General features: G+C 51.1%; 1 protein-coding gene across 2 annotated transcripts; it reads left to right on the top strand.

The window, feature by feature from the left end:
• Nucleotides 1-42,851: 42,851 nt before the first annotated feature.
• On the top strand, nucleotides 42,852-68,088 carry ADRB2 (adrenoceptor beta 2). Of its 2 annotated transcripts, XR_010347132.1 has the most exons (3): nucleotides 42,852-44,205; nucleotides 64,883-67,248; nucleotides 67,345-68,088. XR_010347132.1 is itself a non-coding variant. In XM_064387777.1 (2 exons), exons 1-2 carry the CDS (start codon nucleotides 43,032-43,034, stop codon nucleotides 64,915-64,917), a joined length of 1,209 nt encoding a protein of 402 aa, XP_064243847.1. In that variant the 5' UTR covers nucleotides 42,852-43,031; the 3' UTR covers nucleotides 64,918-68,088. The 2 variants fall into 2 exon arrangements, 1 of the variants encoding a protein (XP_064243847.1); XM_064387777.1 differs by having other exon boundaries at nucleotides 64,883-68,088.
• The last annotated feature ends 2,128 nt before the right edge of the window (nucleotides 68,089-70,216 follow it).

The following is a 70,216-nucleotide window of genomic DNA, read 5'->3' as shown; positions in this document are numbered from 1 at the left end:
TTAAGAGAAGTTTTACAGATTTATAGTTATTGTTTTATAGGTTTATAGTTATTGTTTTATAGGTTTATAGTTATGTTTTACCCCCTTGTGTTGTTATCAGGGGTGCCCTGGGTTTGGGACATTTGGGAGGGTTGGATTGTCACTATGGCAACCCCTGACCTCCAACTGAGATGTAAAGAAGTGATCTCCACCACTGGACAGAGAAGGAGCCAATGGACAGAACTTTGGGAGGAGTTAAAGGGTTAAAAGGCAAAACCTCCACTGTGTGGGTGAGCACATGGTGGGAAAGATTCTCTCTTCAGTCTTCTGTTGTGTTTTTGATAAGGTTTTAATAAACCTTTTAAATTTTTGGAAGTGAGCATCATTTCGCACAGGAAAGAGCAGTTTTCCAGCACCAGTTTGTGTGGAAGGCTCTGGCCCTCAGGATGCAGCTCAGGGGATGTGTGACCATGCCTGAGTCACAGCAGGCTCTCAGCCAAGGGATCCATGAGCTGGATCCATGTCCTGCACAGCCCCCTTTAAATCTCTAAGCCAACCCTCCACTCCTTGGAGAGTCATTCCAAGGAGGAATCCCACCTGGGGGACACAGGAGTGGCTGATGTGTCAGATCTATCTGATGGAACACGTTTGGCTGATGCAGATGTTCTCAGAGATTGTTTTGGCCCCTTTATTCCATTGCTATTCATCAGCCCTCATTAAATCCAGCCCTGCCCTGACAAAGCACTGGCAGCGAGTCTGCAGAGCTCAGCTTTGTCCCTGGGACAACTTAATCTTCCTTCAGGCTGTAGCTGCTGTGGAATAATAAAGCTTCCCTGCTCGGATGTGCTTTCCCAAAGGTCACATCCTTTCCCAACACCCTCCCCAGTAGCCCTGGGCTGTTGTGGGAGGGGAAGGGAGTTTCTGTCCCCACGAAGGGATGTGCTGCCAGTCCCTGCTCCCATTTCAGAGCGTTCCCCCTGCCCTGCCCTGCCCTCCCAGGCTGAAGCAATTTTGGACTGGCTCTGCTGCTGGAAGAGCCTCACTCACAGCATCACTGCAGCTTCTTGCTGGACTCGTGTCCCTCAGGCTTTGCTTCTCCCCATGCTGTGCATCCCTGCACTGCCTGGAGGATGCAGCTGTGAGGGCTGGTAAATCCCGGAATCCCAGAGGCTGTGAGGTTGGAAAATCCCTTCAGGATCATCAAATCTAAGCTGTGCCCAATGCCCACCTTCTCACCAGCCCATAGCCCTGAGTGCCACCTCCAGGCCTTCCTTGGGCACCTCCACCACCTTCCTGGGCAGCCCCTTCCAGTGCCTGACCATCCTTTCCATGAAGAAATTCTTCCTGAAATTCCTTCTTTTCCCTGTTTTTGATAATCACCTTCTCAGATCCGTTTAATTTTCACCCCGCTCTTCACGTGCCCTACGTTTGTTCTCAGCAACCAACCCACCTGCTCTGCAGTGCTACAGCCTTGATGTGCCTTTGCAAAGTTTAATTGTCCGGAGAATAATTAAGCTGAGCTTGTCTTTCCCTGCTGTGCAGCAGGAAGGTTGCAAGAGCAGCTGAGCTGTGGCCCTGGGTTTGTTCCAGCCCTGTCCCTGCACTGCACCTGACCTCAGAGGGGTCTGGCCACCCTGGCACTGATCCCTCCTGGCCACCCTGGCACTGATCCCTCCTGGCCACAGGACACCTTTTGCTCCTCTCTGTTAAGGCAGGAATGACAGCAAAGCTGCAGCCCCACTGAGATTTCCACATCATGGTGGTCAGTCCTGAGTTCAGGAGGGGAAAACACCTTCTTTGACCCAGTTTGGGGGAAATGTGCCCTGCACCATCCCTTGCTGGTGCTGGTAATTTCCTTTGTGTACACCCAAAACCTCTGTGCCAGCTGTGGGACAGCTGAGGAGGGCACAGCTCGCTGGCCATCGCCTTGGAGGTTACTTTGGCTTTGGTCCTACAGTGGCTTGATGGAGCAGAGGAAATGTTTAAAAGCAGGAAGCAATGGAGATGGATCAGGATCCTCCCACAGCCCTGTGCCAGTGTTTCATTTGCCATATGAATTATTTCTTCAATTCTTTAACTTCATCAGGGCTCAGAGAGGGATGTGGAGGCTGCCCTGGGCTCCTCCTGAGGCCAGCACTCCAGAGCCACCAATTCCCAGGGAACAACTGGGAACTTCACCTGGCATGGCACAAAATCTCTGCTGCAGGATAAAACCTGGATGGAAAAACAACAGCCCAGGAATGAGAGGTGCAAATAGCTGAACCCTGGCCAGCCCAGTGGGAAAAACTGGCCCAGTGACTTGGATAGGAAAGGTCTGACAGGGAGCAAACTGGTGCTGCTGATCCAACAGGCATCCCTGCAGGAGCTGGGACCAAGAGGTTTGGAGCAATGCTCCAAACCCACTGAGTGCTGAGCTTCCAGTTTGCTTGGACCTGACAGCAAATGTCCCCTGTGTGTGACTGTTCCAGGCCTCAACACTTGTCCCTCAGGATGTTTCCTACATCCCCCAAAGCTGCCTGGCCCATCCAAGGAGCCAAATCCATGTGCTGGGAGTGTGGTGGGAGAAGGTGGCACTGAGGACCCACCCCGTAGTCACTTCAGGGCTTCTGGAACACCAGGGGTGACTTGAAAGGGCACAGCTCCTTCACAGCCACATCTTGAGAGGATGGGTTTTCACATCTTGGGGGGATGTGTGTTCACACCTTGGGGGGATGTGTGTTCACACCTTTGGGGTATGTGTTCACATCTTGGCTGGATGTGTTTTCACATCTTGGGGGGATGTGTGTTCACATCTTGGGGGGATGTGTGTTCACGCCTTTGGGGGATGTGTGTTCACAGCTTTGGGAAATGTGTTTTTACATTCTGAGGGGCTGTGTTTGCTCTTCTTGCTGGAGGAAGTGGTCAGACCAAGGCTTGTCTTTCAGTGCATTGCACACTAATATTTATTATTTTCCAACCCTTAAATTCTACATCGCATTCAAGGCACTTCTGCCAAGGAGCCGCTGTGTTTGCAAGAATTGTGAGGTTGTAAAAAGGGAATTTGTCAGCTGGGAATGCTGCCCCCAGCTTGGATGGATTTCTGATAAAATCTGCCTTCCAGAGGATAATTAGGATGGTTACTGTGAAAGCAGAAAAGTTTGGGCAATGTTGGGTATGAGGGAAATGAGGACATCCAAGGTTTTCCTCAGCCTGAGTGAGGAACATGAGCTGAGTCACCTCTTTTGAAGATTTCTTGGGTGGTGGTGGGGTCCTTCAGCTCTAAACCATCATTTCAGTGTGAAGAACCCTGCAAAGTTGGTATTTCCATGAATATTTCATATTTAATGTGAGCCAGAAGAAGGAGCAATGCACAGTCAGTTGTGAGCTCATCCCCAGGAAGTCGGATCACTTCAGAAAACACATGGAGCACGTCGCTGCTCATTAATTATGCACAACTTAATAAATTGCTGCATACAGACTGAGCTCAATTGCTCCATTTTTCCCCAAGCACAGCAGAGTGGAACTAAGCCCTGCCAGATTTGGGTTTCTGGTGTTTTAATTCCTCTGGGGGGAGCATGTGGACATTTCTTATCAAACTTTAGAGTGAGAAATAACCCTCCCTGCTTATCAGTGACTCCTGGAGCTCGATCAAAGGATGTTTGCTTTGCCACGGAGTTTAGTAGTGCCTGACTTGGAAGCAAACTCCTTTTCTGCCATGAGTTCTTCCATGCCTTGTTCTTGCATGGAATCTTTGTCCCTGGATCTCCTTGTCTTTCTATCAATCCTCTGTTCAGATTTAACCCTTTTCCAGGGGAATGCTGCCAAGGAGATCTGTGGAGTTTTGTCCTCAGTAGATTGAAAATTTTGGGGAAAATGCTGTTTATGGAAGAAGGAAATTATTTACACATTTTTGGGTCAGGTTTGTGTGTGTATGTGTCCCACAAGGATTTCCTTTCCCCCAAATGTGCTGAAGTTTTTCATTTTGGCAGCTTGAAAGAAGCCTTTCAGCCTCATCTTTCAGAATCAGTGCTTGGTTTTTCCCTTTTGAAATGTGACCTATATTTTAGAAAAGAAGTTAAAAAGAAGAACCAATGGTCCCCAGACAAAAATAAATCTCTTGGTTTTGGTCTAGTTCATCTTTGTCACCGCTGTTTTACAAAACAGAGGTGGAAATGCAGCTCTGCTTGGGCTGAGCTAATTAATTTTCCTCTGTTTTCTTTGTTCACCCACCAAGCTGAAAAAATTGGCCGTTCCTACAGCTTTCTTTGGAAGTGGGCTGGGAAATCTCCTTGTTCAAAGAGTCAGACTGTAGGAAATGCCATGGGGGTCTCAGGAGGAATAACACCGGGGACAGCACTTGGGTTCGGAGCATTCCTCCTGTTCTTAGTTGCAAAACTCCACTTTTTGCAGGAGATAAACAGAATTTATGGCAATTAATGAGGGTGATGGCTGCTTTTTAAGGAGCAGGGTGATAGAAGCGGTCCCAGGTGCCAGAGGTGGCCGCTGTGGCAGGAGGAGCCGTGGCTGCGCAGGCCGGGCGGAAGGGAGGCTCCAGGCCCTGAGTGACTGAGGCACTCCAAGACCCAGCTTTGGCTCTGTTTTCCCGAGTTATTTTTGCTCCTAACGAAGCCCTGGGCTGGTGGAAATGAGCTCAGGAGCTCAGTGCTTCCTGTGGTCACCTGCCAGGCCTGGGAGGGCTGCGGGGCCTGTGCCAGCCCCAGCGCGGGGCCCGCCACGCTCCCTCTGCTGTCCCGGGGCTGGGCAGGGACAGGGGACAGTCCCCACATGTCCCTGGTGGGCAGTGCCAGCCCCACAGCCCCGAGTGCTCCTTCCCAGACGTGCCCAGCCCAGGGCTCCAGCAGCCTCCCCAAAGCCACAGCAGAGCCCGTCTGCATCCTCCCCGGGGACGTTCGCATTCCCAGACCGCCTCCCAAAGGAGCGCTTTGCTTTTTCCTGGATTGCTGAGTTTTTTATTTCAGAGCAATTCCACAGAAAGCCTGGAATAAATGAATCTTTTCCTCTGTTGTTCTGACTTCATTTAACTCTTGGGACGCTGAACTCATGGGAGGTTTTGGTTGTTTGGAAATGGTGCGGCAGGAGGTGGAGAATGGAGGTGGTGGGACAAGTCCTGCTTTTCGTGGGGATAAGCAGCTGTGCAGCTGGATTCTGCAAGTGGGTGTGGAACATTGGGCCCAGGCCTGCTGCTTCCAGCAGAAGGAGGACATGGAACTGCTGGAACAATTCCAGAAGAGGCCACAAAGTGGATAAAGGGACAGGAGCACCTCTCCTGTGGAGGGGCTGGGAGAGCTGGGAATGTTCAGCCTGGAGAGGAGAAAGTTGTGTGGAGACCTCACAGCACCTTCCAGACTCTGGAGGGGATGCAGGGAGGCTGGAGAGGGAACTTCATCAGGAATTGGAGGGGCAGGACGAGGGGAAATGACTTCACACTGAAAATGACAGATTTAGATTGGATATCAGAAAGGAATTATTGCCTGTGAGGGTGGGCAGGCCCTGGCACAGGGTGCCCAGAGCAGCTGTGGCTGCCCCTGGATCCCTGGCAGTGCCCAAGGCCAGGCTGGAGCAGTCTGGGACAGTGGAAGGTGTCCCTGCCCACAGCAGGGATGGGATGGAATGAAATGATCCTTAAGGTTCCTTCCAACCCAACTCACTCCATGATTCTAAACCAGACCAGCAAAGGGGGAGAGCTGCTCACACTCACCTACATGGTGCCCTTCTCTCCCTCACCACCAGCTCAGTTTCAGCTCCCACCCTTGGGAATGTGTCCTATGGATCTCTCCAGGGACAAGATGAACATGATGTTCCCACTGGCTGGGGATTGCTGCCTGTTTCTGTCCAGGGTGGGAAAATGAGCAGGGAACACTTCAGTGTCCTGATCTTTCCCAAGGAACCTCTGAAGTGCTGGGTGTGGGAAGGCTGCACAATCAGGTCAATGCTTTTTGGGCTGCAGCAAAATTCCTCTCTAATTCCCAAGGTTCCAGAACATGGAAGCCCTATCCTGGAGCAGTTTCCAGCAGGGACACCATGAACAAGTCAGCTTTAATCTTATTATCTCGATGATGCTCTTTATTAGCCTAAATCAGCCTGGCATCCTTTTGATGTCTGTCCAGGATGGGTTGGATCTCTCCCTGCTAGAAAGGCCATGGAGAACTCTGTTCCTGGGCTGCAAATAAGGAGGAAAAAAAATCCTCCTTGTTGATGAAGTGCTTTAGAGTACAAAGGAGGGAGAAAATGGAATGATCAGAGGGAGGTCAGACCTCCTGAAAATGGGGTGACTTTTGGGGAACAAAGCCCCTGCACTCCAGGAGGAAATCCCAGGCACCAGCACAGGCTGGGATGGCCCTGCTGGAGCAGGGAGGTGACACCAGTGTCCCACTGTGGTCCCCTCCACCCTGACCCATCCTGGGATTCTGGGATGTTCCCTGGAGCCCATACCTTCACACCTGATGATGACAGGAAGAAGCTTTTCTCTTCCTCGAGCCAAAAAAGATTTGAATAGAAGCCCTGTGTAATTCCAGGGCGTGGTGGGTGACAGCACCATGATATCACTGCCTGGCAGTGCCAGCACCCTGCTCCCATGGCACAGCCCAGTGCCTTTGCAGGTGTGGCTGCAGGAGATGGGATCTCACCTGCCTGAACATCCCAGCGTGGCACCGACTCCTCAGCCAGGGAGGAGAGGAGAAGTCTTGGCTTCAGCCCCGTGCTCCAGATTGATCTCAGCAGGGTGGTTGTATAAGCATTTTTAATTCTTTAAAAGCATTATCTCATAGGGTTATTTAAGCAGCATTTTCACTGTTGGATTTGTTTTCCTCACAAAGCTTGAGCCAAAAATGGGATGGGCCAGAAATGAGGGTGAACCTGCCCAGTCTCCCAGCTCAGGGCACAGAACTAAAAGTCAGCAGAGAAAGGAAACCCAGGAAGACCAATCCATGCCATGAGCATTGCTATTAGTGGATGCTGATAAGGGAAAGAATCTATTTTTAATAATCAGGATTGCTTTCTCAAGCACATCCCTCCAAAGTTCATTTTTCTTCCCCCATGCTCATCCTCTGGCTGAGGAAGCCCCTTTGAGAAGGATTCAGTTCCCATGGGCTCCCAGCTCCCCAGCCCTAAACAGGGATTCAGAGAGTTGGGGCTGCTCAGAATCCTGGATCTGTTTCCATCCAGGAGAGTTCAGGGTGAGGAGAGGAGCCTGACAGGAATGAAAAATATGCAGAGCAACCCAGGCTGCAGTGGGTAGAAAGTCCAGCTGGAGTAAGCAAGGGAGATAAATTCCCAAGAATTTTAGGCTTTAGGGCAAGAGGATAATTCCTTGGTTTTCTCTAGACCTGTAGGTCTGAGCATCCTCTCTCTTCCAGTGCTGGCCTCTGCTCAGAGCTGTGCCTCTAATTGTTGTAATTAACTCACAGAGAATGAGTTAATTACAACACATCTTTGCCTCAGAGTCCACAGAGGGAAAAGAGATCCCTGGCACAGCCCATCCCACAGGATCAAATCCCTTTGCCACCTATTATCAGCTTTCCCAGGGCACTGATTTGCCAGAAATTCCCCTCTGGACTCTGGGGTGAGAAAACTCCCTGGCCCCAGGGTGTGAAATTGCAGCAGAGGGGAAGTGGAGAAGGGACATTAATTCATGGGATGGCTTTAATGTGGGCAGATATTTCATATTTCCCTCATGCAAATGCTCCAGGAATATGAATGGCCTCCAGCAGGGCCTGCTCTCAGAGTTATGTTTTGTTGTTGGAATAAAAATTAGGGAATGAATTAACTGTGGACACAAGGTGGTGGGCAGCAACGGGATTGCCAGGAGCAGGAATTTGTCCCTGTTGTGACAAGAATCTTCTGAATATGACGTTTCTCATCATGAATAAAACCCAATCATTTTAATTAAAAATATAAAATTTTTTAACAGCTGGAGATGCTCACTTGCAATGCAGATCCCTCCAGTTTTCCCTTTTATTTGGGAAGAAAAGGGAAAATGAGCCAGTTCTAAAGGATTTTTTTTCCCACTTTTAACAGAATCATGGAATCATACAATGATTTGGGTTGTAAATATTTGAGGCAATGTTGGGCAGCCTTGGAACAGCCTGGTCTAGTGGAAGATGTTCCTGCCCGTGGCAAAAGGCTGGAACAGGAAAAGCTTTAAGGTCCTTTCCAACCCAACCCAACCCAGTCTGGGATTCTGTGATTCCAAGAAGGAGAATGCACCATGGATATTTGTCCTCATAGCTCTGGATGTTTATTAAAGATAAAGGCTGGAAAGAAAAATTTTTTCAAAGCCAACTCAACCCCAACAGGTCTGGCAGAAAGGCAAAAACCTTCAGGGACTTGGAAAATGGTTGAGTAACATTAAATTGGTGATTTTTAGATGTGAGCAGTGAGTAGAATGAATAGATATCATATATTATAATACAGATATGTATGGCCTGAGTTATTTAAGGTCTTAGATTATGCATGAGTTATTATATATATAGCACGTGGCATTAAATAAACCCCTCAGCATCTGCCAAGAGAGCCCAAAAATTGTCTCTGGAAATAGCCCAGGTCTTTCCAGTGCCTCTATAAAGAGCACCTGCATTCAGTGGTCAGCAAATGTTGCCCAATTGATGGCAACTGTTGTCAACATCAACAAAAATAGATGGAATAATGAAAGATTTCTGCTGATTCTGTATCTGTACTCTCACATATAACGTGTGCAGCTTCCACCTGACCACAGATCCCTGACACATTCCATTGGCTACAAGCTGAACAGATTTTTTTAGGGAAAAATCCTCTGGGAGATGCCAAAACTCACATTACTCTCTTGGTGACTTCATTATTGCATTGCTGGTATTGTTCATGCTGCTTTTTAAAATGTTATCATGTTAATATGCTATTTAATAATATAATATTTTGTTCTAAAAGATAAAAATAGATTTCAAAAAGCATCAGGGGCCAATACCTCTTCTCCCACTGTAAATGTTCCCAAGCCTTAAAGAAATCCCCAGAGTCCCATCATAAACATATGACATACAAAGGGGCTGGTCCTGGTGCATCTGAACTGAACTCAAAGCCCTGTGGAAGGATGAGCCCCTTCCCTAAACAACAGATCCAAATGCTGATGGAAAGGAAAGGAGACAGGGAATAAATCCTAGTTTTTCCAACAGTTTTAATCAATTTGCCTTTCCCCCATGGTATTATTACCATGGGTGCTTGATTTGAGCTGGGTGAAATATTCCAAAATGCCAGGATTTCCCTCTTTATTCACCACGGGAATTTGATCCCTGTTGACAAGTTGGGAATAATTAGGATAAACAATCTCCTTAGGAAACCAACCCATCCTGGCCCTACATAATTGTTATGTAAGTTCTTGGTGTCCTGAAAAACAAATTAATTAAATAAATAAAGGGGGAAAAAAGTCATTAAAGTAATTGGCTTCCTAATTTGCTTGATCAGAAGCAGCAGCATGGATTTGATTCCCTAGGACAACGTGTCCTCCTTTGGAAAAGGAGGAAAAACTCCTTGTCCTGCTCCACTGGGATCTCCAAGCAGCAGAACGGGCTCAGTTTGACTCCCATCCCACCCCAAAAGTGCTGGTATTTGCCCAGAACAAATTCCAAAGCTTGAGGAACCCATGGATAAAGTCAACAGCCATGGAGAACACTCTTGGAGAAGCCTCTTGGCCTCATGGGTTTGAGAGGGAACTGAAGCTGGGCATTTATTCTGGCTTTGGGATCCCCTGGGAGCCCACGGTGTGGGAAGAGGGAAGAATGTCTCCCTGTGTGCTGCACAAGGAGCTGCTCCAGTTCATTTCCAGGGATGAGCCCTGAATGCTGCACGCTCAGCTCCCACCCTTGCCTGAGCTGTTTTTGCATCAGAAGCCTCAAATTCCCATTCCCAACTCTCTTTTCCAGATTTTTTTTCCCCCAGGCTGGGTAAGCCTTGCTGCAGGGGAGGATACACACAATAAACAGCTTTTTGAGGTTGATTTAATGCTTCACCAGCTCTCCAGTTATTAATCTATCCACAGAGGAGGTTTATTGCTGTGTCTACCACAAACTGATAAAGATTATCACGGAATTAATTCCCAACAAGTGTGTTGTTAGGCTTGGAGCCAAATGCTCCGAGTTATCAGTGTGAATAAATACTTGAGCATAATTTCTCAATGAGCCTGTCTTAAATGGACTTGTAAGGCCAAAGCTCTGCAAATAAACTCCAGGGAAAGTGAAAAGAACAAACGTCACCGTGTTCTTGCATCACATCCCACAGACCTGACGCATTTGGTGCAGGGCTCTGGGTGTCTGTGATCCAGAAATACCTCCCAGATTCCCTGGAATGTGGCAGAGCTTCTCCTCCGCCCTCATCATCCTCGTCCTCCCTGAAGAAGGAGCATGCAGGGAATGCTCATCCTTCTTGGTTCTTGACCTTCTGTCTTCCCACTTTCTGTCCTGCACTTCCCAGCAGAGCCCTGAGGCTTTTACTTTCAGTGAAATTCTCCTGCACTTTCATTTTCAGTGAAATTCTCCTGCACTTTCATTTTCAGTGAAATTCCCTCCTTTCCTGCTGCCTCTTTTGAAGGAGTCACCAGCTCAAAGAGACACTGAAGCTCCAGGGGCTGCTGATGAGCACAGAGTTCAAAAGCAGCCAGAAACGCTGGGCATTGGCCAGAATAATTTTCTGTTTGTGCAAGTGACAGAAGAGTTTCCATCATCTGTTGAAAAATGATCCTAAAAATAACTTTCCCTCGAGTGCTGCACAGCCAGAGACCTGTGCAGTGGACACGGGTGCTGGCAGCTCAGGGACCTTCACCTGGGGGAGGAAGGGGAGGGGATTCAAAAAGAGGGAAAGGCCAGGACCTTTCTAATACTTCTTGGAATACTTCCAACATTTCTTCTTTCCAGCTCATCTCTTCCCCGGGTTGCATCTCACAGTGTCAGGACCATATTTGTGCTGTCCTTATGGAATAATCTCGCATTTCCTTTCCTCTGGGATCAGTTTATCCAACCCTCCTCCTTCCAGGAAAAGTTAAAACTGCTGTTGCTGCAGGGGAGGTGTCCCAGGATGCTGCAAGAAAACCTTTGAGAGCATTTTGGAGACTTGGAAGCACCTCCAGATTCTGTCTGAGCTAAAGGCTTCTTCTTCAAGGTGCTGGAGCAGCAGAGTGGGTGCTGTCCTGCCTGGGTGCAACATGATCCCAAAAAACATCTGTAGGTTCCTGGAGTGGCCATGGCTTCAGAGAGGAGCTATGGTGGAGGTGGTGGGAGAGAGAAATGCCCCTGGGCTGATGGTTTTTTGCAGCAGGGCTTCACCAGCACTCTCAGGAGTCAGCCTGTGAGTTCTGAGGAATGGGAACGGGGCCAGGCTGGGCCCAGTCCCACTGTGGAACTGGTTCCTACATCTTAAACAAACCAGTCAGGGAAAAGCATCTCATCTTTGTGTTGGAACATATCCCAGGGCAAGGTCTGTTTGCCTGGCTGTGGAAACTGTGCCTGAGGAGGACGTTGGGCAGGGGAGTGGCAAAAAAGTCAATGTTTTGGGGCAGGAGGGAGCAGCTGGCACCTCCATCTGTGCAGCAGGGCAGGCCAGGGTGCCGTGGCCACTCTGCTGCTTCAGGGCTGGGGGGAAGTGATGCCTGTCCCCAAAAACGACACAAAGGGATGCTGGAAACACTCTGAGACACATAAAGGGTGGGATGTGCTTCAAACGCTGGAGCTGGCAGGAGAGAGGAACTCGGATTTGGCCAGTCCTGGTGATCCCAGCATTTGGAGAGGACAAATGTTGGTGTACCTCTGCTTTGAGGGGCAGAATTGTTTGTGGAGCCCACCAAGGCTCCCAGTGCACCTTCCTCGGGGTTTGAAAGAGGATGAAGCTGTGACAGCACTGCCATGAACTGCAGGAGAAAAATTGCTGTTCAGGTAAGTAGAAAACACAACAAAACCATAGCAAAATCCTGGTGGCATTCCCAAGGTAAGCAAGGAGCAAGGAAAATGGAAAACTGGGCAAGAAGAAGGCTCTTCCCTGTGGGAATCCTGATTGCTCTTCCCTGTGGGAATCTTGACTCACATCAAGCAGTTCACAGTGTGCCCTCAAAAAGAGTTTCTCACCAAGACTATCTCCCTTTTTCACTCATAAAATTGTAATTTAAAATAATTTTTAATACTTTGAAAAGTCCCTGACTGCCACTGAGGGTGGGGAGCATCCACACCTCGTTCCTCTGCCTGGAATGACCTCGGCAGCCCTGGCAGCACCTCCCGCCCCAGGAGGAGCAGGGAACTTTTATGGCCTCTTTCAGGCAGCAATAAAATGTTTCACACCTGGATTTTGGATGCCTGACTGCTGGAAAATGCCTGGGAAAGCCGCTGGTGAAACCTTTAATGATGGCTATTTTGAGGCATCACTGAGTGCTCTCCAACAAACCCCAAAATAAAATAAAGCAGGAAAATATTTGTGATGTCATTATTGCCTTGAAGGGAGAACTCTCCAAGCTCTGCTGTGAAGAGAAGCTGAATTTTCGATATTTTTTTTCTCTGCAGCTTTGGTTATAATGTGAAATATAAATAAACTGAGTTACAGAAAAATCTTGATTAGTTTGAAGGGTATAAATCCTGGTCCCAACTGTATCCCAAAAGGAATCTAAAGTGATAGTGTATGTGCTAGTATCTGGAAACTGGGAAAGAATCTATTATATAAAATTTTTCAGCTTAGTTTTTGAAAGATTACCTTTAGAAAAAGAAAAGTTGTTAGAAGATAGGATTTCTAGGATTAGTAAATATCAATCTCTCTCGTTCTGGGATCCTTTTAATGCACTAAGTGTCATCCCCATACTGCTGAGAGCACCTTGCAGAGCTTTCCAGAGGCTGAAGGTGGCAAATGGCCCCAGAGGTTTTCCAGGAGAGGAAGATGGGGCCGGGCAGGGCTGGAGCTGAGCTCGGGGTTTGGGGCTCTGCCTGCGGCTCCTGCCAGCCTGCCTTTGTCCCAAGCTGTCCCCGGCAGGAGCAGGGTGTAAATCACTAATTCCCGCCTCCACCCCTGCTCGTTTGTGCAGCTGGAGATCCCGGAGAGGGATTCCCTAATCAGAGGCTTCAAAACCCTTTAAAAGCTGTGCCAGGGACTCGTCCCTGAGCAAACACCAATCCTCTCCCTGTGATGCCTCAGCCTTTGGAGCACTTGTCCAGCATCCCTGACATCCAGCGGGTTTTGCTGGCAGTGCTGATGGTGTTTGAGGAATTCGCTGCTGTTTGGAGCGGATTTCAGGAGAAAACAGGGCACCAAGAGCAGCAGTTTTGGGTATTTAGTCAGGTTTAATGCTGCAAACACTCTAGATGGGTTAAAAAGTTTGGGAGAGCACAGCTGGGACCAGGGAGTTCAGCATCAACCAAAAATAGAGAAGGTGAAGTAAGAAACTCACTAATTTTTTTTTAAGCAAACAAACTGATTCCCAAATAAACCCAAATCTCTCCCTGGTCAAACCCAAGGTGTTACAGCAGCCTTGAGACATTTCAAACTTTAATCTTAATATAAAAATTTACCATCAGCACTTATGGAAGTTGAGGCAGCAGCAAATTTCATTCTGGTTTAAACTCAGCTTGGTGACACATTGCCATGGCAGGGGACACGTCCCAGTGAGGATGAGCTGGGAGAAAACCACATTTTTAATTCCTCTTGGCATTGCAGTGCTGCTGGTTGCCACTGGAAAAGCTGCTGGAAAATGGCATCGCCAGTGGCCAGAGCACAATCCCAGTCTGTCAAACCAGTTTGCCAGCCTGTTCCTGGGAGGAGGCTTCTATCTGTACATTTATCTGTCTTTTCACCCTGAAATTTTTGGAACCACAACAAAAAATAATAATAAGTAGGCTCTAATTTGATGCCTGCAATCAGCTAGGAGCATAAATTTTCCCCAGCAGCATTTAAATTTCCATACACCCTGTATTTTCCTGGCTAATTGAGAATCAGAATTTCTTCTCCAAAAGGGTTTTGATGAAGGCAGCCTGGCTGATTTCTTTAATTAGTGGCAATCATGCAGCATTGTATTTAAAATGTACAAACAGCAAAGACTGGGGGACTCATCTTGAGCCAGGGGCACCTTTGATGATTCCAAAAGTGGAAGTTTCTTTGCTCACAGGTGAAATGGGGTTTGGGGACCAAATCCAGCCCTTTTTGTAGGGGACATCCAGTGCTGGAAGGGCCCTGAGCAGGGCTGTGCACGTCCCCATCCCTGCCCAGGGCACCTCACTCCTGAGCCACCTCTCAGAGGGGCTGCAGAGCCTGCACACCCCCAGGAGCATCCCAAACAGGGCTAAAACTCCTTCCCTTTCATGAGAACCAGAGCAAATCTTTTCAAAGTTAGTTATCCTCCCCAGGAGATTCATTACCAGCCAAAAAAAGAGGTTTTAAAGCTGTTCCTGTTGCCAAAGTGAAGAGCTGTGTTTGTGTGGATGTTGTGCTGACACCTTAATGGGCTGCTCTCATCTCTGGGATCTGTGGGACTCGGAACACTCTGCTCTTCACATCCCAATTTAGGGGAATTAGTCCTTAATTTGCCTCCATAAATGATGTTTTTTTCCTCTTGAGTTGCATCATTTTGGATGAGATCCTCCACAAGAGAGGAGGCAGGGACCTTGTTCAGCTGCTTCTGCGAGGGGGAAGGAGCCTGGAGGAGTTTGGAAAACCAAACTGGCTGTTCCCTGCAGTGCTTTAGGGACAGAGCACAGCAACAGCTCTTCCTTCTCTCTCCCATCCCAGTGGGAACAGCCAGCCCACCTCCTCCAAATCCCTGCTGAGCTCTCTTTGTTTCCTTTTTCCCATTTTTGGGGAAAAAATTGTCCAATCCTGACCAATTTGGGCAGCTGATATCCAGCCATGCCTGTGCTGGAAGTTGGATTTTTTGCAGTGTGGGAGGGTGTGGTGGTGTTGAAACTCTTTCTATTCCTTCACCAGCATTCAATTTATTTAAAAAATAAACAAAAAATCCCTGTGAGCCACAATAGCTTGTTTAATCAGCAGAGAGCTGGTTAGCAAAGAAAAATGGGTGGCTGAGCAAGGTGCAAAATTCTTGGAAATAATTCAGGGATTGCACTGGAAGGAAAATACCTCTGGGCAAATGTGACCAGAGGGGGATGGAATTCAGACTCTGCTCAGTTCTCTGAATAAATGAGGAGTTTCTGGGTGGGTGCTCCAAAAAACAGAGAGGAGCTGTAAATAAAGGTACTGAGCCACCTTTCCCAGTGGAGCTGGCTTCCCTTGGGAGTATTTTATGGGATAAGCTGAGGGCTGTGTGTGTGTCAGAGGATAACTCACCCTCACTCCCCTGACACCCCTGGATCTCTCATCTCCCAGCTGGTTATAGCCTGGGATAACAAAATCCCAGAGGATCCAGGGGCACCTTTTCAAGCACGGGTGCTGGAGGGAAGGGATCCAGCCCCAGATCTCGGGTGCATCCATGGGCAGCTGCTCCTGTTTGTAAAATTTCCGTGGTTTCTCCTCAGATTTGGACATGGTTTTTAAACCTTGAGCATTTCTTTCAGAGACGTGCACAGCCTCTGCACCCCTGGGGAGTTTGTTTGGCTTCAGGGAGTCCTGGAGCAGCCCAGGGATGCACATGGAGAACGTCTGACATGGAATTCACCCTCAGCAGACCCAGGTGATAACACCAGGGAGCACTGGGATTTCAGGAAATCGGTGCCAAATTGACTTTTGTGCCTGTTCATCATCATCATCATCATCATCCCTTCCACAGAGGGGTCTGAGCACGGGCAGGGATGAGCCTGGGACACAAGGCCAGGGCTGGGATGGCTGGCAGAGCTCTGCAGGAGGATTTTGCACAGAAGCTGCACATTCTCCTCAGAGTTTGGCACGTTCAGCCCTCTCCAGCACCTCTGGCACTCTGCAGAGCAAAGCAATAGGTGCCAAACTCATGATGGCTCCTTTGGATGCCCAGGGAGAGCCAAGCAAAAGCAACCAGCCACAAAATTCCTTCATGAGGATCTTCTTTCTTGGCTGGGAGTGGAAACTGGGAGAAGCTTTGTGGGATGGGGCTGCCAGAACAAGCTGCATCCATCACCAGCTCCGTCTTCCCTGGAGGAGGGGGCAGCTGTTAATTTATTTATTTGTCTATGCTCCGTGAATAGGATTAGGGAAAAAGCCTGGAAAAAAGCAGGACAAAGTGCCCCTGCACATGGTGATGAACACAGAGATGGAGGATTTATGCTTGAAGCAGTGGAAGAATTCCAGACATGTTTTCATATTCTGCATCCTGCCTTTCATGCCTTCAGCAGTAGGAAAAATGGTGTCTTTACATTTCTGCCTGGAAAAACAATTAGGAATGTTGATTGCACTGCCCAGGAGGTGCAACAGGGGCTGGCCAGGAAGGAATTTTCTTTGCTTGTAAACAGGAAGAGCTCAACCTTTCCCGCCATTCTCCAGGAGGGTGGCAGGGGGATTCCAAGGAGCTGGAAAATGGGATTTCAGTGGGAAAGGCAGCGTAAGGAAGAAATGAAAATAGGCAACAGCAAAGCAAAGGCACCATCCAGGAGCAATCTCTGCTGAGGGGAAAAGAAAGGTGGAGGCACCTCAGCTGCTCTTTGGAAGTTCCCCAGGATTTTCCCAACATCCAGGAGCACCCAGCACCCTCTCCCCTCCCTAAATCAGAGTTCTCATGGGCAGAAATCTGAGTTATACCCAGAGCTCTGTGCCCAGCTCAGCTCCATCATTACACACTGATGGGGATCCCGTGGAAAGGGATATTTGGGGAGGAAACTTCATTGCTCAGGTTAAAACTCTGAAACCCAGTGTTTCTCCTCAGATTTTGACATGGTTGTTAAACCCTGAGCATTTCTTTCAGAATCATGGCTTTTATGGTAAAACTTGATCTTCCTGATTTGAGGTCTCCACCTTCATCCCTCTGCTGAGTGCAGCATGATGCAGGGCACTGGCAATGTGAACTCTGCCCTTGCAGGCTCTCAAAGCACCTGAGTTTATGTAATTAATTTAATTTTTTATTTCTGCACAACTTATGCAACCTGGCCCACAATTTTCCCTACCAACAATTCCCTGTGGAAATACAGGTATCAGATATGAGCTCTGGCTATCTCTGGTTAAGTTGCCTGCAAAAACAAAAGGTGAAGTTGAAAGTTTTGAGTCTCCTTTTGTGCTGCTTTTCAGGTCACTTCTCCTTGGCTCTTGCCAGGACACAGGGAACTAGGTCAGGGAAACTGGATAACCCCAAACAAGTCATTTCCCCTCTCTTTGCTTCACTGTTCCCATCAGGAAAAGGGGAAAGAGGAATATTAAGTTCTCCTTGAGGGGATAACGAGCTGGCTGCAGGATCCTGAGCTGGCAGTGGCTGGACAGCCCGTGTGTTATTATTTAATATTGGACAAACAAAGCCATTTCCCAGGGGTCTTTCGGATAACATCGCCTTTTAGCGAGCGTTAATTGACTTTCGCCCAATTTGTGCCTTCGTTAAAACCGTAGCCACACGGCCTAAACCTTCAGCAGACGTTTGAAAAGCCAAGTTTCCGTTCTGCCCTGCTGGCCAGCAGTGCTGCTTTGTCCCTTTTTGCAGTGATTCAGAGCCGTTCCTGTCCTGACGCCCGCGACGTTCTGGGAGCAGCTCTGCCCTCCAGCCCCTGCCAGACAGGAACTGCTCCCGAGCTGTCCCAGCAACCTGAATCCCCTCCAGTGACCAGGCAGGGCAGGAGCAGAGGATGCTGTGCCATTGACCAGGGTTGTAATGGAATCACAGCCTGGAGAGGCAGATCCCAAAGGATCACGGTGCCATCGCCCTCCTCTCATCCCAGAGCCGCTGGGAATGGTTGGCAGGGAAAACTGTGGGTCAGGTCACAGAAATTCTGCAGGAAAAACAGATTAGAAGTTATTCAATAGCCCCAACTCAGGTGCTTTGAGAGCCTAAGGGACAGAATTCACATTCCCAGTGTGTGCATCGTGCTGCACTCAGCACGGGGATGAAGGTGGAGACGCGAAATCAGGAAAATCTGTCACGTTTGGTTCTGTCACATGAGCCACTTTGGGCCATGGCCGTACTGGATGCAAACAGATGGATGAAAACAGATTTCCTGTAGGGATATTTGGACGTTCCCCCTCCTGCTTGGAGCAACCCCAAGCTTTTGGAGGATGTCCTGGAGCACCAGCCACAGGGATAACATCCAGCTGTAGGAGAAACCCCTGGGAAAGGGCTCTTCATTCAGGGACATGCCCTCATTTGTTAATTTTGGTGTTTATTCAGGGACATGCCCTCGTTTGAAACTTTTGGGCAAGTGCAGATGCCTCCAAGTCCTGGGATTCCAACCAGCACTTCCTGAATAGGGAACAGAGGAGTCCTGGCACCAAGGGGAGCTGCCTAGAAAGGAACGTCCCTGTGGAGAAACTGAGACTCTTTGTGCGCTCCTGGCAGCCCTTGGTGCAGCCCCTGGCACAGCCCTTGCACTTTTCATGGGGCTTTTTCTTCCCTTCCTGGCAATCTGAATTTTCTTTGCTCTGGGAAGAGCCTGGTGCCAGTGGTGCTTCTGCCAGCTTGAGGTAGGGCTGCACCCCGGGATCACTGTGGGGGGAAAATGCATTTACACCAAATCCACACACGCAGGAATGAAATAACTCGTGCCTTGGGTGATCAGAAATGAGATTTTGGTCTGAAGGCATTTCTGGGACACCCATGATGGATTCAGGGGAGTCAGCAAGGGCTTGGCTCTTCAGGAAGTTTCTGGAACTACCAGTGCACTTCTAAGGCTTTTGCTGAATCCTCACAGCTTTGAAGGAAGTTAATTCAGGAGGTAAAACTGTCAGGAAAAGCTCCTGAGGCTTTCATAAAGCCTGTCTGAGTATTTAACTGGAGCTCGTGGTTTGTGCAGCTCCTGGAAGAACAAGGAAGGATTTAGGAGAGGAAACACTGCACAGGTATTTGGAGCTCAGTGTCAGAGCTGTTTCAGCAGGATAATTCCCTCCCTGCTCCCTCCCCAGGCTTGCTTTAGACACATATATATTGCAGTCTAATCCTCAGTATTCCTTTTTTTTTTCCTGTCCCAGAAATACAAAGGTTCAGGATTTAGGACTGTGAGATTCAGTGGGTTTGAAAGGAGCCTGCCTGGAGAGTCAAACACAGCAAAATGTCAAGGATTCACTTGAAATCCCATCTAATAAGGCCTCCTGCCAAGCCTATCCAAAGCAGCAGGAGCTTTTCTATCGGCTCTAATGGGCTTTGGGAAATGCTCCGTGGCACAGCAGGGAGCTCTTGGCTGGCAGAACAAGCCCTCCTGAAGAATGAGAGGGTGTGGGAGCAATCCAGGTGGCCCTTGGTGGCCTTTGTGTCCCGGTTCCCTTCTCCAGAGGGAGAGCAGAGGGGCTCTGCTGGGAAAAGGCTGCACAGGGACTGGGATGGGGCTGCTCTGGTGAGGAGGTGACACCACAAAGGGGGAGAAATTCTGGAAAACAGGCGGGAGATGACTTCCCAATTATCCCTGCTGCTTCATTTGGATGAAATTCATTAGCAGTGCAAGGGAAAAGTCAAGGTGTTTAATGCCAGGCTGGTGTGGATTTGGAGCTGGGCAGAGTTGGTGACTCCCCATGAAGGGCTGCAGCTCCAGTGCCAGGGCAAGGTGGAATAACAAAAATGGGAGACCCTGGAAAGGGCTGTGCATGCCTGGTTTGTCCCTTGGAGTTATGATTCAGTCCTCTGCCACTTGCTGATGTCAAAGCATCATTTCCAGCAGTGTCAGAGAGCTTATGAAACATCCCCATTTCCCCAGGAAGAAGCACCACAGGACTCCTGTTCCTTTGTGCCTTCTCGTGGCTGAACTCACGCAGAGGTCAAGTGGAGCAGGAACTGTGGACACCTTCCCTGGATGTGGACATTCCTCCAGGAGCTCAGGGATATTTATAGCCCATGCCCAAATAGAGGAGAGGGCTTGTTTTAAAGGAAAATAGGCAGGGACAAGCAGAAATATTTGGGAGACTCTGCTTCCTTCAAATTCCAGAGGCTACCAAGGAGGAAAGCTTCTTTTTAAGTCATCTATCCCACAAATATCCCAAAAAAATGCAGGGAGGTGAAGCGGGGGAAATACATCCCGACAATTTGTTTGTGAAGTACCTTGGAGTGACACAAACTTCTCCCTGGAGCCCAATGTTCCCAGAGTTGTTATCAGCTGCCTGGCTATCAAATAATCAGGAGAGGCAAAGAGGAGAATTTTGGCTCCTGGCATGAGAACTGATGACTCAGTTGAGCATCCCATTTCCTGGGAGGAGGAGAGGCCCAATCCCTTGGGACAGAGGGAAAGGAGGGCTCCAGAAATCCTCCCAACAACACAGAGGAATTCCCAGTTTGGATTTGTGGGGTTTTTTTTCCTACCAACACAAACTGGCAGTGGCTGGTGGGAGGAGAGTCCTTGTGGGAAGCTGCTGGGGAAGGATTGGAAGAGGGAATATGGTGGAATATGAGAGGGAATATGAGGGAATCCGAGCCAGAGGGAGAATTCTCCAGGAAAAGGACTATAAGGAACTGTAGGAAAGAAGGGAAAGATGAACCAGGATCAGATGAACAAGGTGCTCAGTGGAAGAGCCAAGGAAGGGACAGCCTGGAGGAACAGAGGGAGAAACGAGGCACCTAAGCCTGAATCTCTTGGACAGTGCCCCAAGCAGCAGGGATTTGGGAAGGACAGATCCCAAAGCTGTGGGTGCAGCAGAATGGAGGGAGTTGGCTGAAGAGCAGCCCAGGGCTCCATCCTCCATCCCCTTCCCAGGGAATCGGGCAGCTCTCCAGCCCTGGGCTGAAGGGCACTGCACTCCCCTGGCAGGGGCCAGGAACCCACCGAGAGCAGGAGAGGAAGGAAAACAAAGGAGAACACGAAAGGAAAGATAACAAAGGAAAACACAAAGGAAAGAAAACAAAGCCCCCGGGATTCTCTCCGGACTTCAAAGCCCCGTGCCACGCCCAGGCGGTTGTTGCTGCTCGGGCTGGGAGCCAGGGCTGGAATGGAGAGGGGAAAAGCTGCTTCATCGTGGTCTGCTCCAAACCTGGGGCAGCCCAGCCAGTCGAGCACCTCAGAGATGGGGAGGGAGGAGAAAGGCTCAGAGCTGTGTCTCCAAACGCATCTCAAGGACATCAGACCACCTGGCCTAGGTGATGTTTGTCTTCTACATCACCTCCGTGTCAGCATTTAGCACCCAAACTCATGAAAATTCCAAGTTCCCAGGCTGCTGTTGCATCCCAGAAAACTCCACCTGACAGCCAACCTGTGGTGTGGCTGGAGCTGAATTTAGGGAAGAATTTTTTGGAGGGGAAGAGTTGGAAAGCTGCTCTTGAAGAAGGAGTTTGTTGACAGAGAAATTGGGAATCCAGAGTTTGGTAAATAAAAAAAAAAAATGAATAAATAAAAGACTGACTCATGTTCACAAATGAGTAAAATTAAACTGCTGACATTAGTCTCAGAAGTCTCAAGGGGACTCACATGGAAAACTGCAATGAAAAGTTTCTAAGCGGTGGCATCAATTATTAATTTTATTAAAATGTGTGCCCGCAGAGCAGCACTCAGGAGCTGCTGCAGGGTTTTCAGGCAGGGCTTGGAGCAACCTGCTCCAGTGGAAGGTACCCGTGATGGAGGGCTGGAAGGAGCTGATCTTTAAGGACCCTTCCAACCCAAATCATCCCTGGATTCTGAGATTCCAGGAACCAGCAGCAGAGCAGCCAAGCAGAGGTGAAGCCAGCACTTTTTGCCACGGCCCTGCGGTTGCCACAACTGGGATATCAGCTGAGGAGCAGCTGGATGCTGTGCCTTGTGCCCTGGGGCTCCAAAATCCCCACTTTGGGCTGTGGGAGCAACGGGAGATGGGGCTGCTCCCAGCTCCACGTCCACCTTTGTGTGGTTTGGGGCTGATGGAGCCTCCTGTCCTGCTGCCATTTGTCACCTGCAGCTGCGGTTGTGTCACCCTGTGCTGTGACAGCGTGGGGCTGGCTCTGCCTCCTGCTCTGTGCAGCTCTGGGCATCACAAAATAGATGTGTGTCAAGGTATTACTGCCCCAAAAAGGGTTGTGCAGGTGCTGAAAGGCCAGCCTGGAGTGCAGCCTCCCCTCCCCAATTTATCCCCAGAGCAGCAGGATGAGGAATTGGGGTCCAGGCTCTGAGTGCAGCTTCTCCAGGGGAGGTGGAAACTCCTGAGATCAGCCCTGAAATGAGCCCAGCTCGGATTGCTCGTGACTCAGAGGTGTGAGTAAATGTGAGAACACTGCAGCACGGCTCCTCTGATGGGAACGCTCCCTCTTTCACATGCTTCAGAGGAGATTTTTTTAAAAAAAATAAAATCTAAAGGAGCAGAATGTGACCAACAGCCAAGGAATTTATCTGCCCATGTGCTTCCCACCTCTCTCTCACACCTCTGTTCTCCTGCAGCTTTGCCCATGGAGCAGATCTGGGTGGAGTGGAGGGAATAAAGGTGATTTTCTTCAGGGAATCTGTGGTTTTTCACATGGGGTGGCTGCACTTGGGCACTTGGCTCAGTGAGGGAGGAAGGCAGAGCTTGGGGGAGTGACAAGAAAAAAAAAGCAGGTGAATATTTCTGAAGCAGCATCTGCTCAGAGGAAAAGGCTGTAGAGATCTTAGCTGAATATTCCTGGACATGTGTCTGTAAATGGAACTGGACTTTAGAGGGAAATCATTATGGGATTGAGGGAGAACACGGCAAAACAGGAGTGGTGTGATGGAGAGAGCCTGGGAAAGGATGTCCCTGGGAAAACTGCCTGTGGCACCTCGTCAGGTGCCTCAGCGCTGGCTCAAAACCAGCTCCAAAAGGGAGTCTGGGTTCCTGATGTCCCCCAAGAAGGTTTGGGTGTGCCTGGTGCCAAGGCTGGCATCAGATTCATGTTTAAGCAAATCCCCCCAGCAGTGACACCTCTTCTCCAGCTGCCAGGGTGAAATTCTTGTGTTCTGAAGTCCTCACATGTGAAACATCAAAAGCAAAAGCAAGAAGTCTCCATCCAAGATAAATCCAGCCTGGCAGAAACCAGTGCAGGTGTGAGCACAGAGGAAAAGGCTGTGCATTGGTATCTGGGTGGAGCTGGGTTTGGGGATTAGCTGAGATCAGCTCCAGCAGTGACTCCAGGGCAGCAGGAGCTGATTCTGTGACTGAGACCTGTGAGAACCAGCTGGGAGTGGCTCAGGCAGCAGGATCCCTTTGGAAACCATCACACTCCACTTCCCTGCAACGCTGTGCTGAAGGCTGAAAGCAAAACTGTCCAGCTGAGGTGGCAGCCCCAGGCTCCTGGGACATCCCTGGCTGGCATCACCCAGAGCAAGAGTCTCATTTTTATCCAAAATAGAGCATGGGAATGGTCTTGGGAGCACCTGTGATGTCTTTATCCAAGGCTGTGGGAGAGCACAACAGCCTGGAGAAAAGGAGGAAGAGAAAAAAGGAGAAATGGAGGCTTTGGGGGGCCCTTGTGGCTCTGCACAGCTCCTGCCAGGAGGGGACAGCCAGGTGGGCATCCAGGAGGAGAGGGAACGGCCTCAGGCTGGGCCAGGGCAGGTTCAGGGTGGGCACAGCAGGAATTTCCCCATGGAAAGGGTGCTCAGGCACTGGAACTGCCCAGGGAGGGCTGGATCCCCATCCCTGGAGTGTCCCAGGAAGGGCTGGAGGTGGCACTGGGGTTCTGGGCTGGGGACAGGGTGGGGATGGGGCACAGCTTGGATTTGATGGCCTTGGAGGTCATTTCCAACCTAAAAGATTCTGGAATTGTGGAAAGTGCCACTTTTGGGTGTCACTGAGCCTGTGCTGACACTGGGATAAGAGACAGAGCAGGCTCTGGAAGGTTCTGTGAGACCTTCGAGACACCAGTGAGAAGAAGGCCAGAGAAACACAATAATTGGGAGTAAATGGAAATAAATGGGAAGGCTCAAGCTGCTGACACATGAAGGGAAATGGAAGTGGCACAAATTAGGCAGTGACTAATAGGACACTGCAAACAGAAGGAGGGTCACACACCAACAAGGAAAGGAAAGCAATTAGGGGCATCGTTAAGAGAAATGGAATGACTAATTGAAGGAAAGTGTCAGCTGAATGTCAGGAAATAATTCCTAAGTGGGAGCAGCTCAGGGCTGTGGAACAAGCTCGAAATGAGATTTCCTGAGCTGTTCAACCCTGAGCCAAACACTCAGAATCCACCACTGACCTGGCAAGAGCCCAGGCCTGAGCTGCTTCCATCGGAGCTCTGCTCTTGTCCCAGTTGTTTTGAAAACAAAAATGATGTTCAAGTCCATAAAACACAGCTAAATTTCCACTCAGCCTTCACCACAGGAATTCTTTATTCCTTGAAACTCGTGGTCAGGCCCAGACCTTTGGTTGCACAAAACAACCACGGAAAGATCTCCAACACTGATTGAACGTGTTTGCCTCCAACCCTTCCTTCTCCTGAAGTTCACAAAAAGCCAAACAACCTCAAATCCTGATTTTATCTTTATTGTCAGCCCTGGAAGGCGCAGTCATTTTCTGATTCATTTACTCCTGTGAGCAGGGCCAGCTTGGTCCCTGGAACTGCCTGTCTAGGAAGCTGCTGCCTGCCTGGATGGGTGCTCTGATTTCCACTTGCCATTCCTTTCTCAAAGTCCCCTGTGCCATGGGGATAGGAAAAGAGGTGAAGTCCCAACAAAACTTGTGGAGTCCTGAAAATCACAAAATTGATCTTAAACTCCCAGCATGGGGAGTTTGTGTTGATCTGGAGTTTGATATCAAGAGATAAACAGCACTTCCAGATCTTTGCTTCCATCCCTGAGGAACACAGGACTGCTCTGAGAATCTGAACTGGCTCCTGAAGGTCTTGAGTGATGGAAACTGATAACCAGGGAGTTCCCCAGGGTGAACATCCCCCCATTCCTCAGGGAATAAACTAGAGCTGCCAGCATGGATCTGTGACAGCTCTGGGATGTGCTGTGGGAGGCTGTAGGGTTTCTAACCTCTTCAAACACCCCAAAATTACATTTATTTAATGAAATTTTTGTATTTTTTTAGCTTGTCCTTATCCAGAAGTTACTTCAGGCGTGTGACAGTCCCTTGTGATGTGTCACTCACCGTGTCCCCTCTGTGCCACCCTTACAGGACACAGCACAGCAGCTCGGGGGGTCCCTGGTCCTGATCCTGCAGCTCCCAGGCACAAGGGTCAAAATTCCACATGGGCTGCAGGTGGCCTCTGAATTCCTGAGTGTCCCAGCATCCCTGAACTTGCAGTGAAGCTCAGCCTGTGTTCAGCTCTGATTTATCCCTCAATTTTCACCTGGTTTCCCTCAGGAGAAGATAAAAGTGGTGAGAGCAGCACTCATCTGTGAGATCCACACAAACCTTCAGCTGCTTTGCCTCTGTCCCTTGTCCAAAAACGAGTTGAAGCCACAGTGATGAAGCCCCTGGCCAGATCCTGAAAAAGTGGCTGCTCAGTTATTTTGGGCTTGGAATCCCCTCTCCTTTTCTGTCCTGCTTCCCAAAACAGAGTTTCAGGAGCAAGAGGAACACAAAATGAAGTGGAAGAGCTCTGCCTAATCCTGTCATCATGTGCTCACGGGAATGGCCTGGTGTCTGATGCTCGCCCACGGTGTTTTCTCCAAGCTGGACTCCAGGGGGACAAACAGGGACAGTCCCTGCTGGGCCACCCCAAGGTGTGTCTGCCTGGGGCAGCAGAACAGGATTTTTATCGATGCAAACCGAACCAGATTCTGTCCAAGATGTTCTAATAAAAACAAGAGTCTGCCCTGGGAACAAAGAGCCTCGTGAGAGGTTTTTATGCAGCTCATTCGCACCGAGGAGCTGCAAACCAGAGGGTGCTGCTGCCGTGGAGGTGCTGATGTTGTTCACACCCTGCACAGCTCCAGCCCTGCAGGAGCTTCCTGATCCTTTAGGGCTGGGGGTTCTGCTTGGACATGAACTTGGGTAGTGATGGACTCGGTAAGAACCTCATGGAACACACAGCAGGGGCAGGATATCAGTGAATAGTGAGGAAATGTGCATTTGCTGGCACTCAGGGCACTGCAATAATAAAATGTCTGCAATTTCTATCTTTCTTCAGTGTTGGCAATGCCATTTTTATTTTATTTTATTTTATTTTATTTTATTTTATTTTATTTTATTTTACATATTATTTTATTTTACATTTATTTTATTTTATTTTATTTTGCATTTTATTTTGTATTTTATTTCATTTTAAATATTTAATTTTATTTCACATTATTTTATTTTATTTTATTTTATTTTTAATTTTAAATTTATTTTATTTTAATTTACATTTTTAAAATATATTATTTTATTTTATTTGACACTTATTTTATTTTATTTTACATTTTATTATTTTATTTTATTTTATTTTATTTTATTTTATTTTATTTTATTTTATTTTATTTTATTTTATTTTATTTTATTTTATTTTATTTTATTTTATTTTATTTTATTCTCTGGCTTCTGAGAGACCTAGTTAGGCAAATATTGTCTGTCCAGAACATCAGTGCTGATGGTGAAAACATCACTTGTGAGCTGCTCCTGCTCTGATGAATTCCTCTGCTGTGGCTTCCTGGGTTGGAGCGAGTTCAGGATGCTCAGAGGGCTGGAGCAGCTCTGCTGGCAGAGATGGAATTGTTCACTGGACAGGAGAAGCTTTGGGGTGACACAACTGTGACCTCCCAGTGCCCGAAGGAGCCCAGGAAATCTGGACTGAGTTGAAGACAGACAGAGAGGCTGAAGGCTCAGGGCAGGGGAGGAGGGCAGTGGAGCATCCCAGCCTCCATCCCAGGGGGGCTGCAGGGCTGGGGGTGCTCGAAAACACCCAGGAAATGATGGGGATTGGCAGGTCTGGGATGTGAATCCAGGGGTTTGTGCTGTGGGTCAGGAATATCAGCCTGAGAGTGCCAGCCACGGCTGGCAGCACACGTGTGGTGGCACGGCCTTGCCATTTAATGCCAACACACACAACTGTCATGTTCTAATTCTAATTAATGAGTTCTAATTCAGATCTAATCCAAAAAACTCAGCCAGGGTGAATTTTATTTGCATGGACTTTCTGTTCGTTCTCCTTTTAATGCCAAAACCCACTGGATATTGCCCAAACCCATTTGAAATTTTAAAAAACACATTAAAAATAATCCTTCTTCATCACTGCATTACTTGGTCTCCAGGATCTAGAGAAGTTTAAAGATGTGAAGGAATTTCTTCCTGACTTTTCCAAGTCCACAGGCACAGGCGGGGACGTGGCAGGGAAGTGTTCTGGTGCTGCTCCGGCAGTGACCCCGCTGTGGAACAATCCCTCCCAGCCTTTCCCCTGCTCGCTGCCCCACCTGGGCAGGGTGTTGATGAGGCAGGAGCCGGGATGATGAATTGCTGGGGGTTTCCCTGTGGGATCAGCCCAGGCCGTGATGGATTCCCGATGTCAGCAGGCTGGGGGCTGCAGGAGGGGCAGGACGGTCAGGACAGACGGACACGAGAGGTCTCTGCAGCCAGGTTTTGGAACTTTGGGGTTTATTGCCAAGGACCTGGGTGCAGGGCCCTGCTGGGAGCTGCCAGCTCAGAGCAGACCCAAGAGAAGTAAAGAGAGTGGTAAGGAGAAATAAGGCAAGAGTGTGGTAAAGGGGATGAGAGAGAGCAAGGAAGAGTAAAGAGAGCAAGGTTCCCTTTACAATACAACAAATCTTCCATGCTGAATATTCTAATTCTCACTAACCAATCTAATAAACGTGGTAAAGAGGATGAGAGAGTGAGAAAGAGTAAAGAGAGCGAGGTTCCCATTACAATACAACAAATCTTCTCTGCTGAATATTCTAATTCTCACTAACCAATCTAATAAACGTGGTAAAGAGGATGAGAGAGAGTGAGGAAGAGTAAAGAGAGTGAAGTTCCCGTTACAATAAAACAAATCTGTGTTGAATATTCTAATTCTCACTAACCAATCTAATACAAGATACAAGTCCTACAGCATTTACATGCAGCCTATAAGAATCATTGCATTACCATACCGGGTTACATTTTAAACCCTAAAAGCTGCTCTTTGTACCCCTTCTGCCAAGCCAGCAGGGTCTGCTCTGACCCTTGGACCTGTCTGCAGCAGAGGGGATTGTTCCATCAAAAGGGAATTACCTTCAGCAGCCATACCATTGTTTTCCAGTTGTTCAGTAACTAAGGTATCTCAAAGCTTGCTTTCATTTCCATCTCACTTATAGTTTCCATATTCTCAAAATCTTTTGCCAGGCAATCATATTTATAAGGCTTTCCTGTTTCATCTTCCCCAGCAGTGGACACACCTGGAATCCCAGAAAATACGACCAGATCCTGCTGGCCTGCCCTGAGAGCAGCAAAGAACCCCAAATGCCCCAGATAAAGCCTGGAAAAGCTTCACCCTGGGCACAGAGCTGTGCTCCTGCTCCTTTCCTGCCGGGATTGGAGCTGTGCCGAGCTGGCAGCGCTTCCCTGCCTGCTCCAGAGCTTCAAAGGCTGCTGGTATTTCCTTTGAGTCATCTGGGTGAAGAGGCTGATAAGGCCGGGCTGGGGCTCAGCGAGGTGTCAGAGCCTCTCTGTGCTGGCCTGCAGCTGCAGAGCCCTCCAGGGACATTCCAGGGCTGGATTTGGACTCTCCTGGGTACAAACTGTGATGGGTCCTGGCAGGAAAAGCTCCCTGGAAAACGTCAAACCAACAGGAACCCCTTGAAGAAAAGATAGGATGTTCCAAACCCCTTATCCCAAAGTTTTGCAAACTTTCTCAAGTCTCTCTGTGATGTTTCCTGCTTCCAGACCAGGACTGATGCTCATTCCTGACCCTCTGAAGGTTTGGGAGCACTGAAAGGACTTTTAAAGGCATTTTAGTTGTCCCTATCTGAGCAAGCCAAAGTGAGTGTACAAAACACACGGATAAACATGAGAGCTGTGTCCCTGTGCCTGACTGTGCTCTGGTTTTGGTGGAATTCCATCATTTTTTCAGCAGGAAACACTCTGGATGCTCTGATTAATGTAACAGGGATGGAGCCAGGCCTTTGCATTTCAGAGTTTGTCCAGAGAGATCCAGGGAAGCTGGAGGAGTGACAGCTTCCACAGGGATGGTGCAGAAAGCTGGATGGGGGTCATTTCCACCACTCACTTCCTTCCAACTTCCCCTGTGATTCCCTGAGGTTCTTCCAAGACAAACAAACCCCTCTTTGCTGAGCCTTTCCCAATCCTCCCTCTGACACCAGAACTCTTTAGGAGAGACAGATTCCCTGAAGCTGTTTGCAGCAACTGCTCCTCATGACTCTCCTGCTGCTGCTCCTTCCAGGTGACTCCAAGATGCCTGGAGATCCTTCCTGCCCCATCTTTCCTGCCCCATCCTGGCCTCACTCCGGATGAAGCTGGAGAAAATAAATGGAAACCCCAGCAAAGCTCTCGGGTGCTGCTGAGGGAGCTCTGCTTGTCATTACAGGGCAGCTGCTGCCAGGCTGCTGCTGAATTCCAGAGCTTTATTTCCTGGGAAACCGAGTGAACCAACAGGGCAGAGCTGCAGCTGGAAGAGGTTGGAGTGGGATGGAATTTCCTCACTGCTCCAAGTCCTGTGGCAGTGGGAGAAAACCTTTCAGAGCACACAGGGAGAATCTGGGAAGTGGGAATTGCTCTGCTGCTGATTTCCTGCGCATCCCTGGGCATAACCTTCCCATATTTCATCTTCTCTTGGATAAAAAAAAAATTGTATTGATTCTGTTCCTCTGCAGGGAGCAGCGAGGACCAGGACCTCAAGAGTCTTTTGGTCCTCTAAGTGCTGTAGATGGATAGAAATTTAAATTCATGTGTCAGACACTGAACCTGGTGCCAAGCAAAGGGATGGAGCTGGGAGAGGTCATCACAGAATTATGTCTCACTCTGGGTTGTGCCAGAAATTCCCTTTGGTCTCCTTTCCGCGGTGAGAGGCTCTGTTTGCGTCAGAAAGGCTCTTCAGCCTTTCTGCACCAGGCTGGGGAGCTCCCAAAAACCCTGGGATGAGGCTGATGCTGTGCAGGGGCTCGGCCAAACGTGCTGTACAAATCCCGGGGTTTTCCGCACGTTCCAAGCGTCTCCAGATGAATTTAAGATGTTCAGCATCGAGGAGACGTGGAAAAAAGGGGAATAAACCATGGATGATGTGCTGTAACATCAGAGGAACATCCATCCTGCACGAGGGGTTCCTAATTCCATTCCCATTCCCAGCTGGCACCACCAAAGGAGAGAGGAGAAAACTTCCAGCAGCTCCTTGTGGTTTGAGCTTTAATAACCCTGAGCCCCATTCCCACCTTCCTCAGTCTGGAAAAGCAGGAATTTGATGTGTAAAGCTCCTTGACACTGGACTGACATTTTAATTCATTTTTTTATCATCTGAAACGTTACCAAGTCTTGTCTTGTCTTCTTCTGATCAGCCTTCAGTTGGAAAGGAAAAGGAGAATTCCAGAAAACGCCTCCCAGCAGAAAGAAGGGACATAAAGAAAGATGTCAGGGAGGTTTTTCTAACACTGACCAAACTTTTACCTCCATGGACAGGGTGGAAACTTTTTCCAGGTGTTCTGCACACCTGAAATGGGAGGAAAAGTCTTTTTTTCTGTGGTTTTCTTTTTCTTTTCTTTTTTTTTTTTTTTTTTCACAGAGCTGTTTCCATCTCCTTTAAAATAAGTTTTGGACAGAGGAGGTCAGCACTAAAAATCTTTCTGTACTTGTCATTCTTATCATAACCAGGAATCAGCAAATGCCTTGTAAATCTTGCCTTTATATAGAAAACAAAACTGGGGTTTTTTTCCATAAAGATTTATCTTAGTGCTACAGTTTAAATTTTGTGTTTAAAGTAAAAAATCCCCAGCTTTTATGGATTTACCTTTCTGATTATGAAATATTCCTTCTGGCCCTTAGAAATCCATTGATTTTGCTTTTCTTGTGGCAAACAGGAAGAGATATCACCCCTATCATAACCGAGTTTTGATTTTCTTTCCCATGAAGTGTTTTGTCTCCTTAGGAAAAGCAGAGACACATCCAACAGATCCTTTCCATACATTTTTTAATGCATGATTTTCCTCACAACCTGTAAGTTCAGATCCCAGTTAGGATTCCCAGGAATTCTCTGAGCTGTAACTCCCAAATGCTGTAGGATGCAAAATAAAAGGAGCAATTTCTCAGTGCACTGAGCAGCCCTGAGCTCTTCCCAGCGCTCACAAATACAAACTCTCCCTGGGTGCAGGACGAGGGCTTCCCTTCCCTGGATGCAGGCTGTGGATTTCGTGTTGTTTTTCTGCTAAAACTCTTTGGGACTCTGGACCTTCCTTCCCTATATGGTCAGATATGAAGACAATTCCCTGCTCGGAGCCCTGCCAGCTGATGGCCAAGCATTCCCAGCTCTGTATTCCCTGCCCTGAGGATGGAGTGCAGGATGCAAATCCAAGAGGATGGGCTGGGTTTCCACCCCACAGAATGGTCCTGAGCGCAGAGCCAAGCCCAGCCCCTGGGGATGGGGGATTTCAGGGATCCCTTGGACACTGCAGAGGCTCCTGCTGTGCTGCCTGACAGGAAGCTGTAACAGGAGCTGAGAGGAATCACCTTTCCCAGGCAGGGGAACACAGGGTTCATCCCCATGGAATACCAGGAACAGGAGCTCTGGAGCAGGCAAACAGAAGTTTCAATGTCCTGTCGTTCTAGGTGCTGCCTGAATTAATTATTAGCCAGTGCTGCCTTGTCAATACTGCAAAAATTCCCTCTAATTGCACATTGCTTCTTTCCTCTCATTCCACCTTTTCCCCTGCCTGCATCCATGGGAACATGTATCCTCACAATTCCTTCTCTGTGAGCTCCCACATCCCATCCTGATGTGCTGGAAAATGAACCTTTAATCTGAGAGGGAGAAATGCCTTCCAAAACAATGAGGAAAGAGCTGCTCCTCTCTTGGAGAGAGCAGGTGAAAACATTTTTGCGGCAGCCATTTCATCTCTTTGCCCTTTGTTTTTGCTACCTCATTAACATGGTTTAAAGTTAATTACAATCTCCAGAGCCAGTTGTCAGCAGATCTCTAACAGGGACTCAGCGCAGTCTCTGATCCTTTCTAAGGCAAATTTTCCTTTCTCTCCTGAAGCACTGCAGGGATAATGAAAAATCTTCTACAGTGCATCCAAATTTTGCTTCCCACCAGCAGCTCTGAGTCATGTCCAGGCTCAGAGGTTTTCCCAGGGGAATAGAGGAGCTTCATTAGGAGCCACAGCAGCTCCTGCAGCCTGTGCTGCTCAGCACCCTCAACGCCCCATTTGTCCCCTCAGATCCAACCCCTGCAGCTCTACAGCAATAAAACAAATGTTTTATCCTTTGGTAGATTCCTGATTTTCCTAGATCTCGTGTCTTCCTCCAGGAAAGGCCCTTGAGGCTGCCCTCTTTAGCCCTCTGCTCTCCTGAACTACAGGAACAAAAGGGGTTTTAATCAATATCTCCCAACTCTTCTGAGCAGAAGGAAGTGCAGGGACTGGGTGCAAAGGTGTTGTTTGTGAATTTGGGTACAGGCAGGCACAGATTTGCTGACATTAGGGGATTAAAATGTGCAAAAGTGGATGAATGAACCAGGAAAGCCCAGAGCATTCAGGAATGCTGTGCCTAGGAGGGAGAGCCCCAGGATTTCCCATTCCTCAGCTGCAGAAAGGATGGCAGTGCTGCCTTCCAGGCCTTTCCCTGCCCTGGCTGTGCATCCACAACACCTCTGATGGCTCTGCTGGTGGCTCAGAAGCAGGAATCTGGGGATTAAAGGGACATTTCCTGTGAAAGGGACGCCAGGAGCACAGGGCATGGATCTCAGATCCCTCCTGCACTCCAGAGCTGCTCCCTGTGGTTGCTGGAGGGCTCAGAACCAAGCTCCTGCCCCATTTTGATGGTGCCTCACGGAAGGCAGCAATTTATTTCTTGCCCTCTCTTGTGGCACTGACAGCATTTGAATCCCCCAGCTCCAGGCCCTGCACAAATTTGGAAAGATTTTATCTCCAGAGAAACATCAAAGAGCTGAGGGCTGGGTCTGCCAGACGCTGGAATTCCTGCCCCCACAGCGAAATTCCTGTGAACTGGGGTCTCCCGCATCTCCCACAAAAGCTGCTGGCTTCATGTATAACAGCAACAATAACCCAGACTGTGAGGATTGGGTGATTAATGAGCTTTAAATCCTTGGGGGGAAGGAAAGTGTGGTGGTGACAGCGCTGGGACCAGCCCCACGACCTCCTGGTGCCACTCCTGCTCTGCAGGAGGAGGTTGTTACCCTTGGCACCAGATTCCAGAGAGATGCAGCCCCTCCAAGCCCCTTTTCCTGCTCCAAGAAACCATCCACATCCATGGCTGGGAATGCTGGGCTCAGGCTGCCAGCAGGTGAAGGAGAGGGGTGCTGTTTATTTTAGTTCAGCTTATTTAAAGCCTTATAATTATTTTTCATATGGCTGTATCCATAATTATTTATTCTGGGCTTGAGGCAGGATTTTCCCTTTTAAAACTGCACCCACTTGAACTCGGCAGCTGCCTTAACTCATGCAATAGGAATGAGCAGAGATTTCCAGGGAAAGGGAATGCAAACCTTCCTACAAAATGTTCCTCACCAGGGTCTGTCAGCCGCAGCCACCCCGGAACCCTCAGTGTGGACAGGGACAAGGCTCTTTTCCAGATGAAAATCTGGGATGCACTGCCTGGCATCAGAGACTGGATCTGCCCCTCCTGTGCCTGTAAAATCCCTGTGAATCTTCACCTCAGCCAGGCCCTCAGGAAGCAATTTAAGATGTTGTGGAAACTAAAGGAGTGAGCTGCTCTCAAATGACAGGGACAGGAGCTCCTTCCCTGCAGGCACCCCTTGTTTTTGTGGGACAAATCCTGGTGCTCCCGTCAGCTCCTGCCCTGCCCTGGGCCAAACAAGCAGGATGGGAGTGCAGGGGCTGCAGTGGGATTGGACACTGAACTGCAATGTGCACATGGAGCAGAGCTGAGCCCAGGGAGAGACCCCGGCAGCACTCGTGCATTTTGGGACCATGTGGGTTCACCTTGGGTTCATTTTGGGACCATTTGGGTTCACCTTGGGTTCATTTTGGGACCATTTGGGTTCACCTTGGGTTCATTTTGGGACCATTTGGGTTCATCCTGGGTTCATTTTGGGACCATTTGGGTTCACCTTGGGTTCATTTTGGGACCATTTGGGCTCATCTTGGGTTCATTTTGGGAACATTTGGGTTCATCTTGGGTTCATTTTGGGACCATTTGGGTTCATCCTGGGTTCATTTTGGGACCATTTGGGTTCATCTTGGGTGCAGCCCTGGCTGGGCTCTGGTGCTGCCCAAGGTGCATCCATGGAGGAGATCCTTTAATAAATCCCTGCTTTATTCTTTAGCTCTGTCCAGTTTCTGTTCTAGCTCAGCCTTCCCAAGGCATCACAGTGGCATTTCTGCCTTTCCCCCTCCTAAAATCCCACCCAGATCCACATTTCCACCCAGCCCTGCATGTGGGCAATGCAGCATCTCCCTCCTGGCTCCACCTGCTCCTCCAGGACACCTTTCCCAACCTCCCACTCGCACCAGAGGGTTACACAAGTGATTATGAAACCAAATGGCTTTGACCTTTGAGGTGGGGAATCAATGGCTGGGCAGGGCTCAGTTGCCTGCAGGAATATTTAACGGGCACAGCAGGAAGGTTGCACGGATTTCTTTCACTCTGGGGGGAAGGCAGGGAGCCAGCACGGTGTTGTGCTCACCCCAACCACTCAAATCTTCATTATCATCTTGGTTTACCTGGCCTGGTCCTCTGCCCTGCCCTGGGGAGCAGCTCAGCTGCAGGAGAAGCCAACAGATATTTTTTTGGAGGGGTGAAAATATTCCTAGAACTGGAAATGTAATGGAGAAAACTTCTCTCAGGGATTTCTTGCACTCGGAGATGGACACAGGTGACTGTGGGAGAAAACTGCAGGCACAAGGGTTGGCTCCTGGAGAATTTCTCTGTGCAGCAGCATCTCCAGGGATGCAACCAAAAAGTTCTCAGACAGGCACAAGGGTGGATTTTTAAGGCAAAAATCTGAGCCTTTGATACTTTCTGGTGAACCAAGAAAGAAAATTCCTGTTCTCCAGGGAATGGGGAGGAATTGTGGAGGATACAAAGCTCTAAAAACGCTGAGTCCGTGCCTCCATGGGAAAGGGTAATAACGGGAGTAGGAGAGGTAGGAATTGCAGGTTCTCTGGTCAGACTTGGAGCCGCTTTTTATCCCAAATATTCTGCCGGGAGCTGGCGAATTTGATCTCGCCAGGGCTAATTTTAGCACGAGACAGCCTTACACCATTTCCCTCAGGGCTGGCAACATCCAGAAAAATTAAAATAAAATCAAGCCCAGATTAAAATCACCCAATTACCGTCGCGCGGCAAATAAAAACACTCGTCAGAGATGTAATCTGGCCGTGCCATGGAATCCCGGTACCACACAAAGCCCCGATACCATCTCCGAGGTGGGTGCCGCACACAATAGCCCATCTAAAAGCAATTACCGGCATTGTTTAAGGAGTTAAATAAGGTTTGTTTAAGGAGTTCCACGGGGTTTGTTTAAGGAGTTAAATACGGTTTGTTTAAGGAGTTAAACAGGGTTTGTTTAAGGAATTAAGCTGGGTTTGTCTCACATTCCAGAGGGGCTGAGGTGGGGAAAGAGCCCGGGTGGTGCTGGAATCCGAAATGCGGGGAACTCTCAGAAGTCAGGGCCTGGAAGCCAAAGCTTAGAATTAAACACAGGATTTAATCCGAGACCTTAGAAAAAGCCTCCAAACTGAGGTGCTAGAAGCGAGAATGTGGATTTATAATTTAAAGCAAAGACACATAAGCTAAGCAGAAGAAATATTCGAGTTTTAGAGTGCAGTACTGTAGGTTTGTGTGTCATAACATGATTAACTAAGAAAGCTCACACTGCAGCATGAGCCCATAAGACGAAATATTTAAAGATTGAGTCAAAAGCATAAATATCATTGTTGGCAGTGTTTTATTAGTGAATAGATACTTCAAAAATCTTGTCACGAGAGGTCTTGTGACCTTCTGAGCCGTGCGGTGAAGATGCGAGCCGAGCTCGCCCTTCCTGCCTGTGCAGAAGATAACAAAAATAAATCGCATCATCTACAGCACCCGAGAAGTCCCGTCTGTAATTCCTTCCAAATTCCGCTGCTCTGCCTTCAGCACCAGTTCCTGAGATAGAAAACGGGAATGGAGTGTAAAGGGTGGGATGTGAGAGGGGAATGGGAATGGGCTGCGGATTCCCCCGGAGCAAGGGAATGGCCTCCATAGGATCCACATCACGGCCGGGATGAGAGGGGGCGAGGGGAGGGAACTCCGCGGGGAATTCTGCCTGTTCTTCACCTCACAGGGGGAATTCTGCCTGTTCTTCACCTCAGAGAGGGAATTCTGCCTGTTCTTCACCTCAGAGGGGGAAATCTGCCTGTTCTTCACCTCAGAGGACAAATTCTGCCTGTTCCTCACCTCAGAGGAGGAATTCTGCCTGTTCCTCATCTCAGAGAGGGAATTCTGCCTGTTCCTCACCTCAGAGGGGGAAATCTGCCTGTTCTTCACCTCAGAGGGGGAATTCTGCCTGTTCCTCACCTCAGGGGTGGAATTCTGCCTGTTCCTCACCTCAGAGGGGGAATTCTGCCTGTTCCTCACCTCAGAGAGGGAATTCTGCCTGTTCCTCACCTCAGAGGGGGAAATCTGCCTGTTCTTCACCTCAGAGGGGGAATTCTACCTGTTCCTCACCTCAGAGGACAAATTCTGCCGGTTCCTCACCTCAGAGAGGGAATTCTGCCTGTTCCTCACCTCAGAGGAGGAATTCTGCCTGTTCCTCACCTCAGAGGATAAATTCTGCCTGTTCCTCACCTCAGAGGAGGAATTCTGCCTGTTCTTACCTCATCTTCGTGCTTCCCACCCTTCTTGCCACCAGCCTCGGCCCCCAATTAAGCAGATTAGTTGATGGTAGCCAATTAAACAACTGCGCGTGGTTTCATCCAGGATTCTCAGTGTGTTTTTTTCTCAAGCCCAGTCACTTTATTAAAGATCCTCCACTCCCCAAATCTTGCAGAACTCAGTCAGTGATTTCCTTTTAGGGCATCCATTCACTTCCTTACTCAGAGCAGAATCCCTGTGACAATTCCTGCTGGAACTGTCCAGGGTCTGTGTGAATGAGTGATGGAGCAGCCTGAGGCTTTACAAAGAGTCCCAACAATTAAACTAAGCCAATTATTTTCTTTTTCCAGCAAGGTTTTTAGGGAAAGCATGGAACTCTTTATGCTGTAGGCACAGGGAAACCCAAATTTTTGAAACCCACTATATTGTGAAGTTGCTCCAGAAGAACAGACCCCAGTGAATGTCCTCTTAACACTCCTGGAGAAATAAGGAATTGTTGATTGTGTTTCATTGAGGGAAAACAGAAAACCGTGGGCACAATGACTGCAAAGGTCCATGGGATCCAGGAGGAAAAGGTGATTAAAGCAAATTAAAGCCTCTCGGGTTTTGCCCAGATGAAGAACATCCCAGCCTGCTGCAATTCCTCCTCAGTCCATCCCCTCGGAGCTGAGGCAAAGCTCAGCAGCCACTCAGCTATTTTGGGTTTGATACGAGGCAGATTTGATAAGAAAGCTCTCAGGAAAAACCAAATTTCCTCTTGGACTCTGCACATATTCCAGCACATGGAGTTCCTTTTCCTAGCAGCTCATGCAGCAGCCTTCTAAAATTAGGGTGAGGTGGAGGCCTGTCCTCCCTGCACATGGGGAGTGTCCTCAGCTCCGGGGCTCACCTGGGGGCACAGCAGCCCCTCCAGGATGGAGAGGGCAGAGGTCCCTGTGCTGTTTTCATGGAATAGCTCCTGTATCCATGGGCATTATTCATGGCAGTCAGAGCTTTACACCAGGGGAGGTGCCACAGCGTTTGCCTCCTGCTTAATGGCACTGAGAATTGTCTGAGCAGCTCAGAAAGGCAGGGAAAATGTTTTAATTCAGAAGGCACCTTCAATTCAGCCAAAATTTGGTGCATTTTTCTTGGAATCAGCCTTGGCCTCACACCAGGAGTGTGCTGGGAATTTAGGGCTGCACTGAGGTGTCCCCTGCCCCTGGCTGGTTTCCCCCCGAGCTGCTGGGTGGGTGATGGAGCAGAAATCACCCCAAACCCCCCACGTGTGGCAGATCCCCCTTGTGCAGCCTCGCAGCCTGCAGGAAACCAGACCTGGGGACAGCACAAGGGACACTGCTGGCACCACCACGGGCTCAGGGGGCACTGGCAGGGACAAGAGGGAGGGGTGGCTTGGAGACCAAGCTCAATGGTGGGAAAAAGAGCAAGGGGAAGAAAAAAAGCAGTGATAAGCATCTTTTATCTGCTGCTGTTGCTGCCCTGCTCTCCCCCTCATTTCCTCTGCTGCCCTCGTGTTGTGTCACTCTGTCACCTGCATCCCCCGCAGTGCTGATGGATGGATGAGCAGCTCAGGCTCTGGCCCAGAGACAATGAATCCCTGGAGCTGCTCCAGCAGTGTCGTGTTCCACAGGACACTTTGCCCTGCCCAGCAGTTTCCTGTCCCTTGGTCTGCTCTGGAACACAGCAATTGCTTCCCTGGGAGTGCAGGGGTTAAAAGATGAGTGTCCACACTCGGGGAGGAGCAGAGCATCCCAGCCCCAGTGCACGAGGTCCTGCTTTGCTCCATTTCTCTTCCCACCTTCAAATATTTTCAAAGTGGGGACGGTGCCACCCGTGGCAGCTTCAGGGCAGCTCCAGGGTCAGGCAGGAGCTGTCCCAGGCACTTCACAGCATCCTGCAGCCCCCGAGTGGAGCAGAACCCCCCCACTGCCCCTTCCCCTGCGGGACACGGGGTGGGCACCGTCCCTGGGGGCAGAGGTGGCAGCATCACCCCCTTGCAAGGAGGCAGGAGTGTCTCTGTCCCTTCCACTGCCCCTCCTGACACAAGAAGGGACAGAGAGCAAAGGGAGCCCGGGGCTTTCCTCCCTGCTCCTGCAGCGAGGAGACAGCCCAGAGCTCCCTCCTGGCCACGCGGGGAGCCCCAGAGAGAAACGAGCAAGCAAAAACTCCAGTTTATCACTCAAACCCTAGTTCTGATCGCACCGCTCTCCCCTGCAAGGGTAAAGGAGAGATTAACGAGGAGCTGCGAGTCAGGGGTGGCTCCCTCTCATGGCTGGGAGGGACGGAGAGGAAAAGAAATCAGCAGCCAGGAGGCTGCACTCTGATCCCCCCAAAAACCTGCCCAGAGCATCCTGACCCTGCCAGGCTGCTCTGAAGCAGCAGCTTGAGGGAGCCTAAAGAATCCTGGAACAGGTTGGGTGGAAGGGACCTTAAAGATCATTGAAATCCATCCCCAGCCACGGGCAGGGACACCTTCCACCATCCCAGGTGGCTCCAAGCCTCATCCAGCCTGGCCTTGGGCACTGCCAGGGACCCAGGGACAGCCACATCTTCTGTGGGCACCTCCCCACCCTCACGGGGAAGGATTTCTCCCCAAAATCACATCTAAATCTACTCTCTGGGAGTTTGAAGCCATTCCCTGTGTCCCATCTGTCCAATCTCTGTTTTCCTGCAGGTCCCCTCAGGTCCTGGAAGCTGCAATTGCACCCCCAGGGAAGGCACAGGAGGTGCCCTGTCCCTCCCAGCAGCCACAGCCGGCACACCCAGAGGAATGCAGCAGCAAGGAGAGGGAAAGCAGAGGGAATCCCCTCTGAGTGGGCACTGCCAGGGTCACAGGGTGCCTCTGGGTGGGCAGCAGGGCTGCTGTGAGCTGGCAGTGATCCCTCCCTGCCCTCTGCATCCTGCTGCTGCCTCCTCACGGCCCTCCCTGCAAGGAATTTCACCGATTCCCCTCCCTGCTGCCAAGCTTTTTTTGAGGATTGTCGCTCCCAAGGTCTTGCCCAGAGCCTGATCTGACCATGCCACTTAATTCCAGTTTGTGATTAACCTCTGGGCAGGCACAGGACGGCCAGCATGCAGCTCCTTGCAGTTCTCAGGAAAGTGTTCCGTGCCCAAAGCCCAGCTGTTCATTCCAATTATGTCAGTTGGGCTGATAAAAGTGATTATTCCTCTCTGCCAGCCCAGCTTCCTCATTGATCCCACAGGCTGCTCTTCAAATGTCACTCAGCGAGGAGGGAGAACACATCCAATTATGAACAGGGAAAAGATCAGCGTGATGACAAAGCACCAGGGCCAGTGGGCCATGGAACAAATGGGATCTGTCTGCCTTTGACACCCTAAAGTGCAAGGAACCCAAAAGGAGGCATTTTGGGGCTCTGCCCTCCAAAAAATTCAAACTGAACTGTGTTCATAACATCTCCGAGGTTTGGTGTTGTATTTGTTCCAATATGAAGCCTTGAACCCGATGGAAATCTAATTATTACTCAAAAGCACAGGTAAAGTCATGCAAACCTCAGAAGCCAGTGAGACTTGGGGTGATGGAATTTATTTTTATGTCAGGCAAATTCCTGCATTTTTTGTGAACCTGTGTCCAGCTCACTGAGGGTCACAGCTGTGGAGTCAAAGACAAAAATCATCTCAAGCCCTGGGCCCACCCTAAAAGGTGAGCAAGGATTGCTAAAGAGGAAACCAAGGGAGAAAACCAAGGAACAAAACCCAGCCTTGCTCTTCTTCCTCCAGCACAACCTCTTGACCAAAGCCCGGGCTGAATTTCTTTGAACAGAGTACAACAAACTCAAAATATCAAGCTGGAAACTGGGCTGGCTGATCCTGCACCCTGGGCAGGGATTCACAGAGCCCTGGAGCTGCCTCTGGAGGGGCTGAGAGACACAGGGCTGCCTTGGGTAAAACACTGGTGTTTGTTGAAGCTTTGTCTCTCCCTCCACCACATCCCCAAATCTGCTTCTGCTCCTGCCAGGGCCAGTGCTGCCTGCAAGGCTGAACATCTGTCGGATGAACATCTGGATGTTTATTAGGATTGGGGACTTAATTCTTTAGGAATGCTTGGATTTGGTGTCAGAATAGTCAGGAAGAGCCCAGCAAACTCACCTGGTCCCTGCCTGGCACCTTGAGTGCTTCCTAGAGCTGCCACATCTAACAAAAAAGGGGGAACAGGGAGCTGAGGATGAGGTGCAGCTCCCACAATTTCTGCTTTTCCTTCTGTTTTTTTTGGGTTTTTTTTTCTGTCCCACTACTGCATCTCCTCCACATCCCTGCTTTCCCAGGAGCTTTTGGCCGTGTTTTCCCTGCAAGGTGGGTGCTGCTGGCCTGGGGCAGAGGTGGGGAATGGACACTGCAGCCAGCTGGGGCCCCCTGAGCCCCTGTGGGTCACAGCCCTGCTGGGGGGAGCTCTGTGAAAGCCTCGGTGCCACAAACTGATCCCAGCAGGTCCCAGCTCTGCCTGGTGTGAGTGTAGGGGGGATGGCCCCTTTTTTTACCTTATTTATGTTACAGCAGGGGAAGCTCCAGGTGATCAGCTCAGGTCAGGAGCTCCTCCCAGCGCCCCTTTTTTCCCAAATGTCTGCAGTGTAGGGGGTGACTTCTGGGTCTTCTGCTCCTTTTTAAACCTCTGAAGGGTGTGGGTGCAGAGGTGGAGAGTGGGAGGAGCGGGGAAGCCGCCTGTTCAGGGCAAGGCAGACACTTCCTAACTGCCTTTAATCTCATTTCCTGATTGCAGTACCTCATCTGCCCTCTGCTTTAAACCACAAAACTTCCTCCCTTCCCCAGAAATAAATATCCCCAGCACAGCTGGGGCACGGCATGGACACCCAGCAGGCTGTGGTGTGGGGCAGTGGGGCAAAGACAGCAGAGAGAGGGCAACCTGGCCCTGGCACCCCAGCACTGCAGGAAAAATGAGGCAGAATCATGAAAACGCATCAGAGCCCAAGAGCTGATGAGTTTCAAGTAAGAGTCACCATTATTAGTGTTTAATTGCTGCACAGACAGGAGTCTGACGCTGCCTGTGCCATGGGAGGGTCACAGAGCTGCATCCAGCCAGGACTGACCTGCAGCTGCTGCTGGTGGCTTTGGGGTAATCTGGGAGAAAAGAATTCTTTATTTTCTCCCTTCCTGTGGTACAGGGCAGCTTTAGAACCACAGCTTTCAGCTGTCACCTCTGAGAGCACCTCTGAGATGTGTCTCTGGAGAGCAGTGCTGCTCCAGAGGGACGGCAGAAATGAAACTCCAGAGGCAGCGTTATCTCCTGTCAGGCTGAAAGGAAGTTTTCAGGATTCCTCAGCCCTTATTTAGCCAATGTGTTTGTTTTGGAGGGGAATGCTTGTGATAGTGTCTGGCTCTGGCCACATGCCTGCCTGTAGCGTGGCCGGCCACAGTGTCCAGTGGTCACTCCCTGCCTGGTCAGTGCCCCCAGGACAGTTAAGGGGTGTCTCTGCCCTTGACCAGCTCTGGGATTTCTGTGGCTGCTTCGCTTGGATGCCCCCCACAACTGGGGTGCAGCAAGAGCACTGAGCTGGGGACTGGCAGGGATGGGGACCTGGGTGACATCCTGACAGGGGTGCCACCAACAACCACGGGGTGCCAGGAGCCGCAGAACCCTCGGGATTCTCCCGGTGCTGTGCGTGCTGGTGAGCACACAGGCGGCACGGGTGGGCTGGGGACACCTCCGGGCGGGCAGCGTGGGGACATCAGCGGCGTAGGGAGCGCGCTGCGGGCAGAAGGGACGGGGACACGGCAGAGAGGGGCGCGCCAGGGCCAGCCCGGGCCGGGGGACAGGAGGACGCGGCGGGGAAGGGCAGCGCGCAGGGCGCGGGCTGCGGGGACACGGCGGGGATGCTGCGCACGGGGCGGGGACACGCGTGGGGCAGGCGGGGGTGGCCGCGGGGTGCGGGGGGGCTCGGGGTGCGGTGCCGGCCGCCATTGGCTGCGGCGGGCTGATGTCACGGGCTGCTGTCACTTAAAAAGCTCCGCGGCGCCTAACGGGCTGGGACACGGGCTGGGACACGGGCTGGGACACGGCCGGGACACGGGCGGGACACGGCGGAGCGGTGCCAGGTGCCCCAGCCGAGCGGCCCCGCGGCTGTCCCGCAGCGGTCCCGTATGCGCGGCTCCCGGAGCGGCGCCGCGGCTGCGGAGCCCTGAGCGGAGCCGAGCCCTCCCCGCCGCCCCGGGGCTGCCGCCGGGCCATGGCCGCGGCGGGGACAGCGCTGCCCGGCGGCAACGCCAGCGCCAACCAGAGCGCCGCCGACCCCACGGTGTCGCGGGACGTGTGGGTGGTGGGCATGGGCATCCTGATGTCCCTGATCGTGCTGGCCATCGTCTTCGGCAACGTGCTGGTGATCACGGCCATCGCCCGCTTCCAGCGCCTGCAGACCGTCACCAACTACTTCATCACCTCGCTGGCCTGTGCCGACCTGGTCATGGGGCTGGCCGTGGTGCCCTTCGGCGCCTGCCACATCATCATGGAGATGTGGAAGTTTGGGAACTTCTGGTGCGAGTTCTGGACCTCCGTGGACGTGCTGTGCGTCACGGCCAGCATCGAGACCCTGTGCGTCATCGCCGTGGACCGGTACTTCGCCATCACCTCCCCGTTCAAGTACCAGAGCCTGCTGACCAAGGGCAAGGCGCGCGTGGTCATCCTGGTGGTGTGGGTGGTGTCGGGCCTGACCTCCTTCCTGCCCATCCAGATGCACTGGTACCGGGCAGACCACGAGGACGCCATCCGCTGCTACCAGGACGAGATGTGCTGCGACTTCTTCACCAACCAAGCCTACGCCATCGCCTCCTCCATCATCTCCTTCTACCTGCCCCTCGTCGTCATGGTCTTCGTGTACGCCAGGGTCTTCCAGGTGGCCAAGAAGCAGCTGCAGAAGATAGACAGGAGCGAGGGGAGGTTTCACACCCAGAACAAGGAGCAGGAGCAGAAAGGGGGAGCCGGGCACCGCCGCTCCTCCAAGTTCTTCTTGAAGGAGCACAAGGCCCTCAAAACCCTGGGCATCATCATGGGCACCTTCACGCTGTGCTGGCTGCCCTTCTTCATTGTCAACATCGTGCACGTCATCCAGGACAACATCATTCCCAAGTACGTGTACATCCTCCTGAACTGGCTGGGCTACGTCAACTCTGCCTTCAACCCCCTGATCTACTGCCGCAGCCCCGACTTCAGGTACGCCTTCCAGGAGCTGCTGTGCCTGCGCAGGTCGGCCCTGAAGATGTACGCCAACGGCTACTCCAACAGCAACGGCAGGAGCGACTACAACGAGGAGGACAACGGCTACCCCCTGGCCCCGGATAGAACCTGCGACTTGCTCTGCGAGGAGGGCTCCTTCCCTCGCCCCGAGGACTTTTTGCACGGCAAAGGTACTGGGCTCGGCGGGGAGGGGGCTGGGGGCTCGGGCGGGGGTTGCACAGAGGAGCCTTTGCAAGGAAAATTGACCTCCTTTCATAAAAATAGTGGTTCTTTTTAGAGAGTGCCTAGAAACTAACAGCTGTGAGAAACCCCGAACTCTGACTCTGCAAAGCAGGGCTGGCTCCTGGCAGGGTGAAGGGGCTGCTGGCAGCCCCCCCTGGTTCGGGGCACCCCCCGGGGGTCCCTTAGCGGGGTGGGGGATGCCAGGCTGTGCAGAATGCTCGTCCCCGGAGGGACATTCTGGCCGTGGCCGGGGCTGAACTGAGCTGGGGCTGAGCTACCTCATGACCTTGCTGGGAGCTGGGAGCGGGGCTGGACCCCCCTGCCCCGCGGGGCTGCTCCCGGTCCCCTTCTCCCAGCCCCGCCGGTGGCTGTGGGAGCCCTCCCGGCCAGGAGGGCACCTGGGGCGGGGGTGGCAGCATTGCCCAGCCCGGGGCACTTTGCAGAGGTGGCAAAACCCCTGAGTTTGATCTGCGACAAACCGGCGGGGAAGGGATGCAGGCAGGGGCGGGCTCGGCGCTGCCGGCTCTGGGACAGTTTGATCACCGCCCAGAAACTGCGAATGCTCTCTGGGGTTTTGTTTTACCAAGTGCTACGGGACTTTCTGTAGGGGAAAAAAACCCAAAATAATGTTAGGAATAAACGGAGCGTACGCCTAGAATGTGAGCCTGTGACTGTGGCACTCAGGAATGTGGCACTGGGAAGTCGGGTGACACGCGGCTACAGTCACAGCCCGGCCAAAAGCTCGTAAAGCGCCCGGTTTGTTTAGCTGCAAGGCTCGGGTGACAGCGAGCCCGGGGAGGTGGGACGGGAGGAGGTTTGGATTTTCCGTGGCACCTTGGAAGCGCCGCTCCGACCGCGGCACGTCTGCAGGTCGCTTGGGATGGGGTTTTGTGGAGGGGGTTTTGTGCCCTGTGCCAGGCTCTGCCAGGTGTCACCGGGCAAGGTGGGCTGGGGACAAGACAGAACAGGACGGGACAGGACAGGACAGGACAGGACAGGACAGGACAGGACAGGACAGTCCCTGGCTGGATTTGTGCTGGGGGTGCACCCCGGTGTGACACGCTGGACCAGCGGTGGGGAGGGTGTGCAGTGCGGGGTTCTTTCAGGAATACTCGGGAACAGGGCAGGAAAAGCTCCCGGGACCTCTCGGGCCGCGGTGTCCCGGGGGATGCTCGGGGGATGCTCGGGGGATGCTCGGGCGTGCGGACCCCCCGCACCGCGGGGGTGTTGGTGGCGTTGTCGCTGTCGCTGTGGTCAGTTTGGGGGTGTGGGGGTCTCTGGGTGCCCGGGACACCCGGGTGGGTGGCGAGTGCCCCCCCGGGGCTGAGTGCTGCTCCTTTTTCTATTTCCCAAAGTGCTGCTGATCCTGCCTGGGAAGGAGGAGCAGCTCTAAGAGCCCTGTCCTCCCCAGGCGCTGTGACTGACGGGCTCCTCTTGTCCCCTGCCAGCTCAGCACTGCAGCAGGGACAGGGAATGTGGCTTTTGACCCAGTCAGGTTTGTCCCAGTGAAGAATGGACCCATCCAAGTTAAAGGAATTCAGTTCTTCCAGCAGAATGCTGTGGGAAATGGTGTCAAAGCTTAATTAAATCCAGGCAGGCATCACCCACAGCCTTTTCCTCATCCATGGAGTGGCCACGCTGCCACAGGAGATCAGCTCCCTGTTTTCCAGCTCGGGGGTACCTGGAGGACAGCTGGTTTTCCTGTTAAAGACTGAGGCCAGGAAGGCTTTGGGAACCTCAGCCTCATCCTGCCCTGCTGCCCGGGCAGGGGTGCCAGCAGTGCCCCGGTGCTCGGAGGGCGCGGCCAAGGAAGGCTGCGGTGACACGGGGACATTTGTGGCCTGAGAGCACGCAGGGCAGCCCGGGGCAAACACGGGCAGGGGCAGGGCAGGAGCGGGGCTGGCAGTCAGCACTGCTCGCTCCGCGCTGCACGGGCACCCAGAGCCCCGGGCTGCGGGGTGTGGGGGCTGTGGGGAACACTCGGTGCAGGTGCACACCTGGTGTAGGTAACACTCGGTGCAGGTGCACACCTGGTGTAGGTAACACTCGGTGTAGGAACACACTTGGTGTAGGTCACACTCGGTGTAGGTAACACTTGGTGTAGGAACACACTTGGTGTAGGAACACAGTGTAGGAACACTACTCAATGTAGGTACACACCCAGTGTAGGTAACACTCGGTGTAGGAAAACACTCAGTGTAGGAGCACACTCAGTGTAGGTGCACGGTGTAGGAACGCTACTCAGTGTAGGTACACACTTGGTGTAAGAACACATTTTGTGTAGGAAAACAGTGTAGTGAGTGGGTACACTCTGTGTAGGTGCACAGTGTAGGAACACTACTGAGTGTAGGTACACACCTCGTGTAGGAACACATTTGGTGTAGGAAAACAGTGTAGGTGCACACTCAGTGTTGGAACACACACAGTGTAGGTGCACACTCAGTGTAGGAACACAGTGTAAGTGCACACTTGGTGTAGGTGCATACTCAATGTAGGAACACGCTCAGTGTAAGAACACACTCAGTGCAGGTGCACACAGTGTAGGAACACAGTGTAGGTACACAGTGTTGGAACACACTCAGTGTAGGTGCACACTTGGTGTAGGTGCACACTTGGTGTCATGCATACTCCGAGTAGGAACACACTTGGTGCAGGTACACAGTGTAGGAACACTACTCAGTGTAGGAACACACTCAGGGCAGGTACACAGTGTAAGAACACACTCAGTGTAGGTACACACTTGTTGTAGGCACTCACTCCGGGCTGCAGATGCAATTGAGCTCCGTGCAGGCTGTGATTATTAACAGCATTCAGGGGAAATGAGAATTAACCTCTTGATTGCAGAGATCAATATCGCTGCCTGGTTGATCTCTATCACTTTATCTCCTGTCAGTCTCTTCTGCTGTGCAATGCCCAGGGTTGGAGGGGGCACAGAGGGATGGTCTGCACTGCTGGGGGGTCAGGCCAGCCCCCAGCAGGCTCCAGTTCTCCCCAGCTGGAGGCAGGACCCTGTGGCACAGAGACTTCCCATGCCCACATCTCTGCTGTGGTTTGTATTTTCACTCTGATGAATTATTTGCATTTCGGTAGCACTTGCGGAGCAGGGTTTGTTGTCCAAATAATTGTTCTCTTTTTTTGGCTTCCTCTTCTTACTTCAAATATTGTGGCTGTGGGTAGCCAAAGCTGAGATGAGTGAGTGATTGTTTGCAGAACCACTCCAGCACCCAGAGCACGTGGATGTGGAGGGGACAGGGAATTTTGGGCTGTTTGCACTGGACAAACGACCTCGGTGCTGCAAAGCTCAGCTGCACTGCCAGGAAACCTCAAGCTTGCAGTGGAGTCTGGGTGTTAAAAAACTGCTTTCTTTTCTCTAAGGCAACATTGGTAAAACTGGTGAAATAGAAACTGTGCAGCTCTGGGGGCAGCTGGAATAAAAAGAGAGAAATAGTGGATGAAAGAATGTTATGGCACCACCAAAGCCAAACCTTTCCGTGGTTGGGAAAAAGAAAACCAACTTTGGCCTGTTAAAATATTTGTATTAAAAAGCTTTATAGACACATTAAAAAACTGAGCATTGAAGTCAGGAGTCGCTGTTTAAATTGGATTTTAGGATTTCACACTGGCAGAGTTGGCTCAGGTTAAACACATCTGATCAAACACACGGTGGTGACTTCATTGGAGGGAAATCAGTGACAAACATGAAATTCTTCCTGCAAACAGAGCAGGCTGAAGCAAACACTGCTGCTGGCTGTACCTCGTGCCACTGCCACAGAGGTGGGGACACAGAGGGGACACAACCCCGGGTGTTGCTGTGCAGCCAGCTGGAGCTTGGCCCTACCCTCACTGCTTTCATCCACTTTGGCCAAACAGATTGTTTTTGTTTTTAAAGTCTTGCTGGAGTGAACGCCACAAACACAGCTTGGGTGTTGTTACAAATTCCTGCCCTGGCTCCTGCCAGGGACTGGGGCAGTTTCCACACCAGGGCAGTGTTTGCTCCATCCCCCAGCACAGAAAGCTGCTGGGTTACACCAATCCTTTGCCTCCTGTGAGCATTCCTGGGCAGCTTTGGCTGTCTGGGCAGCCAGGGCTGGAAATGCTGCTTGCTGTGGGACTGGGAGATGTGGAAGTGAACAAAGAGGGAAAAGGTGCAGATCCCCACCTGAATTGTGCCTCGAGTGCCTTTTTAGGGCTGGCTGTTCCCAAAGTGCCTCGCATCCCAAATTGTTCAGCAATTCCTGCAGTCCAGCACTGCCCACAGGGACATCTTGTGCTGTCCTGGGTGCCAGGGCTGGACCTGTGGAGCTGGAGCCTGTGTTTGGAGTTTGTTTTCACAAACAGGACGGGACTGCTGGGGTACATTCTTTGAGCTTTCATTGCAGCCCCAGCCTCAATGCATGGCTGAGACAATAAAGATGTTAAAGCTCATGTACAGTGAGCTTACCTTTATCAATTCCCACAGACCTCACTCTGGGGTGAGGGTGAGGCCCCAGCACAGCAGAGAGGGAGGGCAGAGATTGCGGTTCCTAAATGCCCCCAAATGTTTGAAAATGGGCCAGGGATTAGGAGTGTGGAAAGGAGAGCCTGCAGAGGGAGTGATGTGTGAGCAGCACACGGCTCTGCCCCCTCTCTCCCAGCTGCTGGGCTTTGCAGAGCTCATTTCAGGTTTATTTACTACAAGGGCTGCATTTGTGCCACCCCAGGAGGGCATTGCCAGGCAGCCTCCACTCACCCCCCAGCATCTCTAGCCCTTGTGGTGTAGAATCACAGACCCTTCTAGGCTGGAAAAGGCCTTGAAGGTCGAGTCCAGGAATAGCCCAGCATTCCCATTGATGCAGATCCCTCTGCAGAGCTGTCCTGCCCTCCAGCAAGGCAACATTGCCCTGCATTTATGAACTGAGTGAGGATGTACTCAATCCCCTCATCCAGATCATTAATGAAGATATTAAGTGAGGCTGGCCCCAAACTGAGCCCTGGGGACACCTCTGGTGACTGAGCACCAGCTGGATTTATCCCATTCCCACTTTCTGGGTTTTTAGCCCAGTCAGGTTTGTCCCAGTGAAGAATGGACCCATCCAAATTAAAGGAATTCAGTTCTTCCAGCAGAATGATGTGGGAAATGTGTTAAAGCTTAATTAAATCCAGGCAGGCATCACCCACAGCCTTTTCCTCATCCATGGAGTGGCCACCCTGCCACAGGAGATCAGCTCCCTGTTTTCCAGCTCGGGGGTACCTGGAGGACAGCTGGTTTTCCTGTTAAAGACTGAGGCCAGGAAGGCTTTGGGAACCTCAGCCTCTCCCTCATTCTTTGTGTCTCCCCAATAAAGGATGGAGATTCTCCTTAGCTGTCCTTCTCTTGCTGATGTATTTATAGGAGGATTTTAATTGTCTTTTTTGACAGCAGACATTAAATTCTAGCTGGGCTTTGGTCCCTTTAACTTTTCTCCCTGCATCTCCCTGCAACCTCATTGTCCTGAATTTCCTGCCCCTTTCCCAAAGGTCCTGGACTCTCCTTTTTATCCTGAATCCCAGACAAAACTCTCTGTCCTGCCAGCCTTGTTTTCTCCCCTGCTGGCTCATCCAGCACAGGGGCACAGGCTGCTCCTGCACCTTTAACTCCATCTCCAGACCCCACAGACCGAGGAGAGGCTCTGTCCCTGTCTCTGCCAGCTCTCTGCCTCCCGGTGTTTATTTTCCCTGGGTGATGAACCCATTTCCCAAGAAGATGGCTTCATGAGCACGTCCATTCCTCTGGCAGGAGGGAGCACAGCCCTGCTCTCTGCCAAAGTGCCACCCTGAGAGCAGCAGGGCAGCTTTCCTCACCAGGCAGAGTCCCTGGGCTGTGGGGATGGAAGGGGCACCTGGGGAAGGGGCTGCTGCTCTTCTTCCCCCCGTGTCCCCCTCCCCAGCGGCCCTGGGGCAGCCCCTTGGCTGACCCCACTCTTTGCTAGCTCCTGCAATGGGAACAGGACCCAGAGAGTGCTGCAGCTTCAGGGGAGCACAGAGGGACAGGCAGAGCCACTCCAGGCTCCCTGAGATCCGTGTTCTGCAGGGTGGGGGTTCCTTTCATTGCTGTTTGCTCAGTTTCTCTGCTCCATGGCCACCTTGGCATCTCCTCCCTGTGCAAAATCCTCCTCCAGTGTGAAAGCTTGGCTCTCTCTGAGGCTTCAGCCCAGCAGCCCCAGCATTTCTGCCCCTTGTTCTACTTTTATTGGAGCTCTTCTGAAAGCAAACACCAGCACTAATCTCTCTTGCTGGGGGCAGAGAGAGCAGAGCAGAGGACACAGTCTCGAGCTACGTCAGGGAAGGCATAGGCTGGATATTAGGGAAAAAAATTTCACTGAAAAAATAATAAAGCACTGGAATGCTCTTCCCAGGGAGGTGGTGGAATCAGCATCTCTGGATGTGTTTAAAAAAGGCTGGACATGCACTTGGTGCTATAGTCTAGTTGAGGTGTGAGGGTTTAGGTTGGACTCATGATCTTAGAGGTCTCTTCCAACCTCATTATTCTGGGATTCTGTGATTCTGGGATTCTGGGATTCTGTGATCTGGGATTCTGGGATTCTGTGATCTGGGATTCTGGGATTCTGGGATTCTGGGATCTGTGATTCTGGGATTCTGGGATTCTGTGATCTGTGATTTTGCAGCGAGCACACAGCCCGGGCTGTGAGGATGCTGGGGCTTGGCTACACCCTCACATCAACACATTTCTGTGGGGCACCAGCTGCACCCACAGCGACCTGAAGATGCTTTTTGTCATTTTCCAGAGCGGGGCAGGAATGTTCCAGCAGCACTGGCTCCTGGGAGATGCTGTTCCCACAGCAAACCCTGTGGAACAGCCCTTCCCTGTTGTACCCTGGTGTTTGCCTGGCACAGACAAAGCCCCTTGGGGTTTTAGGGACACTCTAGACAGAGCTGCAAATGCAGTTTGCACAGCTTGGAAGGAGACTCTCTCTCCAGGACACAATCCCTGGATCTGGCAGCTGGAATTGCTGTGTGTAAAGGTGCTGAATCAAGCACAGTATTTAAGGGGGCACTGAGATTTTTTTTAAACTTTCTCCATCATGAAAAAAAGTGGATTTGCTGCTTCTCCATGCATGCAATTTCAGTTTTGCCATTTTCCCTATGGCAGGAGCATCCAGCTGAATTTCTGTGCAATATTTCCAGTGCCAGGGAGAGTGGATTGGGAAATATTCACTTGTTTCCTGTCCTTGGTAAGACATTTTTGCACAAGTGCACATATAGATACGTGTCTGTGTGTATATATCCATTATCTACATACAGCAATTCGTAGAGCTGTACATAAACAAGGAAATGTAAAGGGCTTGCTGTGCCAGGTTAGTACAGAGATGAAGATCTGTATGTTCAAAACTCCGAGTATTTATTGCAGTTCATGACGTGTTGAAATAAAGAGAATTTATGGGACTTATTCTGTAGTCAAGTGTCCTTGCTTAAAGCCATTTCTCCCATATTTCCCAACATCTTCCCAGTGAATCCTTCAGGGCTCATTAAAGAAAACCAACACCTCAAGGAGCAGGGAGGAAACACAGTGTGTTTCCTTAATTTATTAATTATTTAAATATATAATAGTATATAAAATATATATAAATTAATTCCTTAATTTATTAATTATTATTACTATTTTATTTTATTTTATTTTAGCATATTTTAGTACATTTTAGTATATTTTATTTTATTTTAGTACATTTTATTTTAGTATATTTATTTTATTTTACTATATTTTATTTTATTTTATTTTATTTTATTTTATTTTATTTTATTTTATTTTATTTTATTTTATTTTATTTTATTTTATTTTATTTTATTTTATTTTATTTTATTTTAATTATTCCAGTGCTTTCAGCCCTGGCAGGGGAGGGGACTGTGGGTGCTCAGCACTCTCTGGTTTTCCCCTCTCCCATCAGGATCTGCAGGGGTTTAATCCTCTGCTGCTGTCACCAGTGCCAGCATCCCCTGGGGCTGGGAGGGAGCTGCAGCTCCCCCAGCTGTGGGGGTTTGGAATTTGGGCTGGGAGAGGGTGAGGAGGTGGCTTGTCCTGCAGGAGCGGGGTGGCAGCAGCACTCCTGCCTGCCCCAGGCTGCTCCATCCTGGAAAATCTCCTGGAGGTGTTTCTTTGGAGAGGCACCAACCTCCTGGCCTGTCCTCTGGTGTCCTGACGTCCCTCCTGCTTCAGGTGGGGCTGAGGGAAGAACAGGAGGGATGCAAAGCAGGATGCCAGCCCAGAACGTGGCAGTGACGAGGATTTGGTGTCCTTTGTGCCACTCAAGCCCAGGATGAAGCCTTGGCAGCAGAGGACACTGTGCCCTGCACATTTTGAGGCTTCTCCTTTCCAGAAACAACAGCAGGGAATTGTGTCGCTGGGGCAGGGAGGTTGCACCAGGCATTTCCTGCCAAATTATAATAATTAGTGCTTTCAAGGGCTAGAGAGCCCCAGCCATGGAGGAAAAAATCAGTCAGGCCTTCAGCATCCGTGGGGGAGCAGCAGCTGCCACCCACCTTTCCCCATTCCTGTTAAACAGGGCATTCCTGACAGGGAATATTTCACTGGAAATGTGGTTGGGGTTAAGAGGTGCTCAGAGCCAGGCTTTATTTCCCCTCTCCTGGCTCTGATCCTCCAGGAATGCCAAGGAAAGGTCTCAGGGAACCCCAGTGGCCACTGGCAGAGCCTGAGGGCTCACGGACACAATCCCACAGCAAGGGGATGTCCCAGCCCCAAAAACAGTCCCCCAGTGGCTCTGGGAGGTTCAGGCTCTGCAGCCTCAGCACAAACAGCAAATGGCCTCTGGGGAGGCCCTGCCAAGTCCTTTCTCCCTCATGTAAATATTTTTTCCTCTTAAGTGTATGTGAGTGTGAAAAACCTCTCCTTCATCTTTGTTTTTTTTTCTCCCCTGGCTGAAGGAAATGCTTGTTCATCCCTGGGTGGGAACAGCTTCGTCTTGATCCTTTGCAGCTGAAGCAAGAAGCACGCTGCTGAAAACATTTCTCATCACCCCCAAAGCCACACTGCAATCAGATTAAATGGTGCCTGTCAGGACGTGACCTCCTTGGTGGCTCCTTGGAGGTCCCACGGGACAGCACATTGTGAGGCAGCCTTGAAGCAGACTTCAGAAGCAGTGCAAAATATCCCTGGGGTTTCAGGATCCCAAAGCCTGAAAGTCCCCCCCTGTTGTGTTTGACAAGTGAGTGGAAGTGCGTGGCTTTTTTTTTTTCTGAGAAAAACTGGAGACCTAAATAAGTTTCTTGCAGTCTGGCCTTGAAATCAAATGTCTCAGCGGGAGCTGTGTGTATTTGCTGATGGTGGTGGTGAAAGGAAGTGTGTCTGCACACAGCAGAGCTGGTGGCACCCCAAAATACCTGCAGAGGAGCAGGCTGGGGGGACTGGGTCAGTTCACAGGGGAATCTGTTCTCACTGCCCAGAGCTTTCCTCCCTCTCCCTTCCCCTCACCTGCCTGGGAAAGGCTGGGATCAGGCTGTCCCCCCTCTGCTCCAGCCCTCGAGCTGAGCTCTGCCTCATGAGAATCAGGAGTCATTGCTGGTGGTGGTTTTTGAGAGGAGCAGTGTCAGCAGCACCGCCAGCCCTGCACGAGAGAACGATGCTGAGAAAAACCTGAACCAGCCTGGCCTGGGGCTGGGGCCTCAGCAGAGCCCAAATCCTGCTCTGAGCTCTGCCTTGACACCAGGGTGTGTGTTTCAGGGCAGGATCTGTGTTTGTGTGCAGGATCTGCATTTCTGTTCAGGATCTGCCTTTCAGGGCAGGATCGGTGTTTCTGTTCAGGATCCACATTTCAGTGCAGGATCTGTGTTTCAGTGCAGAATCTGTGTTTCTGTTCAGATTCTGTATTTAAGGACAAGATCTGTGTTTCTCTTTAGAATCTGCATTTCTATTCAGGATCTGTGTTTCTGTTCAGGATCTGCCTTTCAGGACAGGATCAGTGTTTCTGTTCAGGATCCACATTTCAGTGCAGGATTTGTGTTTCTCTTCAGGATCTGTATTTCCATACAGGATCCAAATTTCAGTGCAGAATCTGCCTTTCAGGGCAGGATCTGTGTTTCAATGTAGGATCTGCATTTCAGGGCAGGATCTGTATTTCTGTTCAGGATCCACATTTCAGTGCAGGATCCACATTTCAGTGCAGGATCTGTGTTTCTCTTCAGGATCTGTATTTCAGTGCAGGATCTGTGTTTCTGTGCAGGATCTGTATTTCAGGGCAGGATCCACATTTCAGTGCAGATCTGCCTTTCAGGGCAGGCAGCCTGGCTGGTGCCTCTGCCCTCCCACGTTGGCCGTTCCCCCGTCTGCTCCCGGAGGTTTGGGAGATGATGGTTGCCTCTGGAATGAGCAGTAGCTTTGCTTCCTTCTTGCTGCCTGCCAAGGCATGGCTGGGAGGGCGTGGGGCAGGCGTTTCTGTCATTCTGGAGCCGGGGATGCCTTTGGAGTGAGTGTGTGACAGGTATGGAGACAAACCAGGACAGCCGCCCTGTCCCCTGCCTGGCCTCGGAGATAAGGAGCTGGGAATGGGGAATCACAGAGCCACTGAGGTTGGGAAAGACCTCTCAGAGAATCCAGCCCAACCTCTGACCACTTTGCCAGCCAGAATGGCTGAAGGGGAAATGGGGTTTTCCCCGTGGAAGGGCTGTGGGAAGGGGTTGGGTCCTGGGCTTTGGCATCCGTGTCGATCCCAGGAGTTTTGTTGGTCTTAATTTGCTCTTTATTTCTCATCCTGGGGTCTGCACAATGCCAGGCAGGAGCTGTGGTGTGTTTGGAAGGGACAGGTCAGCGTTGCCACCTCTGCTGGTGTGTCTATCATGCAGTTCTCCCCGTGTGACCAGGGCTGTGCCCCTGGGAACACGAGGTGTCACTGTCACTGTCACTGTCACTGTCACTGTCACTGTCACTGTCACTTTGCTGAGGTGGCTGATCCATGGGCAGCCCCAGAGGATGATGGAGGGACCCACAGCTCACTGTGCCCCAGGGAATTCCTTGCCTGGCAGCAGTAGGAAACCATTTTGTGTTGTATTTTTTCAGTCTTGAGTAATCCTAACGTAGAAGCGACTGCAGCCCCTGCCAGCTTGCTCCATTAACCTCGAGCACCTGCTGAATTCTCTTCCTCCTCCTGCCCTGGTGGAACAGGTTGTGTTTGCAGCAACTTTCCTCCTCCCCTGGGGGGATTCATCCCAGGGTACCTCAGTTCTAGGCAGTGGAGAAGGGATTGCATCGATGCAAATGGGGTGGACAGTGCAGGCTGAGAATGGAATTCCTGCACAAATGTTAATTCCAGGAACAGCCAAGCCAGGTCCATAGGCTGAGAATGGAATTCCTGCACAAATGTTAATTCCAGGAACAGCCAAGCCAGGTCCCAGGCTGAGAATGGCAATTCCTGCACAAATGTTAATTCCAGGAACAGCCAAGCCAGGTCGGTGCTGGGGCTTTGCTCGAGGAAATTAATCCCCTGTGGGTTTAGCCAGGAGTTCCAATTCCTTTTTGTTACAATTAATAAGAGAAATGTATTAATTTCTGAAGGGATTCTCTGCTCTAGTGCAGACCAGGGATGGTTTATCCTGCTCAGAGGTTGCCTGGAAGTTTTTCAGGCTGTGTCTTTGCAGAAGGAAGGGGTGTCCACTTCTTCCCTGGATAAAAGAGTCTGGGACAAGCCAGAGGAGCATCACCTCCTAAATCAGTGTCTCCTGTCCCTGCCAAGCCAGAGGAGCACCACCTCCTAAATCTGTGTCTGCTGCCCCACCCCGCTTCTCCCCACAAGAATCCTCACCCCATCCACGGCTCCTTCAAAGGATGGTGATGGGAATAACGAGCACTTTGTTGTTAATAATAGAGGCAATCTCCAGATGAGCTGCTGAGGGATTAAAGGGCTGCCGGACTGGTTTTGGAGGTGAGAAAAATGGAGCTGAATAAATGTGTGGAGCTGAATAAATCCCACCCGCTCCTCCTTTCATCTTCCTTACATGGAATTCATTGAAGTTCGGCTTCCAGTAATTTATGGGAAGCTCAGTTATCATTCCCACAGCCCTCTTAGTGATTTCTGTGCACAGAAACCATTTTGTCATTGCACAGCACAGGGTTTTTTTGGCCAATTTATGTGATCCTGAGCCCTGCTCTGTCCTCCTGCCTTTGCAGTGAGCCCTGGAACCACAGGGCCAGGTGTGGAGGAACCAGACAATGTCACCCAGCTCTGTGAAAAGCTGGGGTCCTTCAGATTTCAGTGCTGTCATAACCGTGAAGCTGATTTAAAATAAAACACGCCTGGAAATCTCCCATATCAGCCCCTCAGAGGGCTGTAGTGAGCTCCTTGGACACTCCTCCCATTCCTACAAGTCTTGGGACCACCCATTTCCAAGTGAGGTTTCAGGTGACAGCTGAGCATCTCAACCTTCCTAAAGAGGAGGGAAATTACAGTAAATAACTTTAAAATAATTATTACAGTAAATAAGGGACCAAAATGAAACCCTTGTGTCCCCTTGGCATCCTCCCCCTGCCATTTTGGCACATCCCTGCACTTTTCCCTCTGCAGGGAGTGTGTGTGTGGTTTCCAGCCCCATCTCTGGGGTCAGGAGGACAGGCTGGGCTGGCTGCTGTGCTGTGAGCTGGGCTTTGCCCTGGGAAGGGTGGACAAGGCCACCCCAGGGCTGCTGCTGGCAGGGGCAGGGAGGAAGGGCTGCATCCATCAAGTGCAGCAGGTCACCGTGACTGCAGCCATGAGATCAGCACCAGCCCAGCTCCACCCCGCAGGGAAAGCTTTTTATATCTCCCTGGCAGTGCCAACCATTTGCTCAGGCCCTGCAGAAGGGGCTTGCCAGGGAGCAGAGCAGGAGAGCCCAGCCCTGGTGCTGTCACACGAAATAACACGACGTGGACACGCTGCTCCCTCGAGGTAAAAAAGGCACTTTTAATTTCTGACTCCAACATTTATAGATTTCCAAAAGTGACTCCGTGGACTGGAGGGTGACAGTGCCACCCCTCCAGTGACACTGGACAAACCAAGAGTCCATCAAACCTCTCCTCCTCCACAAAAGAACACAAAACAATAAGCTATTTACAGAAAATGTGTGAGAAAGTTCATTACAAGACGGTATACATCAGAAGGCTTAGAAAAACTTAAAAAATCAGGGTGACAGGAGCTGGGCTCTGGGAAAACAGGCTGCGTTTGCCCAGGTGTGATGGGCAAACAGCCCTGGGAGCCTGGCCCTGCCTGGCTGCTGGCTGTTGTGTCTGCCTGCGATAGCATCAGCACCCTGCTGCCAGCCCAGCTGGGCTTGGCTGAGCCAAACTTGCTGTGAGCCCAACCGTGCTGGAGCCTTTTCCTCACGGGTTCAGCCCTGGGAGTGTTCACCAGGCCTTGGCACAGCTCCTGTGCTCCACCCTTTGATGTGGGGGAGAAGGATCAGGGGAAAAAAAATCGGGATTTACTCTCACTGAGTAGCAGGTACTGCTGAGTGAGCGATTGCCCGAGGCGATTTTGGGGATGAGGTTTAAGCTCTGGAGTGGCTTTGGAAACAGTTAGTGGGGATGTGTTGCACAAGAGGCCAGCTGGGGCTCTGTCCCTCTCCCTGCCCTGTGTAATTGTGCATTTCTGACCTGCTTGTCACTGATTTAATGGGATGGAAGATCCATGAAATGCAAGCAGCATCCTCCAAAATCCAGCGATTTAACCACGAGTGCAGGAACTGCCACTCCTCCAGGCTGGAATAAATGTTTGCTCTGGGGTGGCTCCAGTGGGAAGGGAGAAACAGGGGCAGTTTGAATCCAGGGAGTAAGTTCTGTGAGGAGGGGATGGGAAGGAGGGATGATGGATGCTCCACCCTGGGCAGACAATTTCTGAGGGGCAGAACACACTGCTCGGGCTGCAAAAGAAGAATTTCTTCTTGTCCTCAGGTGGGAGACAGCAGCACGAGCAGATGGAGAGGATATTCCTGGTTTCTGTGCTAGGAAGAAAAGCCCTGGCTGAGCACTCATTTTCCAGGCACTGTTGGACTTCCTAGAACACAAATCCTTCTGCATTTTCCCCTGACACTGAGATATTTTGCATAAAACAATCAACCTGACCACCCCAAATCCATTTACAAGTTTTCCAAGAAATCCTCGGAGCAGTCAGAGGAAATCAGAGTTCAGAGCTGAATTCCACAGGCGATGACGCCGAGTCTGGGGAAGGATTTTCACTGCTGGAATCCAACTGTCCACAAATGCTGCTTTCTTAACATGTGGGATGTTTTTGGTGTGGATCCCCTCCAGGCATTCACAGGCACCTGCTGATAATCCCGCTTCTGTCAGATCCCTGGCTCTTTCCCATCTGGAGGATCATTGCTGGCTCTTTTCTTGGGAGGATTTGGTGGTGTCTCCATGATTTTGACATTCTGTGGCCTCCTGAGCTTGGCACAGCAGTGCTCCTGCCTCTGGGTTTCAGGAACTGGGAGAGGACCCTGGAGATCATCCCAACATCCCAGCAGAATCCCCTGCTCACAGCAGGGCCAGGGACAGCAGCTTGCTCAGAGCTTTGTGCTTGGATTGTGGCAGGAGGGAGCTGAAATCCCATCCCAGATCTTCCCTTGTGTGGAGTCAGGGCAGGTGGAGGAGAGATTCCAAAATCCCATCCCAGATCTTCCTTTGTGAGAAGCCCAAAGGCAGGTGGAGAATTCAAATTTCATCCCAGATATTCCTTTGTGTGGATTCAAGGCAGATAGAGGGGAGATTCCAAAATTCCATCTCAGATCTTCCTTTGTGTGGAGTCAAGGCAGGTGGAGAATTCAAAATTCCATCCCAAATCTTCCTTTGTGTGCAGCCAAAAGGCAGGTGGAGAATTCAAAATTCCATCTCAGGTCTTCCTTTGTGTGCAGCCAAAAGGCAGGTGGAGAATTCAAAATTCCATCTCAGATCTTCCTTTGTGTGGATTCAAGGCAGATAGAGGGGAGATTCCAAAATTCCATCCCAAATCTTCCTTTGTGTGCAGCCCAAAGGCAGGGGGAGGAGGGGATCTGTTCCTACAGGGAGAAGGTTGTTCTGCCCATTGTTAACTTGTTTGGCTTGGGTTTAAGCCCTGTGTTAGTTGGAATATCTGCAGAGGAAATTGGGTGTAAGCCAGGCTTAGGGACAATCTACACTCTGCTGGCATCACTCCAAGAAAAGGAAATTACAGTGCCACAAAGCCAGGGGAAAGCATTGCCTGCATTGGTTTAGATGGGATTTTGGGATTAAATCCTTCCCTGCGAGGGCTGCCCCATCCCTGGCAGTGCCCAAGGTGAGGTTGGATGGGGTTTGGAGCAGCCTGGGACACTGGAAGGTGTCCCTGCCATGGCAGGGGTGGCACTGGGTGATTTTAAGGTCCCTTCCAGCCCCAGTCATTCTGTGATTCTATCCCTGCTCCCTGTGTTGAGAACAACATTCAGTCTGTTCAGTGATTTAAAAACCCCACAAGACCCAAAGCAATCAGTGTCCTTCCACTTCCCCCAAACTGACCAGAAGGAAAAAACCCTCAGAAAAGCTGGGGCAAGGGAAATGGGATGACAGAGCTTTTAAAAGCCTGTTGCCTTGCAGCTGTTCCCATCCTGGCTGCTTTCCAGAGGGAAAAAAGAAGTCCTTCAAACCCATCAATTAATGAGGACATTATTTCTCAGCAAAGGAGATGAAAATCCAGGTTTGGGGTTTAGGAACGGAACTGCACCAGGGTGGGAGCCAGGGATCTTCACTTAGGGAAGTTTGAGTGATATCCCAGTGCTGGGGCTCCTGCAGGTGGGGGTTAAGGGCACAGAGCACTTGGATCTTCAGAGAAGTTTGACACCACAGCCAGCAGTAGATATGTGGAGTTAATTTGGTGCCTGGCTCATGGGGAAAGCTGGACACATGCTAAGAACTAACTGGGAATTTGTGTCCCAGTTTGGCTTTGTGGCTTCTGGAGCAAAGGCCCAGCTGGGCTGTGCTGGGCTTGGCACAGCAAACTGGAAGGGATGAGCTGGAATTCTTCCTTTCCTAGATAAAAGTGATCACAAACCAGACTGAATCTGGGATTGGGACACTCTGGGGTTGTTTTTTATGCTGCACCTTGGCTTTTTATCAGGTGTTCACAGGTTTTTCTTTTCCCTTGAGCTGTGCAGGAGCACCTGATGGTTCCTGTCCTGTTGCTGAGCCCCGGGATTCCTCTCACACCCTGCACTTGGAGCAGATGCTGTTTAAATGTTCCAGGAGGAGCTGTTGGCAAATGGGGGATGACAGGTTGCAGAAACAGGATAAAATAGCAGGAGATTCCAAGGAAAGCTTGGAGAGGCAGGAAAGGAAAGGGGCACAGTCTGGAGAGGAGCTGTGCCAGGCTTGACTGGGTTGTGAGACCCCCGTGGAGGTGCAGACTGTGCAGGGCAAGGCTGGCAGATTTTCCTGGTTCCTGGAGGGCTGGAGCAGGAAATTCTGTCTTGCTTTGCCCTCATTCCACCCTGAATCCTTGGATTGCTTGGGGAGGAGCTGCTCAGCTGCCTTGCAGAGAACTCCATGTCCACGGACATCCAGCTCCCATGGAGATTTCCCAGGGTACAGCGTTCAAATGGAGTGAAGCAAATACAACATTTATGGAATCAGAGATTCCAAGAACGGTCTGGATTGGAAGGGACCTTAAAAATCATCTCATTCCACCCCTGACATGGGCAGGGGCAGCTTCCACTATCCCAAGTTGTTCCAAGTCTCATCCAGCCTGGCTTTGGACACTTCCAGGGATCTAGTGGCAGCCACAGCTGCTCTGGGCACCCTGTGCCAGGGCTTGCCCACCCTCACAGGGAAGGATTTCTTCCCAACATCCCATCTAACCCTACTCCCTTTCAGTCTGAAGCCGTTCCCCCTGTCCTGTCACTGCTGCTCCTGCTGATTTGCAAAACCACTTAGTGCAAAGCATTAAGACAATCCACGGGGAATTTGTTTTCCTCTTCATCCTCTCCTTGACCCTTTAGGAGATGTCCCCTGGGAGCCATTTCAAGCTCCTGCCGTGACTCTGTGGGCAGCAATCCATTCCCATTGACTGGAAAGGGAATTCTGACTTTCTCATCAGCTCTCCACCCTGTGCAATGGCTGTCCTTGAGCCTGGGATTAATTAGGACTGATGACCAAAAATGTCATAATCAGGCTTCCACCTCTCCTAGGACTGTCCTGAACCAGAAGAAGGGAACGTAAAGGAGAGGATTCCAGCTGGGAAGTTGTTAACAGGGCTGTGCATCCCTGGCTTTGTGGGATGTGGCTGATCCATCCTGCTGAATCCAAGATTCCCACAGGTGACCAGGCACCGCTCAGGACCAGAGGCTGCAAGGTTTCCTCAGCCAACTTCTGTTTTGAGTATTAAGCTCTGCCTTGTGAACCTTGAGGAATTCAGCTCCCAGGGCAGAGGAAATGTTGGAAGGGGTCAGGCGAGCTGTGCTCTGTCCGTGTCACTGGGAGCAGCCAGCAGCATTCCAGGACAACATCTGATTTTGTGCTTTTACGAGGCAGATGTTTGGGAGAAGGGCTGTGCTGTTTATTCCAGCTGCCATCTCCCAGCCCCGCTCCCGCCCGGAGCCCATAAATAAAGATTCTTGGGATCATGCCGCCGTTTGGGCAGCCCTGCCTCCCATCAGGGCCTGGACAAGCTGCAAACCCCGCTCCCCCTGCACCTCGCTTTTACAGGGGAATAAATCAGGGAGGGCTAAATCCTCTCTCGGTGACACGAGGATAAACGCGGGATGGCCGCGCTGACGTGGGCGCCGCGCTGGAATTGTGGAGTTTGATTCCTTCATTTGGGAGTCCTGCTGCTGATTTACTGCAAAGGAGCTTGGGCTCAGCGTGTCCTGGGACTGAGCAGCAAGGCAGGGCTTGCTCTGGGATGCAGGGCTGACGGCAGAGCAATTCCATGGATTTTGCTGGAATTGATTCACAGAATTCACAGAATCACAGAATTCACAGATTCACACACAATCACAGAATCACAGAATTCACAGAATCACACACAGTCACAGAATTCACAGAATCACCAGGTTGGATCACCTTCAAGACCATGGAGTCCAGCCCAGCCCCAACACCTCAGCTAAACCCTGGCCCCCAGTGCCACATCCAGGCTTTGTTAAACACCCCCAGGGATGGTGACTGCACCACCTCCCCGGGCAGCCATTCCAGAACTTTATCACCTTTCTGTGAAAGTTGATGGAAATGAGTTGCAGCCCCGGCACAGTTTGGGCCTCAAAGAGCTCCTCGATGAAAGGAAGGATAAATCCTGTGTAAAGTGATTATTCCCATTGGCTGACCCTCTTCCAGGAGAGCCCCACAGGGATGAATCCCAGCCTTTGGCTCGTGTGAGGATGATGATGGAGAGCAAGGCAGCACACACCCTGGTGCCACCACGGAGGCACTGTGATCCCAGGGGAGGAGCTGCCCCTGGAAGTGGTGCCAAGAGCTGCTCCAGAGGGGTGGGAATGCTGCTCTTGGCTGCACTTTTCTCCTCCAAGAGGACCCAAGGAGTTGTTGAAGGCAGCAATCAGGGTGTTAATCCTCACTTGTTTTTCTAGGCTTCCTCACTTGTTTTTAAAGGGTTGGAAGTGAAGGAATGTAAAAGAGGTGCTGGCCCCTCTCTGCCGTGGCTCCAGCCCGCAGCCCGTGGGTTTAAGCTCTCTGTGGATATTCCCTCTTGGATATTAATGGTAATAATTATGGATGTGAAGTGGATATTTCCTCTTGAAGCTGCAGGGCTCCCCAAACAGCTCCAAAGAGACTTTGCAAAGGAGTGCCTGGAATTCTGCTGGCTGCTTTTAGGGAAGCTGGAGAGCCCGGTGGCCACCTCAGGGCCTGCCAGCCTGGCCCCATAAATACCACTGGGCACAGGGTGATTTACACTGCTCTGCTGATGGCACCTGGCCAACTCTTAATTGTTCATAAGTGACTTTTTAAATGGCTCAGAGTGGCTTGGGTCACCCAGGGCGAGAGGCAGTCGTGTGTGGCACAGCTGCTTTCAGGGTCCAGGAGATGCACTGGGTGACCTGAGAGTGACCTCAGGCTGGACCTGGGACCTTCTGAGGGTCCCCTGGAGGAGCCTCTCTCAGCTGGAAGGTGCCCATGGAGGTGCAGTGAGAGCTAACAGAACATTGTCCCAATTTTCCCACCTGTCTCATTCTCACTGAATGACTCTGCTCATGGTGGAGTTTGCCAGGAGGGACCAAACTGGGATTATTGCCATGGAAACTGGAGATTGGGTGGGAAGCTCCTCCAGTGGGGCAGCAGGATGGGGCTTTGCACTTCTGTGTCCTGTCAGACTGTGTGGCTTGGATGTGGAACACCACAAAGTCATTATTGTGATCATCTTGTGTAGGATATCCAGAAACATCGACTTCCTTCGTTTTCCTGGGAAAAGCCAAACCAGGATCTGAGCCCCTGGAGGGATGGGGGTGATGAGCAGCACCACCATAATGAGCACAACTCTCTAATTACAACAGCAGCAATCAAACCCCAGCAGTGTGGGATGCAGAGCTGGACACAGAACCTTGCTGAGCTCTGTGGCTCCATTCCCTGAACACAGAAATTGAATTATTTTGGAGTATCCCCTTTTCCTTCCCACTTGAACTCCAGAGGTGGCTCTGCCCTGGGAGCTCTGGGAAGGGTTCAGGTTTCCTTGGAAGCTGACAAGCACCATCTATAGGATTGCTGCAGAAGAGGCCTCGGGCTCCCAGCTGATCAAAAAGGGCAGTTTTTCCTGCTGTTCACTCTCAGTTTCCAGATTTGTTCTGGAGAAACTCCAGCGTGCTCAGCATTCCACAGTGCACACAGTCACAGCTTCCTCATCCATCCCTCGTGGCTGGGGGGATTGTCCTCCCTGGACAAACTGCTGCCCCTTGGTCTCCTGGGGGAATGCTGCCTGTGGAAATTGCTGGAATTGCAGAGCTGGGATTATTTCACACAGGGATTTTCTAAAGAACTCATAACCTGCAAGATTTCCACTTTTCCTCGGGAATTGTAGGGACAGGACAAGGGGGAATGGCTTCAAATTGACAGAGGTGGGATATTGGGAAGAAATTCTTCCCTGAGAGGGTGGGAAGGCCCTGGCACAGGTTGGGAAGGAAGAAGGGAGCAAGGAAGGAAGGAAGGAGGGATAAACACACTTTGCAGGGCAGATGGAGTACAAATAATGTTTTTAAAGAGATGCTGGCAAGGGACTCTGGTGCAAATTATCCCTGTCACGTTGGAACTTCATCCTTGATTTGCACAAGAAATACCACTCCAGTTTGGATACCCAGAATTCTTCTGAGAGAGGCATTGTGTTCCCAAAGAGCAGATATGGGTTTTTTTTCCCTCTCTGCAGATCCTTTTTGGCTTTAAAGCTGTTTTCTTCTCCTACACACACAGATGATAATCTTTTACATGTCCTTATTAAAAAATATCACTTCCAGAAAATAAAAACACTGGCATATTCTGTACTTGTTCCTTTCTCTATCTGTGAATTAATTTCCCATTTTTTCATCTGACCTGTCAGTCATTTCGTATCTCCACAATCAAGGAAAGAGGTTTAATCTCTCTCCTGGCTTTGCCATCCGAATCCCTCCTCTATCCCAACCTCCCTGTGCTAAATTAACGCTGCTTTCCTTTCTCCTTGTCCCCCACAGAGATCCCTGGATGCCCAGGCATGGTGGAGAGCTGAATGAGGCAGCCTGTGTTCCTCACCCTGAGCTCGTGAGGGCTCTGCAGAGATGGAGTGGGAGCACGGCCTCGCTTCCCTGGGCCGGGGCACGCTGTGGGAAGTGACTGCCCTGGCCAAGGTCCTCATCCCAACCCATCACCCACCACGCAGCGCCTCCAGGAGAAGCTGGCCAAGGACAACCAAGGGACCAGGAGAGGCTCTGAGAGCCTTGGAGGACACCAGGAAGCCACAGGAACTGAAGGAGGGCATGTCCAAAGCGTGACAAAAGGTGCCGAGGGTTTTTCCCTGGGAAAAGCCTTTCCAAAAGGGAGCAGCAGGGTCTCCAGCTGGTTTGGAAGAGGCACAGCCAGGTCAGGAGCCCAGCAGGACGTGCTGATGGCAGCCTGTCCACCTGCTGGGTGGGGATCCAGGGGAAACAGGAATCTCCAAGACCAAGAGAGAGGAGCGTGGAAGATTCCTCTGATTTATTCTGTGCTGGTTTCTCCTTCTGGTGTCTTCTCTGTCTACCTCTTCTCCTCTAGAGAGCACGGGGGGCCCTGACTGTCACCAAGGAGCAGGATTGGCACAGGGCAGGAATGGGGCCTCTGTTCTCTCCTTGCTCCAAAAAACCTCCAACTGTCCTGCCTTGGGCAGGCTGGGACCTGGCAATCCTTTCCTTGCAGGAAGTCACATTTCAGCAGGACCAGCCTCCCTTGGGAGCCAAGGTTTCCCACCTGAGGCTCAGAGCATGGCAGGACATCCATCCCTGTCCTGCAGCTGTGGGAAGGAGCACACCCAGCTCCTGACTTTGGATTGTGGAAAACCCACTGAGCAGAGAAAGAGATGGAGGGACTTGCGACCTCAGGCAGAAAACAGCAGGAAAAACTGGCTGAAAACCACAAAAATCGTGCACCTTGGAGTGGCAGGTGCTGGCCCAGCTGCAGCTCTGTGGTCACTGAGCTGCTCCCAGACCTGGGCAGGACGTGCTGGTACTGAGCTGTGGGAGCCCCATCTCAGACCTTCCCTCTCGGGCTTCCAGCTGCAAAACCCTTCCCTCCAGTGCAATCCTATTTATTTATTTATTATCTCGCTGCTTGATGTGAAGCTGCTAAAGGAGCCCCCTCCCCACAAAGAGCCAGCCTGCGTGAGGGCACTGGGCAGAGGGGCAGGACACAGGGACAGCTCCCAGCAGTCACCTCCCGCTGTCCTGGTGGGGCTGGACTTGGTGGTCTTTGAGGTTCTTTCCCACCAAACCCACCCTGCAGTTCTGTAAGATCTGAAAAGGATGTCCCATGCCTGGAGTTGTCCAAGGATGGGTGGATGGGGCTCTGAGCACCCTGGGGTGCTGGAAGGTGTCCCTGCCCATGGCAAGGGGTGGCTTGGGTGAGCTTTAGGTCCTTCCACTCTAGGATTCAATGGAGAGGGGTTGGGCACACGAGGGAAGAGGAAAAGCTGGGACCAGGATTGCTGGTCTCAATGCAATTTGGATCTTTCAAGGACTAAGAGCATTTAATTCCCACCCCAGCTGGGAACAAATCTTCAGCTGGGCAGAGCTTTGCTGGGAAGGACAGAGGCTGCAGCCCCTCTATCCTGACTTGTTTTGTGCAGGGCTGTGAGAGTTGCTCACCTGGGGGGCTCTCAGGTGCCCTGCTGCTCTCCCACAGCTTTCAGGATACCCTGAAATCCCTTGGCACAGCTCCCAGCTGCCCTAGAGAACCTGATTTGTCCCTTTGCTCTGAAGAGCCCTGCCAAGGCTTAGTCCAAAGCTGAAGGGAGATATTTCCCACCAAAACCTGTTCCTCAGAAGATTCCTGCCTGGCTCCAGTCCCTTATTCTGTACTGGAAACACGGTCCTTGGGGTTGTTGGCAGGTTAGGGACATCCCTGGGGTTGTGGCAGATCCCTTTCAACCCAGTCCCTGATGTGCCAGAGCAGGTACAGGAGAGGAAGGGATGAACTTCAACCATTTGCCAGCCCAAAGGCAGAGACCTGCCTTGCAGAGCTGTCCAAATCCATCTGCCTGTCCCTTCAGGCTTGCTCCAGGGATTCCACCCTTGCTGGATCTATTTCTGGGCGCCCTGACCCCGGGTTACTGTGCTGTCCCCTGGGAGGTGGCTCCGTGCTCCACAGCAGGAGCTGCTGGGAGTTTCCCACCTGCGTTTGCTCCTGGAAACTCCATTCCATTTCCCCTCGTGCTGCTCCTCCAGCCCTGCTGTTCACGTCCTCCTGCCACCTCAGCAGGGCTCCTGTCCCCTTCCGAGACCCTCCCTGGCTCCCTGATTGCTGCTGTTCCCTGTGCTGAGCTGCTCATTAATGAGAATGCAACCCTGGCAGTGCCCAGCTGCTGTGCCAGGTCATTACTGAGAATCCAAACCCTGGCAGTGCCCAGCTGCTGTGCCAGGTCATTACTGAGAATCCAAACCCTGGCAGTGCCCAGCTGCTGTGCCAGGTCATTACTGAGGATCCAAACCCTGGCAGTGCCCAGCTGCTGAGCTGGTCATTACTGAGGATCCAAACCCTGGCAGTGCCCAGCTGCTGTGCCAGGTCATTACTGAGGATCCAAACCTTGGCAGTGCCCAGCTGCTGCTCCCTCCCTCGTTTGGGGTGCAGGGAAGGGGCAAACTGAGCCAAAATGGACCAGTGTTGGCACTGAGCACTCGTATCCCAAAATATCAGGAAGAAATCCTTTCCCGTGAGGAGGGTGGGGAGGCCCTGGAATGGATTTCCCAGAAAAGCTGTGGCTGCCCCATCCCTGGAAGTGCCCAAGGCCAGGCCTGGCAGGGCTTGGAGCCACCTGGGATAGTGGAAAGTGTCCCTGCCCATGGCAGGGGTGGGAATTAAATGATCTTTAATGAATTAAACAGTCTTTAATGAATTAAATTATCTTTAATGTCCCTCCCAACCCAAACCATTCCAGGACTCTGTGATCCCACAGGGACAAGTGCAGGGCCAAGGCCCAGCTCAGCAAAGCCCAGCCTGAGCTCTGGCAGTGGGAGTGCTCCAGTTTTCCCCCTGGGAACGTGTGGGGAATGGGAATTGTGCTCTGCCCTGCCTGGGAGTCCCCTCCAGGGGCTGGGGGCACACGGGGGGCTGGCCTGGGGGGCTCCGGGTGCAGCTGGGGCACCACGGGGGGGTCCCAGCTCTGCTCCTGTCACCGAACAAACTGCTCCCACTAATAAAGGATGGAAAGTGCTGCTCTTGCCACTCTTCTTTCTCCCAGCTGGCACCCCAGGGAGGGCTGGTGGGAGCACAGAAATGCCAGGGCACCCCGGGAGGGGCTGTGGCACCCCAGGGAGGGGCTGGATGCAGTCACGAAAACCGGGGGGAATCAAACACAGAGTGCAGGGACAGGGATTGCTGCTGCTGGGGGTGGTGGGTGCCAAAAACTCCAGCTGGGAATGGGCTGTGGGGCAGGCTGGAGTGGAGCTGGGCACTGTCTGTGGGGCTGCAGGAGGAGGAGGCACCAAACACACCGAGGAGGAGGAGGGAAGAGGGTGAAGGGCCGCGAAGAAGGTGCTGAGCATGCCAAGGGTTTCACAGAGGAGTCTGGGGTCTGCTGTGGCACTGTGCTGTCCCCTGGGCTGGTTCTTCACCCACATCTCAGCTCCTGAATTCCTGCTCCCCACCCCTGCTGTTCTCCCGGCTGACCTGGGCAGGGTGGCAGTGACAGCATTGCAGCTCCTCAGGAGCATTGGCAGGGGAAAAAAACGATCCCCAAACAAGGAGAGAATCAAAATGACACATTTCCAGCTGAATTAATGACGAGACAATTAATCATGCCAATTAAAGCCAGTGGAGAACCCGGAGAGCCCTAATCCATAAAGATGCTCCAGGCAGCAGCACCCTGGGGCTTCACACTGCCCTGGCAGGAGCTGCAGGCAGCACTGCCAGGAGAATTTGGGAATGTTATCACAGAACAGCCCAAAAAGGAGAATTTGGGAATTTTATCACAGAACAGCCTGGAAAGGAGAATTTGGGAATTTTATCATAGAACAGCCTGGAAAGGAGAATTTGGGAATTTTATCACAGGCCAGCCTGAAAAGGAGAGTTTGGGAATTTTATCACAGAACAGCCTGAAAAACTGCACAGATCCCTGTGGAGTCACCCCCTGCTTTTCAGTGCTACTGAGCACTAAAATGCTCATCCCTGCTGCCTGTGGACATTCCCAAAGTCACCTTGTGTGCCACCCACCTACCTCAGAGCTTGCCCACCCTCTGCAGGCATGGATGGATTTCCCCCAGGATGGATTTTCCTCCTGGATGGATTTCCTCCAGGATGGGTTTTCCTCCTGGAGGGATTTCCTCCAGGATGGATTTCCCCCAGGATGGATTTTCCCCCTGGATGGATTCTCCCCCAGGATGGATTTTCCCCCAGGATGGATTTTCCCCCAGGATGGATTTTCCCCCTGGATGGGTTTCCCCCCAGGATAGATTTTCCCCCAGGATGGCTTTTCTCCATCTCCCAACCTTTCCATCTGGATTTACAGAGCTCTGGGACTGGAGAAGTGTGAGTTCTTTTCCAGGAGCCCCAGACAGCCCAGCGAGCCCAGACATCTCCCTAAAGCTCCTAAATCTTGCGAGCAAAGGGCTGTGAGGAGATTGCAGCCCGCGGCTGCTATAAACCCTCTCTTCATCCTTTCATGGTCCGAGGTATGGACATGAGTTACGGCAGCTCTAAACCTCCCCAGAGCAGCTTTCTTGAGCGCCTGCTACAGAGCATTGCTAAGCCCAGATGTCAGCGCTAGCTGCCTGAATGAGGCTGTTATACGAGGCACTTTAATCCTTCCAGGAATCCAGCGATCCCTTTTCCACCCACAGATCCACTCCTGGCTCTGGTTTTTTTCTCTCCTGCTCGTTCCTCGAGGCTCTGGCGCCGTCACCCCTGGCAGCCCCATCGTTTCCAGATGCAAACAGATTCCTAAAAACCCCACATCTGGCTGGGTTTGGGGCTACCTGGCAAGCTACAGAGAAAGCAGGGGCTTCTCTTGTGACTGCTGCAATTTTTGAGGTCATTTTGCCCCAGCAATCCCTGTGCCATGCCTTCCTGGGGTGCCCTGTGGCTTCTGGGGGGTGGATTGTGCTGGGGGATGGAGCAGGATGGAGGGGCTGTGCCCTCAAAGAGCCACGGCCACCCCAGCACAGCCACATCCCTTTGGGATGGCCCTTCCTCTCTCAGCATCCTTTTTAAATCCTGATTTAAAGCAAGCAGCAGGTGCTTTCCCTGCTTTCCTTATTTCCCTTCTGGAGGTTGTGTCCCTTTCCTTGCCTTCCTTATTTCCCTTCTGGATGTTTTATCCCTTTCCCCGCCTTCCTTATTTCCCT

Source organism: Passer domesticus, chromosome 13 (genome assembly GCF_036417665.1).
Source record: "Passer domesticus isolate bPasDom1 chromosome 13, bPasDom1.hap1, whole genome shotgun sequence".
In the NCBI taxonomy this organism is placed as follows: Eukaryota; Metazoa; Chordata; class Aves; order Passeriformes; family Passeridae; genus Passer; species Passer domesticus.
Note: the sequence above shows the minus strand (reverse complement) of the source record. Positions and strands in the feature narration are given on the sequence as shown.

What these genes read in the sequence shown, in the direction of transcription:
- ADRB2 (XM_064387777.1), top strand. Translation starts at nt 43,032, where the DNA reads ATGGCCGCGGCGGGGACAGCGCTGCCCGGCGGCAACGCCAGCGCCAAC. An exon ending in GGACTTTTTGCACGGCAAAG is followed by an intron (nt 44,206 to 64,882) that starts GTACTGGGCTCG and finishes TGTCCCCCACAG; the next exon opens with AGATCCCTGGATGCCCAGGC.